At 40.0% G+C, this 71159-nt stretch overlaps 5 protein-coding genes across 6 annotated transcripts in view; all 5 read left to right on the forward strand.

Annotated features, from left to right (window-relative positions):
- The window catches only part of pttg1ipa (PTTG1 interacting protein a), a 7691-nt gene extending 3292 nt beyond the window's left edge, over positions 1–4399 (forward strand). The window contains exons 5-7 of the mRNA XM_080783590.1: positions 179–244; positions 2858–2904; positions 3246–4399. Of these exons, the coding sequence (XP_080639716.1) occupies positions 179–244; positions 2858–2904; positions 3246–3283 (151 nt within the window). The 3' untranslated portion in view covers positions 3284–4399. The remainder of the gene's footprint in view (positions 1–178; positions 245–2857; positions 2905–3245) is intronic.
- A 2227-nt stretch (positions 4400–6626) lies between these two features.
- On the forward strand, positions 6627–9825 carry sumo3a (small ubiquitin like modifier 3a). Its single transcript, XM_080783265.1, has 4 exons — positions 6627–6787; positions 7664–7792; positions 7928–7999; positions 8384–9825. The coding sequence occupies exons 1-4, from the start codon at positions 6767–6769 to the stop codon at positions 8444–8446; spliced, it is 285 nt and encodes a 94-aa protein (XP_080639391.1). The 5' UTR covers positions 6627–6766; the 3' UTR covers positions 8447–9825.
- Positions 9826–17178: 7353 nt separating this feature from the next.
- Positions 17179–25398, forward strand: LOC308329474 (thrombospondin-type laminin G domain and EAR repeat-containing protein-like). Its single transcript, XM_080783795.1, has 13 exons — positions 17179–17341; positions 18236–18459; positions 18548–18912; positions 19445–19535; positions 19767–19923; positions 20100–20231; positions 20511–20581; positions 21355–21516; positions 22183–22378; positions 22512–22744; positions 23760–23938; positions 24298–24399; positions 25171–25398. The coding sequence occupies exons 1-13, from the start codon at positions 17257–17259 to the stop codon at positions 25322–25324; spliced, it is 2151 nt and encodes a 716-aa protein (XP_080639921.1). The 5' UTR covers positions 17179–17256; the 3' UTR covers positions 25325–25398.
- Positions 25399–26000: 602 nt separating this feature from the next.
- Positions 26001–43460, forward strand: usp40 (ubiquitin specific peptidase 40). 2 transcript variants are annotated; one of them, XM_080783085.1, is made up of 32 exons: positions 26001–26725; positions 27818–27885; positions 27971–28084; positions 28282–28446; positions 28851–28997; positions 29112–29255; positions 29731–29859; positions 30005–30115; positions 30376–30483; positions 30614–30832; positions 31064–31199; positions 31910–31991; positions 32157–32328; positions 33516–33600; positions 33699–33769; positions 34417–34817; positions 35663–35813; positions 35967–36027; positions 36759–36812; positions 36986–37074; positions 37326–37412; positions 37520–37556; positions 38163–38227; positions 38339–38413; positions 39017–39137; positions 39245–39327; positions 39552–39670; positions 40328–40393; positions 40520–40730; positions 41626–41721; positions 41828–41922; positions 42010–43460. In XM_080783085.1, the coding sequence occupies exons 1-32, from the start codon at positions 26527–26529 to the stop codon at positions 42125–42127; spliced, it is 3879 nt and encodes a 1292-aa protein (XP_080639211.1). In that variant the 5' UTR covers positions 26001–26526; the 3' UTR covers positions 42128–43460. The 2 variants fall into 2 exon arrangements, with proteins under 2 accessions (XP_080639211.1, XP_080639212.1); XM_080783086.1 differs by having other exon boundaries at positions 30614–30814; positions 36756–36812.
- Positions 43461–43850: 390 nt separating this feature from the next.
- Positions 43851–45232, forward strand: fabp7a (fatty acid binding protein 7, brain, a). The gene is made up of 4 exons (XM_080783045.1): positions 43851–43999; positions 44232–44404; positions 44603–44704; positions 44928–45232. The coding sequence occupies exons 1-4, from the start codon at positions 43927–43929 to the stop codon at positions 44976–44978; spliced, it is 399 nt and encodes a 132-aa protein (XP_080639171.1). The 5' UTR covers positions 43851–43926; the 3' UTR covers positions 44979–45232.
- The last annotated feature ends 25927 nt before the right edge of the window (positions 45233–71159 follow it).

Below are 71159 nucleotides of genomic sequence, written 5' to 3' on the forward strand. Positions count from 1 at the left end.
TTTATTAGCAAAATGTTGACAACGTTTTGTTCCGCTGTGGATCTTGCACCAACATTACATGGTCAGAAATATGAGATTTAGAACACCATTATATTGTATGTAACTGTGTTGGCTTTGGTGTGGCCCCTGCAAAGGCTACTTGTTGGCTAATAATTTACTTATCGTTTGTGTGTCACAGATCCAAAAGATTTGATGACAAGATGGAAAGGCAGGCCAACAAGTTGAGGACCAAACAATCAGAGAGGTGAGTGGGTGCCATCCTGTGAAATTATTAGTATACTGTAAGTATAAATATTATGCAGAAGTGCACCCAAAGAAATGACGTTGACGCTTTACAAATCTGTTTACAATCTCATGTGAATGAAGCGAGGGTTGTGATTGGTCAAAAATGATTGTTTCTTGGGGAAATACGTATGACAGAAGTCCCGGCCCCTAAGGACACTCTTAGGTCCTGACCAGGCTTCTCTCTTCGCAGATGAGTAAAGGCTGGGAACGAGGCTACCTCAGCAGAAGCCGAGGTAGCTTCTGAGGCCTCTTACGCCACCCGCCTATGACCTGAACGGCATCCATCTTGAAACGAACGAGAGAAAACAAAAACTGAGAAAAAACATAGAGTCCCATAATGGCCGATCTTCAGCGGAATATATCTACAAACTAATCCTCTGGTTTGGTGTGAAAGTATGCTCTTAGGATGACACTAAAAGGCTGGCACATCACTCCGGTTAGCATATTATCGTTTCGCATGCTAGTTGGGGACCCAATTGAGTGACGGACAGGATGCACTCTTACTTCAGTTTTCAAAATGGTAGACGAAGGACCCGCGAGTTGTAGTCATTTCGTAGTTTTTGCCTGGCAATCTAAGGTGCCTGAACATGCCGGCAGGAAATGTGTTTGACCCGAGTCAGGAGAGGGACAGGCCCTTCTTCCAATATATTAGCCTGGACACCCACGCATTAGTCATTCAACCACCTCTTAATCTTGCATCTCACAGTAGCTCTTGTGACAACTGCATTTTGTAGAGCTTTGCCATCATGGCGCCTAAACCTAAATCTCTGGAACACTACAGGTGCAAGGCCTGCTCTTCTGGCAACAGCATGTCGAGTTGGGATACTCACCCGATTTGAGTGATGTGTTTGGGGTTGAACATGCCCAAGACAGTTTTACCCATTGTACTGCTGCCTTTCTGAAAAAGCTGCTTTGTCGACGGCTAGCACACCATGCCCATCCGAGATCATGATCATGTTGAGTGTGGCAGCTCATCTCCATCCACCGCTCTCTTCTTTGCCATTGTCCCTCACATCGAAGACTGACCATTTCCAGTCCAGCCTTTCCAACAAAAGTTACAAGAGGAAAACACTCATTGCAATATAGAAACTGTCCACTGCATGCAGAGACGAGATCCAGCAGCTCCACGCCTGTCCTACACTCAGGCTACAAGAGGCCAACGACTCTTCAATGTCCCAAAACCTGGTGGTCCCTTGCCCAAGAGTGTGTGGACAGGAGTGTGACCTTCACCTTCTGGGACGGGAAAAAAGCACCCTGTCTGAAAGTTCCCCGAGTCAGAAAGAGCAAGCCATTTCTTCCCACTCAGTTTCGAGGAGACACCTCATCCTCTTGCCTGAGATAACATTTGGGTGAAATTGGGACAGGTGAGCATAGGCGTATTTGTGATGACGTCAAAGCTCAATACCCTCTGTTCTTCACCCTTTAGGGTCATAGGTCAGTAGAGGATGTATTGGTGCATGTATGAGTTGCCCAACGTTCTCCTCCGTGTTTGCTCCTATCGCTCTAATTCCCTCCTACTCCACCCAGAGTGTCCATGATTCTGATACCTCCTTACTGGCCAGCGAAGTATTGGCTGGCAGGGATCATTCAACTAATTTCCAAATGGCTGTCGTCTCTTACCCGGTGCAAGGACCTGCTACTGCAGGGAGAAATCTTTCATCCTCATTCAGAGAGGTTGACTTTCTGACTGTGTCTGGCGGTGAATGTAATAGTAATTCATTTTCAATGAGAGGCCTGCATTTTTTTTTATGCACAGAAGTTGAGGGGCGACACGGCAAGCGTATTTACATACACGGTTGCGATCCCGTGAAATTGTCACGCGCATGCTCGATTTGCACACGCCCACGCCCCTCATGAGCAGGCGACCTGCCCATCTGAAAGGACCTTAAAGCCTGTCTGGACTCATTGTTCAAGGATACCGTGGCAGTAGTACCCAAGAGGTGAACTGGCACCTCTCCAGCTACCAGTCACACTCCATACTGTGGTGACGTCCGGGTTGGACTTTGAACTGGCCACCTTCCAGTTCCCGAGCAAATTCCCTACAAACTACTACTGCCACACAGTAGAAAGTAACTGACTGCCCTTCTCAATATCTGGATTCATCTACATTTATTTCGAAGTTTGAATTAAAATGCTGTTAAATGTTACACAAATGAGCCGTAGAGCTGGCTTGAATATGATTATAATGTGTGTCCTACTGTCCTTGGTTGCACTTAAATGCTGACATTGTAAATAATCTTTTATTTACCTATTTGGCAGTTGTGTTTCATGTTTCGTTTTAACTCCTACCTTGAGTCTTGTACCTAATGTGTGCATGGTGTGACATTGCTCAGTTTCTATATACATTGTGGCTGTTATCGGAGCATCAGCTGCCCCTGTTTTAGGCTGTTCCATTGTTGTATTCACTGTTCCCTATCAGTTACCTTCATAGCACAACACAAAAGCATTACATGGGGGGTGGGGGACACATGTCACAAACTACAAACCTGCCCAAACCGGTTTGTGACAGTGTTTTTGTGTCTCTATTAGTATATTGTTTTTTAATCTTCTTTTTGGGGTTTTGGTTTTGTAGGAAGATAGAGATGAATATGAGACATGAAGAAATACGAAAGAAATACGGTGAGTACTCTCTCTCTCTCTCTCTCACTCACTCACTCACTCACTCACACACACACACACACACACACACACACACACACACACACACACAGTCACACACACACAGTCACACACACACACACACACACACACACAAACAGTATCTGAATAATTTCCCCATTCCTCTCAGAGAAACAAAGAGACTTTGTTTTGTAACTTAAAATGCACATTATGGAAGAGATAAAAAAAACAATTCCTGCTCTCTTGAGGTTTGGAACCTGACATTTTTCAAACTGTAAGACCTATTACAGTGACCTTCCTTGAACCATAACATCTCTGTTGATTATGTTCTATCTCTCTAGGTCTAAGTGGACCGAACCCATACTCCAAATTTTCATGAGGAAATCGGTGAACTTAAACATCATGTTATGAAGGTCCTGCTTTTCCCTGGCGTTTAATCCTTCACCCCATGGATGCTGTTGCTATCACATGAAAACCTCACCTGTTAGGTTGGTCTACAAACAATGTTTTGGCTGCATTTGTCTTCATAAAATCTCTGGAAAGGTGACAAAAGGTATTTATTGTATTGACCTGACCCCCAATGATTTCTGTATTAAGTGTAAATAAGATAGTAGGATAGAACGGAAAGGGATGTCTGAATGTAGCGGCAGTGTTCAATGACTGAGTTTTGTTGAATTCCAATTATATTTTAACTTTTCTTTCTATCTTTAAAGTGTTTTATTTGACCAATCATTGGTATATTGTTTGTTCAATAACAGGGGTCTCCACATCTCTCCACCTCTATAATAAACCGAAAATTGATTTTCATATCAGGATACCAATTCCATCCAATCAGGAGAGAGACCTCAAGTAGGATACACTGGTAAACAAGTGAAATTGGAAGTGATGAAACTAATAAATGAGCAGACAAAATTGGAACAAGCTGATAAATTATTAACTTAGTGGGGGTTCTTGTTCCTGATTGAAGGAAAATTGTAACCCACCTGAAAACATATTTTCTGAGAGCTTATTAACACTTATTTTAACAATAACGAACTATACAAATATCACTTACAGCACCTTTTACAACATATCTTCCTAACACAATTTGGCATGCTGGTATGTTGTACGCTATGTTTTTTTGTTTTGTTTTTTTTAAGAGTAGATGTTCAGTTTTATTGTATTTATCCCCACCAGATGTACTGTAAAATGTACATGTAATGTGATAATCTAAATTCCTAAACTCATTTTAAGATTCATGTCCTCTTGGATTAATTCATGCTGAGACTCAAAATAATGTTTACAGTTTGAAATAGATTGAAATCTATTTCCTTGAAAACTGGTATGATTATCTTGAGACTTGAGGTCAATATGCATCCTATTTGTGTAGTTTGAATGGCTAGATGATGAGATGCTGTAGTTCGGTAAAATTGGCTTTAAGCAACACTTTCAGTCTTTGCTGTCAATGTAGGCTTTTTTAAAGTTCTAGCCCGTATATTAAATAAATGTTTTAAAAGCAACATGTTGTGATTTATTTATTTCAATGGCCGATTTGATTTATCAGTAAGCCTAGGTCCAGTCTGTAGAATTGCATCATAGGGGCTAGCAGGGTTTTAACTAAGTCCCTGGCATCCAACAGTGTTGCCGCGCCCCCACCTGGACAACAGATGCAATGGCAAAAATAGCTGGGCAATGTGTGCATTTAATGAACTTGCACTGCATGGTGTGTTTAAGGGCACGTAAGTTAAAGGTGTCTACTATCAGAAAGATTTGTTCCAAGCCAACTCCCTTTGGAAACTTTGCGGAAGCCAATCAAAGTTGGGGTACCCGGAGGGCCTAGGCTTTGATTGATTGAAATATGTATTAGTTTGCAGAATTATAGTACATTTCAATCTCAACTCGATACAAAGACTGTTAACTTTGAGTGGACGACTCAATAAAGCATTACACTTGTTTACAAGAGGGTCCACCTTGTTCAAATCATCAAAACATTTAGAGACGTACAAATAGACACTTCTATAATCTATATAGCAAAAAAAAGGAATTCATCAAGGAGGTAAAAAGGGAAAAGAAACCTATACAGTGAGGGGAAATGGGTGGGTGGGTGGGTGGTGGGGGGGTTCAGATTTTACGGGGGCCAGTTTGCAGTTATGCAGTCAGCAGTAAAACTACATGTACAAAAAACAACATCCCTTTAAGGATAGGCAGGTGAGGTGACATCCCCTTTAATGACACTGTGATATATGGTCAAGCCTCATGACATCACACCTCCATATATGTTCACGCCTCGTGACATCATGCCTCCATGGTTATACCTTGTGACATCACACCTCGGGACACGTCTCCATATATGAAGATCACGACACTGACCTCATCTAACCCTGGATAACCATTCATGGAGAATCACCTAGATCTACATATATGGAGCCGCCCAGCAACTCTACATTTGACCTCAAACCCTTAGATCTCTGTATATGGAGCTAACTTGTTCTGACATTTCATATGTTGATCTAAATCAAAATCAAATCAAATTTATTTATATAGCACATTTAAAAACAACTCTCATTGTACCAAAGTGCTTCACAAATGGAATACAATACAATACAGTGCAGAAGACGTCAATAATAAAACAACAGGCATATAGGACAGAATAATCTAAAATGAAAGGTGCATCTGTCCTCATCAAACCCTGTACACTCAAGACGACCTCCATATATGGCCAGTACAGAATCCATTCCATATGTTGATCTGACCTCCCCCCCCCCCCCCCCCCCCCCCCCCCCATGCCAAAGCGCCAGCGCTCGCCCAGCAGTCTGCTGTCACCCAGGCGTGCACACATCCGCCCTCAGGGCGTCTTACTGGTTCCTGGTGGCTGTCAAGAGCTGTGTCACAGTCACACCACCAGTACTGCTAATCGATTAAACAAGATATCGCATAGCAGGTCAGATAACATGTTATCATGAGTACTATTTATTTCTTGTGCCTGTACTGTAGGGTATAGGACCTATGTATGCAAACTTATCAAATTTGATCCGTCCTGTGTCCACAACAAGTACATTTTGTCATTTCATTTTTATTGAATTATCTCATTTGGCCTACTAAATTGGGGTCCCAGAGATAGAAATGCCATTAAATGAGGGTCTGTAGACTAATATGAATGTCAAACTGGGGGTCCTTGAAATTAAACGGATTGAGAATCACTGCTAGAGCCTTAACATCTTCTCTCATAGGGGTCTCTGGCATTATCTCTTCACATGGGGGTCCGCGGGCTAATTTGTGTCCTTGACATGAAAAAGTGGTTAGTCCCTTGAATCCAACAGTGTTGGTGCGCCCCCACCTGGACAACAGATGCAATGCCAAAAATAGCAGGGCAAAGTGGGCATTTAATGAACACGCTGCACTGCATTTGATGCATGGTGTGTTTACCGCACGTAAGTGGCTCTGGAGAAAGACTGAAAGAGCGTCTTCTGAATGCCACAAGACTCGGATTAGTCGGATACATCCTACTATAACTTTGTCTTTATCCCTAGAAAGAACATTTCGTTTTTTCAGATTCAAAATATAGTGCTGGTAGTTTAAAATGTAGTTTAACAATTTCAATCGACACACTAGAACAGTTCCCTCGGAGTCGAAGGGAAGAGGAAGCTCCCGCGCTTGGCGCGTTCTCCGATTGAATGTTTTGCATTGGTGCGCGTTCCCGTTTCCGCGCTCCCGTGAATACTCAGTCACGTGGTCTCCGTGGATCCAATCAGCTAAGTGCAACAGGAGTTGAGCGCGCGTTCCCGTCACTGGAGGAGAAGAGAGGGCAGAAGGCGGCAGAAAATAATTTATATTTTGCGAATAACATCGTATCCTGTAAAACCACACAAGAAATTCAGCCAACATGTCAGAGGAAAAGCCAAAGGTAAGACATATTGATTGAAGGATGGTAGCATTTAACGAGATGATTAAAACAAAGCTCGTGCCAACATTCAGATGTGCAATCTAAAATGGCCTGGTTTGCACGTTTCCCAGAATCGGCGCAGTGTTTGTTTCGCAAATGAATGACTACCTGTATATGCATCATTTCCACTCATACGGGCGTGCGCCGTACAATTTTGCGAGTACGTTGAAGAGAGTGGGTCGCATACACCCCAGACTCAAATTCTTCCAGCTTAAATATTAGTTAAACAATGATTGTCATTTGCGGCATTTTTCTTTGTGGAAAGGGGACCACGCTATGTCCGCAGCGCAGTAAATTCCGCAACCGCAGCGGCGACACCGCGATGGGGACAATGATGACGAATTAAACACAGAGTCGTGCTGCAGGTGGTATTTAAAAAACAATGCAAAAACAACGGCACGAATGCTAAGTGTAAAAGGTTAGCCAATCGCCGGCATCAATGGAAAATTCAGCATTGCTCCTGGAGCAAGGCTGGTGGTGGTGTGCGGCTAGCCGGTTAGCCGAAAGCTAATCATGCTAGCTAACCAGGTTAGCAAATGTGAGCTACTTTGTTGTATTGATCATGTTTGTAGTCATTGATCAGTAGTAGTCACGCCTGGCTAATGATCACATTGTATAAACTGAACCAATGCTTGTTCATACACCATAACAATGCATTCACGTGTACACTATTACTAATATATCAGCAATCAAGTGCAGTTACTTTTCTACCAGAAGGTGCCGTGTTTTCATTATGGCATTGTAATTCACTTTTGTGTAAGTGCATTGCCTTGTGGAATATCTCAAACATGCAATCAGCACCTAAGAGCAGTTGTGGATGTGTTTTGATTTTCGTAGGAGGGAGTGAAAACTGAAAACGACCACATCAACCTGAAGGTTGCAGGTCAGGATGGGTCGGTGGTTCAGTTTAAAATCAAAAGGCACACACCTCTCAGCAAACTAATGAAGGCATATTGCGAACGACAGGTGAGTTGTCACTACTGAAGAACTTAACACCAACTCTTGTATTGCACAGTTTAGCTCTTTAATTTTCTGTTCATATACTTGTCATACAATGAAACACCTGCACAGTTAATAATATGTATTCACTTTCTCCTGCAGGGTCTCTCAATAAGGCAGATCAGGTTCCGGTTCGATGGTCAGCCTATTAATGAGACTGATACACCTGCACAGGTAAGGGGATAATGCTTTTTACACAATCAGATTCCCTTTAAAGTAAAGAATCAAGGCTAATCGCTTCTTCAATTTCGTTGTTCTCAGTTTGAATTGGTCTCATAAATGTAATGAGTTCTGTACCAAACGATTGTGCAGTGGGGCTGAATCCTGTCACTACAGCGTCCTCCCCTTGTCCCCTATACCTCCCGTGTTCTGTCTCCTGTACTTTTCAAGCATAGGGTAACTTGGGTTGTTGTCTGCATCTTAGAAATGTTTATCATTTAAACCACAATGGAATACTGATGAATTCCTGGAAGTGTATGGGGGAAATTATGCATGGGACAGAAAGGAATGATGGATTGTAGTTAATTTAGTTTTATGTATTTTTCCCTGTCCCAACAGCTGGAGATGGAGGATGAAGACACCATAGATGTTTTCCAGCAGCAGACAGGCGGGCACTGCTAAACCCCTCCCACCTCAGTGATGGCCACCTTCAGACCATGCCCCCAGCCACCTCAACTATCCCTCTCCTCCCCATTTATATTCTGAGCTTCTCTATCTTTATTATTATTTTTTTTCTGTTTAATGATGTCATGTCATGTTATGTTTTATATATTTTTTCTTTTCTCAGTGTGTCAGGTGGGCGGGGGGTGGGGGCTCCTCAGTTGTTTATGTACTGTCTCAGCCAGGACTGAACTTTCGGACGTGTCAAAGGTCTTTCCGCTGGCCAATCGGGACGCTACTTCCTGTCAGCATCTTGGGTTACAATTGGATAATGGCATCACAGCTGTTCTGGTTTGTCAGCGGGTCCTCTGCTTCTCTTTACCAGTCAAAGCATAGTATCATGTAGGTTATCACAGTTTTCATCCATTTCGGGTCAAGTGCGGGCCTTTGCCATTTGGTCCACGCCATGGTCACTTTTGACATTGAAATATTTTGAAACGGGCGCACTTCTCAAACTATATCTTATTAGAAATCCTTCCGTTTCAATGTGATTTCGTGTGCAGTTTGTTCACTTCTGAACGGTGACCCTGGCAACTTTTGTCTTGTATTTTAATTCTCTTTGCATTTTTAGGTGCTTTTGCTGAACAGGTCTGCAGATTTTATATATTTTTTTCCTTTTATTAATGTAATATTACCCAGGGGACTTATTGCTTTGTGTACAGAACTTTCAGAATGGACACTAGATGTAACTGTCGTTGGGCCTGGACCAATACTCCAAAGACAAGCTCTCAACTTCAAAGCAAGGTCATGCCATTGTAACACGGAGGCAGCGTCTTTCTGTGTATAGTAGTAATTTGCTTCCTCTTCTCCCTGACTCATTTGTTAAGTGAAATCTAGTTTGTTTCACTTAAGTGGGAATAGCATAAGTGGAACAAATTTAGGTTTTCAGGTGTTAGTGGGTACCTACCAGGCTGATCACGCGTTTGTCTGAGTAGAAAAGGGGTGGGTGGGGTACGAATCCGATAAGGGAAAGATTTTTTTTTATTACATACTGTATGGTTATAGTATGTCAATATACTTGTTGGTGAAAGAAGTAAAAACAACATTGTGGGCTGTTTTAAGAATAAACTTGTTTTTCAACAACTGATCTGGTTTGTAATATTAATTTGTTAATTAGCTGGCAGTGACAAGCTGGCAGTGACAAGGTTGTCCAGTTTGTGTTGACATTTTGGACGTGATGTTTTCATTCTTGTTGCATTGTGGGAGGGAGAGAGGTGTACCCACTGAGCTGGGGAGATATTTGTTCTGTACCCACAGTTCTTATATTATGTTTCTCTACTGATTTGTACATTATTTGTTGTCTTTTACTACTGTATACAATAAATATAGTTTGCTACACAGGTCCCCTGTCACAAGCTTCTTAAGTGTGCAATTTCTACAAACATTGCAATTTGTCAAATGTCCATGAGATTCCTTAAAGGACCACTTTCAACCTATCTTCATATAATAGGTCCTCAATAATCATGATAAAATGGCACAATTTCTTTTCCCTACTTGGTCTGTCTCATAGGAAGGCTGTGTGCAGTTAAGAAACCTGTCCACCAGTGACATCATTAGGCAGAATTATTTCTCTCAAATGTTTAGATTTGTATTATTGGCAGAACGATGGCTTCTATTTTCGCATTGCAACTTTTCAGGCCTGCAGTTTCTATTGGCTTGGATTCCCCATCGATGATGTCACTGGTGGACGGGTTTGTGAACTGCCTGACATGATTATTACTTATGAGGACCTATTCTATTGTATGAAGATAGGTTGAAAAGTGGTGAAGTGGTCCTTTAAGGATAACTTGCCCCATCTGACATTATTGGGTTAATAAAGGCATTTACTGTTAATTTCCATTTAACCTAAATGTTTAAATTTGATTTAATTTATTATTGCTCCTTGACATTGGATGAGTGACTTGACATGGACGGCTGCTTAGCATGTGTGTGTGTTAATTTACGTGGTTTTTGACTTGTTTAGAAACTTATTAGTTGCTCTTTTCTAAACTAATTTCCACTAAAACTCAGCCCCACTCCCTGGTCTCTCTTTTCTCTCTCCTACCACTCTCTTCTGTCTTGCATTACATTTTCCTAGAAGCACCCCCCCCCATCAAACCAGACCCCCCTCGCTGACCCTCCATCTCTACTGGCTGCCTGACACCCATCAACTCTACCCCCATCCTCAATAACAGCTCACCTACCATCCTGGGCAAACACACCTATGAGCAGCACAATGGACTGGATGGTGAGGCACACACACACACACAGGCACACACACAGCTGAGGAAATGTGAGATAGAAGAGTATGTTTATTGATATTTCTGTGTACTGTATTTGAGGCTTTCTAAGGTTCTGTACTCTTTCATTAATGTCAAAGTACACCAGAAAACATTCCTAAACAGACACGGCAGAGGCAAGGAAGCAACCAGGTGCTCAGGAGGTGTGCAGGTATTCAAAATGTAAAAATAGTAAAAAGTTGCTCCTGGTATCACTGTCTTACTGAGACCCAAGGAAGCTTTGAGAAGGAAAGGAAATGGTCACGTGACTGGGCTGCGCCATGACACTTTCATGGATGCTTTCATGGGAGCTACACCCGGAAGTTCGGCAGAATGCACTGTTAGTTATACTTTTTTGTTTCTTTTGTTTGTTATAGCCTACGTTTATTTTTGGGATACACCACTACACCACCGTTCCACAGATTGAGAACTCAATGCCTTGAGGCCTGATTTATACTTGCAAAAGAAATACCAGATCTACAATCTCCCAATGTGTCGCACTGTGACAAGCTTATAGATTTTCAATGTTTGGTACGTGATATAATGCACAACAACCAAGCATATATCGGGCATAAACCAGGTTTTGTGTGGGTGTCTCTTTTGGATTAAGTTCCATTTCACTCTCTCACTCTGATCCAAAACCTTTCTTACTAGCTTTCCTGTCTGTAAACGCACATCCATGTCTCAGTTGCGAGAGACCAGAGAAAGAAAGGAAGAAACAGGGAGGGAGAGAGAGAGGAAAAAACTAGGAGGGGAAAGTGATAGTCAGAGAGATGGAGAGAGGCAGAGGATCAGGTCGGCCTGGCTGTGTTGGAGGCTACAGTCGGTGTTGTCATGGTAACAGAGTAGAGGTGGAGGATGAGGAGGACTCTGGAGCCGGATGAATGTATCGTAAGTGGGGGGTGGCAGCCCTTCTGGCCTCCTAGCCCAGCCCGCCCATCCCACATTGGACCCAATCTGTGATCAAAACCTTGCAAGAGGAGGAGGCTGAGTGGGCTCGAGGTGAACCAGTATACTATACTGGGAACCAGGACCTGGCAGCCTGCTCATATGCACATGCAAATATACATGTAACTTTCAATAAATGCATTGCAGCAGAAGGGGTCTGCAGCAAGACTGCAGCATTTCAGATACATGTGGGTGTGATTCTCATTAAACGGCAGCTAGTGACCTGCCGATAATTGGCAATAAGCGGATCAAAAGCATGCTCCTCTGTGCACTCACCCGAGAAACATTGCTTGATACAATGCAGGAAAAAAATAACGCCCTCTGGCCTGGGACCAATTACAGCCTACTTTTAGTATTAATACTTTAATTTCAGGTTTGTGTCCGGGTAGCTCAGTCGGAAGAGCTCTTGCCTTTGGACCACAAGTTCACAGGTTCGATCCTGGCCACTGCCATATGAGTAGTGTGGCTTGGGTGCAGAAAGTCAGGCGGGAAATACTTGGAGCTGCGCATTGTTACAGGGACAGACTCCACATGTTACCGTCTGATACAGACAATAAGCCACTCCCAACTTACTTCTTCTTCATGTAAATAATGCTGCTGCAGGATCCTAGTGTCCGATGATATTTTGGAATGTAACAACAAACTGTCAGAGTCTAAGATAATATACATAAATAAATCATTTCTGGTACATGTCTGGTGCCAAATGTATGTAAAGTGTTAGGGCAGACACTAACAAGGCCCTTAATCTTGTAAGAGTTATGAGTCTATTGTATTATGCAATACTGACAACGGCAGTCAACATTGAGAACATCATATTGTACTGAAGTAAGGAATCAATAATGAATTAATAATATCACATTAAGAACATAGATCTTTGTTACAAGACCACCCTATGTGCATTCTTTTTTACACATTATCCAATTGTCTGTCTCTGTGGCCGGGCCCCTGGTGGGTACATCATAGGGCCTGGGTCCCTGGAGCCTGGGCTCTGTCACGAGCCGATGTGACTTGTTTGCGTTTAGACTTATTATTTAAACAAATCGGATTATAACCTGAATGTGGCACAGATATGATTCAGGCTGTTTTTTTAGCTGCCAGTTTAAATGGGGACAATTTCCAGTAAGTGTGAATGAACAGAGTGCAGTCAAAAGGCGCATAAACGTCATTAAGACGTTAAGACCAGTCATTGTCAGGGCCGCAGCCATCCCAAACTAAAACCTCTGACTTGTGTCCTCCATATTGTGTAGGTACTAAATCCAGGATGATGTACATGAACTTGACTGACCACTCTGTATAGGATGACCTCTATTACAACCCCCCCCTTACTGAGGTAAGGCCATGCTGCCGCCAAAACTGTCTAGGAATGGAGAGATGGTTGCTGTGCTGTGTTGGAGCAATGCTTTACAGTCGGGAGCAGTCAGTTACTTATTTATCTCATTCTGTATTTAAAATGGTAGTTATGGTGAGCTTAGTTTACTGTCAATACATCACATCCAGGTCCTGAAATGTCTGCTTATGTAATTGGGGGAAAAACCGGCTGCCTCTTAAAGTGACTTTGGTCACTTTTTCTTCTCCTTCCGCCAAAAATAACAGTTCTGGCTGAACCGTGCAGTCGTTTTTTGAGAATCTGGTAGAGGGCCATGCCAGGCGGTGACTATGCGAAGCTCATGACTATTGGCCAAAGGGTGGCGCTATAGCCCTCATTTGAAAATGCAAACTTTGAACGTGCATAGCTCATGAACCGTTTGACTGTTGGCAATGACACTTTGATACACAGACATGTGTCTCTTCATGCCGAAGAACTTTCGTGTTGACTTTTGACCTCTGCCCTTTAGATCACCCGCCATTTTGAATTATATGAAAAACAGTTAAAGGTATCTCCTCCCAGAATCTTTGATCAAAATGCACGAAAACTTTTTTTAAAGGTATATTCAGTGATTTCACTTTTTTTGTTTTGTTGTAATAATCCTCCCTACTAAAGAGTGTGCTGACCATATAAGGAGTCCCTCCCTGTCCCTAGTTAACCCCTGGGGGTCAAAAACCGTAGGTTTCGTTTTTGGCTAGGTGGCTCAGCCTTCATCCAATCAGGATAGAGAGGGGCCTTCCCAGTTGAAGAGAAGTTTGTAAGTGAAAACATGAACAGCGAGCACACTGAATCAATCAATCAACTTTATTTGTTCAGTCTCAGGGTCCAATAAACAACAGACAACATAAAACACTACATACAGAGAAGAAACACCCCTAACCCATAAAAACATAATTTTACAATAAACATTCATATCAGTGCTTCCAAAAAGCAGACCGGTACCTAGTGCTACTGAAGCTGGGGTTACATAGCAGCATAATTATGCAGTTTTGAGACTCATTGAGCCGACACATAAATGTATACATTAAGTTTCTCAGTAAGGCATGAAAAGTGTATACTCCCACACTACAGAATAACTCACTTGCACTGCTCCACCTTGGTTTGTTCAATAATATATGCATGCAATCATTATAGGCAACCTGCAGTTTATACATACTTGCTTTCTTAAATTTAACCCACAAGGGGGCGGTATAGAGGGGAGTACAGTATGTTCTGAAGAGATTAACTTTAACCTCAGGTGAACATGAGTGGAATTTCCTCCCAAGCATGTTCGCCTGAGCATACAGTATACGGCGCTGCCCATACAGATCCTCATCATCAGACAGTTGGTCAGTTATCACATGTCCCAGATACTTGGCTTTACTGCAAATGGATAACACCTGATCAGATAAATAAAAGGAGGGAAAGGAGAGGTCTTTATCCCCTTTCGTCCTGCAGATCATGACATTACTACGCTCTTTTTGGCATTATATATATCATACGCTACCCCATATTCAGAGCATACGAATGATGTTACTGTTTACAATGAGATAACTGACTGTCTGCATAGCTCAGTTGGTAGAGCTCTTGTCTATGCAGCACAAGGTTGTGTGTTCAAATCTGGGTACCGACAATTCAGCCCATGATTCTTATTTGTGCATATTGTTCTTATTGCGTATTGTCTTCTTTCTTGGTCCCGCCGTATCGCTGCTTGCAGCTATATTTGCTATTCTTATTCTTCTGCCATGAAATCTGCCTTCCTATGCATGAAAATGGACAAAACTACACATACTGTAGGTCCAGTCCATTAGGCTAATAGTCCACTGGCTACAACAACATCATAAAGTTAAAATATTGTGAATATTCATGACAATTCAGTCGGACATGCTACCACTCTGAAATGTTCCCCCAAAATGATCGTTTTTATCCAGACAGTCCTGCTGATCTTTTTAGCCTACTCAAAATGCCCATCCCCAACTCTTGTAATATTAGCCACTTTGCATCTCTTTTTTTTAACAAGGTAAATTACGGAGGAGTTGAGCTTGTCTTCTGTTCATTAAATTTTGTTTTGAATGCTTATGGGATTCTTCTGTTTTGTGAACCGGCCCTGCTCTTTGGCCTGAGAGGTTTAACTTTAATATTGAGAAAGACTTGCTGTTAATGCTGTTAATGCGTTTATCTTTTCTAGTGGCTCTAGATGTTTGTGCTCAACATACCTATGTCTCCTTTGAATATACAACAACGTGTACAAGGTTATGGTAAACATAACAAACACCAACAGTTAACAGTTGCCTCAATGATGGTCGCTCTGTAATCGATCCTGAATGTTACCGAGTTATGCGACTTATACACAAAAATGATCTCCCGGATGGCTGAAGCTGTGCCCAAGGTTATACAACTTTGGGCAAAGTAGAAGTCGTTTGGTAGTCAGGGGATATTATATATACAATCTGGGAATGTTCCTTAACAATATGTCTTCACCAATGTGTTTGTAAAGGTATCTAGTAACACATCTCACAAAGATTGAAATTCAGTGTCGCTAGGAGAATCTGTGACAGTTGCTGAAAGTTGGAGTACCATTAACAACCTATATGCAGGCAAAATTTAATCCATTGCAAGCATTTTTCTTTCTTTTCTTTTGCATGAAAAACACATTTGTGATTACGGCTATGGCCCAAGGAGTGTTTTTGAAATTTTGTTTTTCATTAACAACTTTGCTTATGCTTTAAGTAGCATATGTGACATATGTCAAACTAGGGGGTTTTCATGATTTTGAATCCATTATTGTCCATTTTTGTGCATTAGTTTTGCACAAAAACACAACGGCCATAGACGTCAGGACAAATGTGATGAGGTCAGCACAAATGTGATGAGGTCAGCACAAATGTGATGAGATCAGCACATTTTGGGCAAGTGGCTATGGCTGTTTTTAGCCCAAGAAGTGTATTTTGTGCAAAACTAATGCTTGGAATGGATTCAGAATCATGAAAAACCCCTATTTTGACATGTTACATGCTACTTAAAGCAAAAGGAAAGTTCGACAGGTTTGACATTATTGCCTGCCATAGGATGTTATGGGTAGGGTCACAAGAAAACCCCATAAAGAATGTTGACCAATACCGACGGCCGGTCAGCAAGTGGATTCATGAATATATGTATATACAGTAGACAATATTTTAGGCCAATAAAAAAGACTATATACCAAATTTCCCACCTCGACTGCCGGACTATTACAAAAAACAAAACAATTACTTGTATCACTATAGGTTACAGTCTAATGTAAACTATTGGAATATAACGGCTGGTTATATAACAGCTGGTTAGACTAATCCTTTTGTAATGGTTTGCTATCAGACCGCTTAGTCAGAATGCAGCTGCTAGAGTTCTAACTAGAACTAAGAAAGCTTCTCACACAGTTCTCAGATCTCACTGGCTTCCAGCGACTTGTGAGTCATAGAATTGACCATTTGTTGTCTACTCCCTCCCCAGGCCAACACTAACAGGGGGGTGTAGCTGCAACAGGGAATACATAGTGCTTTTGATGGGTTGAAGTCCCATAATTCTTTGGTTAAGAAGTGACATACATGTGTGTCAGTGTTGGATCTGCGCGCACACACACACACACACACACACACACACACACACACACACACACACACACACACACACCGTAGAGCTGCTCTACATCCCCTCTGGCAGGACTGGTGTGGGAGGGATGATTGACAGGCCACTTTAATGATTTGCATGGCTCCGGTATTTAAAAGGGGGTGTGTGTGTGTATGGGGGATTCTTCACACAGACAAATGGATTCCTCTCTAAGCACAGTTGATCTGGGATTTTGCCTGTCTGCCTTGACCGCTATCTGAGAATCTGTCTGCAGTAGGTGAAAAATAACTCAAGTTTGATGCTTTGGTGAGTTACTTGTCTGGAGTTTCTTTTCTGGATTTGGTGAATTGGAAGCTACTTATGGTCACACTCTGGTTCAAGGATACCTCTACCGTGTACCTTTCCTAAAGACGAAAGAGAGAGAGAGAGAGAGAGAGAGAGAGAGAGAGAGAGAGAGAGAGAGAGAGAGAGAGAGAGAGAGAGAAAGAGAGAGAGAGAGAGAGAGAGAGAGAGAGAGAGAGATTGACAGAAAACAACGAGATCACTTTGATATGGAGGCATGAGGGCTGGCTAGTTGGTATCTGCATCAAAAAGGCAGTTTGTGATTGGCTGTGATGTCATCGCTGACGTTGGTGCTGCTTCTTCTCCTGGGGTCAAGGCTCACAGATACGGCCAGAGAAACATGGAGACACTGTACAGGTATTAATCTATTATTAGTATTACACTGTGGAATACTGAGTGTTAAGAGTGTACAGAATGTAATGTAACCGTACCAAAAGTACGTCAGTCAGTCAGTCTGTCTGTTCACACACACACACACACACACACACACACACACACACACACACGCACAATTATCCACCATCCTGTCATTTTCAGTCTCATTTTAAGGTTGCTCATGTCGGGTTAATGATTGTTTAATGAATGGTTTATGGTTTCATCTAGAACCTTGGAAAGCCCTGAGGGGGTAACATTCCTTTGGATAACGTCAATTACACGAGTGTGTTTACATTATACTACTGTATGTGTGGGTGTATGCAGGTGTACTGCATGCGCAACAGTCGTTCAAATGTACATCAGCCTACCAGACATACTGTAGAATTCAACAAAAAACATCTATGCAAATAACACCAACAGGGTAAGAAGTGTCTGATGATCACTTTGAATCTATGAGTTTCTGAATCTACACTATTGCTTCTTTGTTACAAATAGGGGGGCTCCTTAATAACCCCAATCAACTCCTTATTGCAGCCCCGCCACCACCCAGGGCTATTTCTCAGATCACATGCCAGGGCAGTCCAGCACTAAAGGATGTGACTATTCTAACATTGGTTATTTACTTGTTTATTAATTGTAGTTGCAATTTTCATGTATTATGATGTGTGGATGTATCCATGTACTGTGGAATGTGTGGATTGAGTTGTAAAATAAAACATCCATCTTTCTGAGTCTTCGGACCATAACTTCACTTAACTTCTCTTCTCTTCTCTTCTCTTCTCTTCTCTTCTCTTCTCTTCTCTTCTCTTCTCTTCTCTTCTCTTCTCTTCTCTTCTCTTCTCTTCTCTTCTCTTCTATTGATTAATGGCCTTCCAGATCTTCTCCCACTGGACCTTTTGTCCCATGTCCTCCCGAGAGATGCCTCCAAAGCCGTGCCAGGGGTGCATATAATGCAGGTCGGAGGGGTGAGGGGGGTACATTTCTCTCGCCCTCACACTTTCCTGAGCTTCCCTTCCTCTCAAATCCTGGTCAACTATGATCTCTTCCCCCAAGAGTTCTCTATTGTGGTGACCCTGAAGGTCACTCGCATTGCGTCCAATGTAAGGATAAATTGCATCAAACCTTTCAGTTATTCCGATGGTTTTAAGGCCTCTTTTGTCCTATAATCTAATGTCTTGTTTCTCGCAGAAAAATGAATACATATTTTCTGTGGTGGAACAAAAAGCAGAGGAGAGCGAAACTTCAGAGGAGAAACATCAAGAGGAGCAATGGAACAGGAACAAAGAGAAGGAGTCCGAAAATGAAGGAGACTGGAATGGAGAGAGCAAGGATGCAGGCCAGGGTGAGAAGGATAAGGATAGGGGACGGCTCCTCCTGGGCCTGAGGTTCTCGAAAAAACGCTTGCACATTCTCTTTAAAGATCACACAGGGGTCATAGAGCGATGGGTATTTCGAGGTCTGCGATTGGCCGATAACCACTGGCACACACTGGTCCTTGCCATTGAGGACAGCCATGCCAGGCTCACAGTGGACTGCAACTCACCGCTGGAAATGTGAGTTCCTTGATATCCCGTACCACCTCTTACTGCTGTTCATCTAACCTTGTCCTGAGTCATCATACCTCCTTCCTTCCACATTGTCTCTCAGTATTGATTTCTTCTGGCTTTTCGTGTGCCTCTGTTTCATACCTCTTTCATAAACCGTACGTAATATCTTAGACCTGCTGTACCATCTTCAACCTGCCGTTTCCCTTGAGGGTTAGTGGATCTTTCATCACAGGGCGATGGCACAGATCCAAATCTACTTATAGCCTATAGGCTTGTAATTTTGGCTTGACAGTATTTGATAGATGGTGTTGGTGGTATGGTAGAAACACCCTCTGGCTTTTGGAAACAGGTATTGCCCTTGCACCATGTAATCAATATACTGTAATAACACTCTTCTTAGCCTCTCATATGTACAAACAGAACAGTGGAGGAAGCTATTGCTGCTATAGAAGCTATACTGAGGCTATTGACTAATTTCAAAGAGCAGGCACTCACCTAAACAATGTTGAAGTAGCCTAATGATACGTTTGGTTGACAGGGCTGCTTCTAGGACATTCCCCTCTGACCTGAGCATTCAGGGAGCAAGGTTCCACATTGGCAGCCGTGGGAGATGGAAAGGCCTTTTTTCAGTAAGAATGCACACGCACGCACGCACGCACGCACGCACGCACGCACGCACGCACGCACGCACGCACGCACGCACGCACGCGCGCACACACACACACACACACACACACACACACACACACACACACACACACACAGACATGTAGTAGAATCTACATGTTCTATCATGATGTCTTTCATTCTAAATAGATGATGTCCAATTGTCCATTAATATCTATTGCATCGCTGTACAGGGTCTAATTCGGCAGTTGGTGCTAGTGCCAGGTTGTGATGCCACCCCTCACGTGTGTCCGTCTTCCAATCCCAGGCTGACGGAGTTGTCAGTACCACCACTTCTCTCAGACCTCGCTGTCACTGAGAAGGAAGTTGGCATCAACCTGCCTTCATATGGTAACCTGAATTTACACTTAATTTTAAAGACGTACAACTCAATGCAATGAAACATGGGACATTCAGCTCATGTCTCTGCCCATCTGACGAAATATTTTTATTTCTGTCTGTCTACTTGACTTTATGCCTGCATACCTGTCTGTCTGTCTGTCTGTCTGTGTCTATCATGATGTCAGAGGCTGAAGTCCAAATATCGGTGGGGTTGGATCGTGTGTGCACAGAGACACTACATGGCAAGTTGTGGTTCAACCCTGTAAGAAAAGGTCTTTACCTATGTGATGGTACATCCTGGATCCCTATGCTGGAAGGTGAGAACCAAATTGAGATCAGCAATCAACCAGCCACCCACCCATGACCAAATATTTGCCTGCAAAGTTTATGTATGACCAACAGGGCAATGAGCCCACTGGGCAGGAGTGCAGGAATGTTCATCTGATACTTTAACTGTCACATTTTGTTGGAGCAGTAAAGATTGATTAAATAAATTCTCCATAGTTTGCTAAAAGATTTACCAGCTAATTTGCATGAAATATGTTTTTCTCTAACAATAAAACATTCTTACTTCCATACTCAATCTCCCCAATTAGAACATAAGCGGCTGGACTATGTCTTGGAGCATCAGGTCCTTACCACCAGTTCAGAGACGAATGATGTTGAGGTATCAAAGTACAATTTACAATTTATTTTAGGCATTTAGCAGATCTATTATCCTCAGAAAGAAGAAACGGTCTGAAGTGCTCTGAAGTCCAAAAAAAGTATAGGTGCTCTTGCAAAAAAAGGAAAAACATCAAGGAACTCTTCTGGTGAAAAAGTTAGAAAGCCTTTATTAGGATGGCGTTTTCATCATTGAAAGTGAATTAATAACTGTGATTGGGATAAGACCTGGCGTGGGATGCTAAATGTTCAATACCCTTTCAAGCATAAACCTTGTGTCTTTATTATTTCCACTTTTCACATAGTTTTCTGTAATTGTATGGCCTATTCTATACTTTGTCACATGACAGTGTTGTGCAAAAGTCGCACAAATAGATGATCTACAAGCTCACTACACATCACATCGATGTGGTTGCGTTGTGAGCATGGAAATCTGCTTTTTTGAAGATTTTTGAAAGACATTGAAAATATTTGCCCATCATAGCAGGCCCAAAAATAAGGACTCCGGGTTGAAAGTGGTTTAGTCTGTGGGTTTTTATAAACATTTAATTTAATATTTCTTTCTTCTTTTTTTCTTTGTAATGGTTTAGGACATACTATACACGGTTTCCATCCAACAGCGATAATATGTTCTATTTTCAACAGATCCTAATTGTATTGTTCATATCAAAATGGGTGCAGCTCTTCAGTCCAAATAGAAATGTACATTATTATGTGTCACGTAGAATCTTATAAAGTATAAGAACCATCACAAGCTTGTTCATATCCCTTGTTCAGGTGTTCCAGGTACCTGGTATGGGTGTGATGGCTGCCATGGCTCACCGTTCCCCAATCTCTGGCTCTGCCATCTATGTATGGAGCCACTCTGGCTTCCAACTGTACCAGAATATCAGCACTTATGGAGCACTGGCTTGGAGACACTTCCGCATGGGCAAGAAGGTATGAATGAAATTGTTGGTAAAAACAGAAATGGGATGGGGTCCCACTCCTGTCATATATGGAATGTATCCTCTCTCTTTGCCCTTGGTTTCCTGTCTCTCTGCACTCTCCTCCATTCATTTTTATATGAGAGTAGAAAGACATTATTTTCAGAATTCAAATTCAAGTTTACTTATTGACGTACTAAAAAGTGATTTCCATCCATCCATCTGTCTCTCCGTTTGTCCATCCATCCATCCATCCAGTCATGGAGGCAACATTTACAGCAGAGAATTGCTTCTAAAGGGTTATCCTGAGGCATTCCAAAGCTAGTATGGAGATATAATCTCCCTTGGTCCTGTGTCCATACAACGTATCACCCAGATCGGTGCAGTTATAGGTAAAACTGTGAAAATCTGCCTCATGGTGGCGCTAAAACAGGCCGTGTAGAATTTGGGGCAGAGGTTCATCGTTGGCATCTCTAGGGAGTGTGTGGGCAAATTTTGGGTTAACCGTGCCGGGGATTAGCTGGTAACTGACGGACACACGGACGGACAGACGGACTGGTGGAGACAATCAAGGATAACACAATAAAGTTTCAGAAACCTATTTCCAGTGTGGTCCTCATTTAAAAGACAAGGTGTATATATACTATTAATATTGCATGTATTCTATATTCTAATCTAGATGTTTCTAGTGGTATCTAACTCTGGAGGAGGATCAGAAAAGGAAGGTGACAAAGAGTTCTCTGTGATTTACAAGTGGAGCAATAGGAGAAAACGTTTTGTGCGATACCAAACCCTGCAGACCCACTGTGCACGGGATTGGGAAGCCTTTGACATCAACGGACATGCCTACCTCGTTGTGGCCAATCACAGACAAGGCAAAAACACTGTTATATTTATCGATATCTCTTGTGCAAATATTCATTAATGATCTAACAACTATTCAATTCCCCAATTCCTGAATTACCTCTGTCTTGTTTTCTATTCTCTATTCCATAATTGGTCCTTCAGGTGACAATAATCACACCATAGACAGCGTGGTATATACGTGGAACAGAGGAACAAGGTATTTTGAGGTTCATCAGATGCTGCAGACCTCAGGGGCCTATGACTGGGAATTCTTCACTGTTGGACCATACCATTTCCTGGTGGTTGCGAATGCCTTTGATGGAGTGACCACTCATCTAGACTCTGTCATCTATGTGTGGGTCAATGGAAGCTTCCAAGTGTTTCAGTCAATTAAGGTGTGTGGTGGGCAGAAAATATACAGTAGCTATTGATTATGCTTATAGAATAGAGTACCACATTGTAGGGGTCGAATTGGGTGAGTAAAAAGGTCAAAAGTTCCAGACGATAGTTGTGAGTCTTAATAATAGCTAGTGGTGATTCATAGACAATAATAGAAGATTTAGAAGTATGTGTGGGATGTTAATCCATAATGTTGCGTTCTGCTGGAGGATTTGCATTCCATTGATGTGTTCAAGAGCTTCAGTTTCCTTTGATAAGATCCTTATCTTAGAGATGAGTATGAACAACCAGCTTGTCTGTGCAAGAAGAAGGAAGGGAATAAAAGATGGGGATAGATAAAAGTGTGTGTGTGTGTGTGTGTGTGTGTGTGTGTGTGTGTGTGTGTGTGTGTGTGTGTGTGTGCGTGCGTGCGTGCGTGCGCTCGCTCGTGTGTGTGTGTGTGTGTGTGCGTGCGTGAGCGTGAGTGTGTGAGCGTGAGTGTGTGACAGAGAGACAGAGAGAGAGAGAGACAGACAGATAAAGAAAAAAGGCAGAGGAAGGGGGTGCGAAAGTGGATTTCAGACAGTCCAAAAATAGAGCATGTGGTTTAGCTTTTATTTGGTTGAGAGATAGAGCTTTGACATGTAACTGATAGTGAATCACACATTTGACTGTAGCCACATTTGAGGTGAGTGTGCTGACACATTGATAGACACATGAAAAGCCACATTCAGGGGAACTCCATAGTTGGATATGAGACTTGCATGAACACCTTGAGGCGATAAGGCTATGAATCATCTGAAATCATTAAAAACTGAACCTTCTGAAAATGCAGAAGTCTGACAGTTTAACTCATTTTGCACTTTCTATGCTGCTGCACAGTCAAGCATGTCCGACATACACGGTTCAAACTACTAAATACTAACTAATACTATCACACCTCTATGTACTGTATACACAAACATATGGTGTGTGTGTGTGTGTGTGTGGGTGTATATTTATTATTATATATTTTCTCTCTTCTTCAAATAGACATTCTGTGCCACGGACTGGGAGATGTTCCAAATTGGCAACAGAGTCTTCTTGGTCGTTGCCAATGGAGACAGACTCCATGGTAATGGGCAGAGTCGATATGCCATAAACTCTACCATCTATGAGCTGGATATGAATGGACAGATGTTTGTCCGCTTCCAGGACATTGTCACCTACAGGTACAATCTCACCAGCCATATACTGTAATCAAAGTGTACACCATAGACTGTATGGTGTGCACGCACGCACGCACGCACGCACGCACGCACGCACGCACGCACGCACGCACGCACGCACGCACGCACGCACGCACGCACGCACGCACGCACGCACACACACACACACACACACACACACACACACACACACACACACACACACACACACACACACACACACACACATTGCAGTGGCAGATGTAACGTGTATGTTATACATCCTAGGAGAATACTTTCGTGTCTTCAGTTTATTCATTGTAGTAGTTACATCATTTATATGTCTGCCTGCCACTCATCTCATCTCACCTCTATCTCTCTAGTGCAGTGGACTGGGAATTCTTCAGCCTGGAGGAGGAGCATTTCTTGATTGTGGCCAATTCCTTTGATGGAGAATCCTACTCTTTAAACAGCATTTTGTACAGGTACTGATCACACATAACATCAAATAACTATCCCTAATGTGAAACATTAGACTGAAAGCCTTATATTATGGTTGTATACATCAGGGTTTCTCAAAAGGGGTGCCGTGACACAAGTCCAGGGGTGCCGCAGAATACTTGTATTTGGAATTTATCAGTATCACTTCACCAGTTTAACCACTTTAGACACTCTATATATGTTTATTTAAATGGACATGAGTTGCACTGTACTTTGTGTGTAATTCTTTTGCAATAAGTTTGAGAACCACTGGTATACATGTACGGTACATTGAGGCAATGTTGTATAGACTTTTAAGTAGGGGTGCACGATTATAAAATTATGAGCGATATCCGATCTCCGATTATTTGCAGGGTCATGTTTGCCGATACCGATTCTGACCGATTCCGATATTATACAGAGGATCACAATGAAAACAAGCCTAGGGGCTTGGCCCAAAGCCTGTTAAAAAAGTATTCAATCAATAAATAAACAGCATATACTCTTTTCCATGTGTCTGTTTTCACAACTGAATGACTACTGAATGAGACGAGTACACAAATTAAATGTAGAATTATATTTATTTATTTTGGTGAAAACCGATTATATAATCTGTATTATTTTGAGACCGTTCCGATACCGATTTTCATTCTGGAGACCAGACTCATGAAAGCCCAACAGGAACAGAACAATGATCTATTTTAGGGTATCAAGGAAAAACCCAAAAATACATGTATGGCTTTGATTTATGGGAACCATCTATTTTCTATTGTCAGGTGGCAGGGATATGAAGGATTTGTTCCTGTTCACTGGCTCCCAACCATTGGATGTAGCGACTGGGAGTTTTTCACCTCCGAAGGGGAATCTTACTTGATTTACTCTAGTGCCAAAGCAGCTCTGTCCAAGGTGTTCAGACTAAAAACTCATTAGAAGAAATTAACTTGTGCTAGTTAATTGTGATCGTGCATGTGCATGTGCATGTGCATGTGCGTGTGTGTGTGTGTGTGTGTGTGTGTGTGTGTGTGTGTGTGTGTGTGTGTGTGTGTGTGTCATAATAAAATTAACAGTTTATCTCTAGGCCGGCTATCAACTATTGTACCTCAGTTCAAAAGAGTAGGCTATGTTATATTTGATGTTGTAAGAATCTGTTAATATGTGTGTTATTAATATAATATCAATACGATTGTATAGCCTATTCATTCTTATCTCCATATTTGTTTCTGTTCTGAATGAGAACTTTTAATTTTAACTAAAAAACGTGTATCCTGCTGTGAATTGACATTATGTATTATCAATCAAAATGTGACTAACTTATTGAAACAAAATAAACGATTTTGTAAGTCTACTGTAAGTAGCCTACCTTATTTGTCAAGTGAATGAACTAATTTTGAAGCATATACTTTACCTTATAATTTAAGCTATAGGGCATAATACTACAAATACCATGAAGCTGAAGCATACAAAAGAGAAGAGAGGACCTTGGGGTATATGTAGTTTTGTTTTTATAAAGCGAAAAGCCAAACCAACAACGGGGCAGAGAGTAGGCTGGAGCATGAGACTACAGAGGTAGAGACTACAACTACCACAATCCACCGCTCTACCGTCTGCCTGGAGACATGGCTGCTTACTGTTCAGCAATGGTATTTTTATTTACGTTCCATATGTTATCTTATTTAAGGCAAAAGGAGGCAGAACAAGCTTTGCTTCGCCTCTGTCTAGTCTAATAGCGTGCGGTTGATTGAATACAAGGCGTGTGTAACGCTTTAGTCTGTAAGAAGACGCCACTAATTTGTCGAAAAGCATTGTCAACCCGAGGCTCGGGGTTGTTCTCGCTGAGCACACTGATTTTTGCACTGTGATTCAACCGCTTTGCTAGCGTGCTAGCTCACCATTACCAATACGATTTAAAGATACATTCATATTAATAGATATGTTTAGCCCAGTGAAGTCCTCTTACTTCAGAGTCAGTCCAGCCACTGTCAACCGAGAACTCGGCAAGACCAAGATGAGATAGCAAGAGGGTAAGAGGTGATCTTTATGCGAGGTACTATTATTCTACTGCTGTATAACTTGAGGTCGGACTTGGAACATTTTGGGGGAAAACGGTATAATAAGACGCGCAAAAGGCAGGTATGTTTGGGAATCTTTTCGAGGAAGAGGAGGAGGAGGAAGGTTTTTCTCCAAGTCCTTCGGCAGGTAGAGTTGCGAAGGGCGGAGAAGAGCCACCCCCACCCAGGGGGCAAAGTCAACTCAGTGGCATCAAGAACCAGGGTGGGACGTGCTACCTCAACTCTCTGCTCCAAACCCTGCTGTTTACTCCAGAGTTCAGAGGTGAGTGACATCACATCACATGAACTGTCAAAAGTGAGTGTTAAAGCAGCATAAATCTGTATAACTGTAGGCTATATGGTACTGCATTGCTACTCGCCCATTGGGCCATGGCTCTTTAGTCGACTGGTAACGTGCGTGCCTGGGGAATGGGGAACCTGGGTTCGCCTCCTGGCCGTGGCTACATTGGTGGCAGGCTGGCAGCGTTGTGTATGGGTAACCGTCTACATGTATGTTCCCAGGTGGCACAGACCTTAAACCTGGTAGTTGACAGCTCCGTCAGTCTCCCTGGGGCGGAGGTCCACCCAGTCAGTCGAGCCTAGCTCCTGGCTGGCATGCGTGGACGCGCTTCCAGGTGGGTGGGACGACTGTAGGCTATACAGTGCTGCATTGCTACTCGCCCATTGGGCCATGGCTCTTTAGTCATGGCTCTTTAGTCGACTGGTAATGTATGTTGCATGGGGAGCCCGGGTTCGCCTCCCGGCCGTGGCTACATAACTAACAGATCTCAGTGGTGCGGACTCCTTACTCTACCACTGCCTTGTATTCCTAGAGTTAACGGTTAAACTTAACCTTATTCCTAAACTTGACCTCAGTAAAACTATGCCCAATCCTAAACTTATTTCGAATCTTATTGTCAGTAAAACAAATACAAGAACTCAAGAACTGCCCTACTCGAGTGCTCGGCGTGAGGTCGGCGGGAAGAATGAGGGCAAGCATGTTTTAAGGCGAGAATTACGGTTACCCTGGTGTTGGAGAGGCTAGGACACCTACTCAGTGACTGCCTGAATCTCCTACAATATTTCTCCTGGTCAAGCAGGAATTGCCTCTTAACTGAGTAATATAAATTTGGTCTCGACTCTCGAATGCGAGGAACCTAAAAGTTACGGATTGTAGCATCAACTCTGACATCTGGAACAACTGGAACCATCGTCCACTCCAAAATGATCCATTTGGTTACATTGTTGAGCTCTCAGAGTTACGAATGGATAGATTAACACTTACAGATAGCTGTGAGAGGGAGACAGACATTCATGTCAGTCATTATTGTGGACTGGAACATGAGCTGTGAAAATGAGCCTTTTTTCTGTTCAGAGGAGCTGTTCAAGTTGGGTCCAGAGGAACTGGGATGCTTGGAAGACAGAAATAAACCAGAGGCTAACGTAAGTGTTGTGGAATACAGGAAGACTGAAGTAATGTATGAGCTATTGATCGATTGTAATCAAGGCCCTCTGCCCTCGTTCTCAGCTGAGGGTGATTCCGTTAGAGCTCCAGAGACTGTTTGCTCACCTGCTGCTGGTGGACCAGCAGTGTGCCTCAACCGCTGACCTCACTGATAGCTTTGGCTGGAACAACAGCGAGGTGTGTGTGTGTGTGTGTGTGTGTGTGTGTGTGTGTGTGTGTGTGTGTGTGTGTGTGTGTGTGTGTGTGTGTGTAAAACATATATATATATATATAGGGTAAGGAAGTGAGTGTGAGTAGACAGTCACTCTTAATATAAACCACAATGGAGTTAAATCCATTAATTGAACCTGGGTACATTTGTTTTACTTCCGCAGGAGACTAATCAGCATGATGTACAGGAGTTGAACAGGATTCTGTTTAGTGCTCTAGAGAACTCCCTAGTGGGTACCAGCGGTAGCACATTCATCCGCAACTTGTACCACGGGACCACTGTCAACAGCATTGTCTGCAAGGAGTGTGGCAATGTCAGCCAGAGACAGGTGTGTTTGTGTGTGGAATAGGCATGTTGCTTTTTTAACGACATTTTTGTTTCTATCTCCTCTCTCTCAGAGAATACACTCATTTAGCCACCTGGCAGTGAGAAACGACACACAATAAAAGTGCAGTCCAGTGCAGAGCCAGTGAGCCACTGTAAAGACGTACTGGTTATTTCAAAGAGTTTTAGAGTCTCATTGATTTTGATACTATACAGTCACAGGAAAGTACTTGGAAGTAAATGTATAATTATGATTTCTAGTGTCTTAATTTGTCCAGACACCAGAAGTTATCCGGTACTTAGTAAAGATTACAATTATTGACAGGAATATCTGCAAATGCTAGATGACATACTGTATATTATGGCATGTTTGTGTGAAGTCTGTTCTACTGATTCGTCTTCTTGTAGGAGGACTTCCTGGACCTGACGGTTTGTGTCTGTGGTGTGTCCAGCCTGGAGGAAGCACTTTGGAATATGTTTGTAGAGGAAGAATTGTTTGAGGGCAACAACCTGTATCGCTGTGCCCAGTGCAACAGGCTAGTCAGAGCTGCCAAGGTCGGTGAAGGTCAAAGCTACGTGACACTATCTGGTTCCATTTTGTACACTCTTTGGAGTTAAATTAACACTGAGGAGTTTAATACCTTATACTTTCACTTCATTATCCTTCAGTCTGCCAAGCTGAGGAAGCTGCCTCCATTCATGACCATGTCTCTGCTGAGGTTCAGCTTTGACTTTGACAAGTGTGAGCGCTACAAGGAGACTGGACGCTACATTTTCCCACTCACTATCGACCTACGGCCATTTTGTGAACAGGTAACTGACTTTTAAAGTCAATTCGACACATGCATTGATGCAAAAGCATCTCTCTGTATTTGGTCAGGAAATATCTTATTCAGTATGGAAAACATTCTGTTCAAATAAGACCAGACCAAACCAACTGGGGCAGCAGGTAATAGACGGATTGAAGCACTGTTGCCATTATTCATTTATTGACTGTTGCTCTTTGTTGCATCCCAGCTATTTGGGCACATCATAAGGGTTTGCTTCCCATGCATTATCCACAATTGATTGCTTCAGACATAGCAGTTGGTAAAACCAGACATTATTAAACATTTTGTCCCATTGGTCTCCTTGGGATGTAAATTCTGATAAAAAATAGTGTCCCAAACTCCCATTAATAAAATGTCCTTCATTCTGTTCTCCACTTTCATGGTTTCCTGTCCAATCCTTTGATTCATAATGGAAGGCCTTGTGACCATTAGATATTCTGTGTCACTCTCCCCCACAGACCGATGGAGAGGACTCTTATTACTCCTATGAGCTGTTCTCTGTGATAATCCATAAAGGTGGTTGCTATGGTGGCCATTACCATGTGTATATCAGAGATATTGACCAGCTTGGCCACTGGGAGCCACCGGTGAGATGAAAAGGGGGTGAACATTGGGAAAATAAATAGATGGGGAATATGTAGGCATAACATGTTTAAAAGGAGAGATAGGAACTATCTCTCCTAAACTCTTCTGGCTTGTTTATAAAACAACATTCTTATATTTTGTGCACAGGAGGAGGAGTCCAAAACTAAAAATCAGAAGAATGTCAAGGAGGTTCCTGTATGTGAGACACATGTAGCGAAAGATGACCCTCTCTCTGTTCTCACAGCAGTCATAGCCCAGGTATAACATCATCCAACGTTAGGCTCACACTTTACCTGTAATTAGCATCTCTAACCCTAACCGCAAGCACGGGAGCAGCGCATGTTCGACCGTTGTTTCCGCATGTCGGTCTGTTGGTGTGTTTAATCTGTGTGTGCATCCCATTCAATTTAGCTGGTAGCCTGGTACATGCTTCTACATGTTCAGTCAGTGTCATAAATCCATCAGCCATCAGCACCAAGGACTGATTGATGATCTGTTACTCATTACCCCTCCACTAGGAACCCTCCAAGAGTGTGCTGTTAGACCAGCTGGGCCAGAAACTGATGGAGAAGACAGGCTCCTCCTGGAGCAAGAAGTTCAGAAAACACTATGGCCCCATAGGCAAGGTATGTTTAGATTCACAGTCATTGTGAGGTACCATATCCAATATCTCCTAGTTTCTCATGGCCCTAATGTCTCATGCGTTCTACTAAACCCTGTTCTTTCTGCCCTTTGCCATCATGTCTCATGCTGTAGTTCCTTCAGTCCCACAATGATATGTTTATCTTGGTGTCTAATGGGACCAGAGTGGCTCTTAAGGCCAACCCAACAAGCCCCATGATGGAGTCTCCCAGCCCTGTAGAGCAGACCACTGGCCTTGATCCACCCTCAGCTCAGGAACCATCAACTACCTGCAACCAGTCATCACCAGACCAGGAAGCAGAGCCTGAACCAGAGGTATGCTGCGGTGATGGGGTATTTATTCTCCATTTATTTATTTTATGAACGACGTTTTCTTTGGCATGTTTCCATTCAATATTCACATCAATCCAGAACGTTGATGGAATTGGATCCAGTACATGTTGCACACTGAAGAAAAATACATTTACATTGTAGTTCTTTGTGGTTAACCTATGATGTGAGAGTAAATTATTAATCTACATATGCCTCTTCATCTACTCCCTCCATCTGTCCCTCACCCTGCAGGGCAGTTACTGGTTTGACCTGAATGACTCTGCAGTGACCTCCATCAGGGAGTCTGACATAATGAAGCAGTTCCAGGGCAAAGAGAGTGCCTACATGCTGTTCTACAGGAAAACGCAGCTACACAGGCCCAGTCAAGGTAATAGATACATTATTGTGTAGCATGACTTGCGTGATGTGTGGCATAGTTGTATACAATGTGTGGCATAGTTGTACATCATGTTCAATGGTTATTTTGCTCGTGTTCTCGGTACCCCAGAGTATGACGTGAGAGCAAAATGGCTGTGAATGTGGTCAATTGTTGCACAGACTAGAAAGAGTAAAAAGGAAGACCTGAATTTAACAAAACAAGACATAATGTCTAACAATGCTATATTAACTTACTTATGTGTGCAGTTTGTGAACAAAGAAGCACAAATCACAATGTGGTATAACTGTTCGGTAGCGAAGCCGCTCTATAGAGGCTTGATGCTTGTGTGCATGTCCTAGTGTGGTGACAACGTTATACACCTCATTTAGCCAATAGCAGTCTTCATACATACTTACTCAATAACAGTAAAAGTGCTTCATAAGTCACGACTAATTGATTCTCCAAATAATACATTTTCTTCTATTCTATACATTTCTTTTTTTTAAGCTATGACTCATTGACTTTCATTGCCAAGGTGGTTCTGTCTCATAATGTCATGCACTTAGTGTGAGATGATTTTTTTTTACTTTCAAGGGGACAGTATACATGTATGTACAATTGTACATACAGTACATGATACATACAGTATAGTACATGCATACGTACATGGAGAAAAGAGAAGACATTCTGAGGGGTCTCGTGTGCTCATCTCTTTGCAGCCTTGAAGAATCCCTTGTATAATGTTCCCCCTCACCTTGTGCAGATGGCGAAGGAGGAAACTGGCAAATTGCAGCAGGGGCGGTACAGAAGCATATGATTATATTAAATTATCTTTTAGACATTTAGCTGATACAATATCCAGAGCATGGTCCACTGAGTGCACCAGTGGAATTAGCTTTGTCTAACTTTGAGTTGTGTGTGTGTGCTCTTCCTACTGTACTCATACTGTACATATCTTTCTTTTAGTGAGGAGTTTGAATCTACCAATAATAGCATAGAGCTGCGTTTACATCTAGCACCCTCTTATAAGCTGGAGAACGGAGCCCTTCAACCAATCAACATAGAGCAAGCTGGGGTCACCACTCTTGGCTTTGACCGCAGAAAGACAGTGGGAGACCTGCGGTTGTCTATATATCAGGTAATTTCTTAATCTATCTAATAATTCTAACAATGTCTGAATGTCTGTCTGAATGTCACTGACAGCGCATTATCTCATCATTAACTGCACGAATCACTCCCACTTTTCACACAGGCATGGACCATAATTATATGGAGGGCGTCACGGAGCCCTTTGCCCCATTTGACACATTAATGATTCATAATGAATTTATTAGTGAATTAACCTCGCACCTCCGTCCCTTAGCGACACCTGCATCACAGGCCACCGTTATCACCGTTACCCCACTGGCATGCTTCCTCTAGCTACCGCTGCAACACAACAAAATGTATGTTGTATGTATACAATTTGGAGCCGTGTGTGTGTGTGTGTCTCCTAATAGACAGCACAGCCGTTGTGGTCTATCTCCGACCGAGCCACACTATTAGCACACATCTCTCCATGGCAAAAAAAATCTGCACGATCCCACAATCCAGCTAGGCTACATTTTACCGATTTTACCGTTGTATTTCACTGTACAAATATTGTTTTTACATCACTCCAACCCCCTCAGGCCAGGAGGCGGTGTGTGTGTGTGTGTGTGTGTGTGTACGGAGACGGTAAACACTCAGCAACACGTTCAATTTCTACTTCTACTAAAGAAAGAGCCAGCGATGGAGCCATAAGTGCATATCCATACATTCGGGGACATAAATTGCGCACAATACTTTTAAACATGACGCCAGCAGGCTGCTACATCGTCCTAGCTGTTGTGTGCTAAGCTACATCATCAACATGACCAGGGTTGCCACATTGACTGAGAGGGAAACAAGCAACCAGGTCTATGAAAATGTTAACAGGCCAGATAAAGTCAGAAAATCCGAAAATACATCTAGAATAAGCAACAATATTGCTGACTGTCAAACATCATTTTCATGTCATGGACCACTAATATTCTATATATATATATATATATATATATATATTTGCTGTTCATATATTCAGAACGGGTAAGGACTAGTAATAATAAAATACTCAATAGCTCTTTTCCGAGTACCCAAATTAATGTTGGCATTCATTATCATTGAATGGCTATTCAGCCATTCAAGTGTCTGAAGCTCAACATAATAAACGGATTGTAAAATGTACTACATAGTGTTGACTTATTGCACCTGTATTCTTGTTTTGTGTGTGTGTATGTATATTTGTGTCCGATTTTGCTTGTTCAGAATCAGGAACTCTGGGAAGGGGACATGGCTCTGACTGTGGCCAAGAGTCTGCCGGCTGGTCTACATCTCTATAATACTCTAACAGGTGATAACAACCAACACAAGACTCGCTCAGTATAATAGTCAAATGTGTTTATACATTGAATACTTTGAGTACTATATTCTGCTTGTGTCTCCCTCCAGATGACAGTGTCTCCCTGTACAGTGCGGGTATTTTCACTAACTCTGACCTGTTTGTGTGGAATGGCAGAGAAGTGAGTAGATGCCACCCCCCCCTCCCCAATTGTTTTCTGTACATGTACTTTTATGGCTAATAGGGTTGATGATGTCTTGTTGACTCTTGTATGTCTTTAAATGTCTATGAATTGAATATACAGGACCACAATGGAAATGGGCCCTTAGGACTTCCTGTGTTATCCTATTTAGCATTATTGTATAATTACGCTTAATAAAGTATTCAACCAATCAATCAAATTATATAACATACTGTATGGTGTACATACAACATGGATGACTGTAAAGTGAGGTACATTTTGTAGAACCTTGGGTTAGCATGATATGCCGTAAATCCAAATCTTGGAAACATTGAAATTGTGTTTTCATTCATTCTCATAGTATAGTGTGAACGGTTCTCAAAATCAACACTTTTAGCACATGCATGAACAGAAAAGGCATATTCTGCCAATATATAGATATATAAATCCTGGTACTGTATGCAATTTGGGGGAAGTGAATTGGCTGTATTCATGTTTTATCATTCTTGATACTACAAAACTAAAAGGGTCACCAATAACAGTGAAATGTGAGCTCAACCACCAGTATATGGTGGCAGAATCTGAGTTGTTTGCGTTTGCTTTTTATGCATAAGATTTATTTTAAAACAAGTGCGTTATTGTCACAGGTGTGTGGTGCGACTGTCCTAACTGGAGCCAACTGGGAGCCAGTGCTGCTGACCGTGGTCCGCCCCTCCCTGGGGGAAGATGGAGAGGAAGCTGCTGTAGAGAACGGGGTGGGGGCCGAGGGAGAGGGACTTGAAGGCGACGATGGTGGGCCTGGACTTAAAACGGAGGCGAGGGGATTCGCCGGAGCTGCAACGCTGAGGGAGGTGCAGGAGGCCCTCGGGGAGCCCCAGGAGAGCCTGCTGTGCCAGGAGCACAGGGGAGTGAATGGAGGAGGGCAGGGGGGAGGGGCGAGCGGCTGGAGGGTTTTCCTTCCCGAGGACATGCAGCGCACCCTCAAGGACCTGGCACTGAAAGACGGAGACGCCCTGCTGGTGCTGGAGCCACAGTCGCTTGATAGCAAGTGTGTAGTCGTTTGATAGCGTGTGTGTGTGTGTGTATATACAGTTACAGTATGTGTGTGACCATTCAGTTGGATTGTATTATTACAATATTATTATATACACCTGTGATATTATACCTGTAGGTGACAATGTTATGGTGCCTGAAAGCTTAACAAAACACTAAAGTCTAGGGTAAGCTGTTGCATCCTTCTTTGGCCTTTGTTCTGGGTTGACTATAGGTGCTCAAAAACATAATGGAAAACTGGCAGAAAAAGACTAAGGAAGGTTATGCAACTTAACAAAACACACACACAGCTAATGTGTTGGTGTTAGTAGTTTACATTATTTATTTGTATGGGATAGATACAAAATGCACATTTACAACTTGGAATACACAGATGGGTTTTATCATGGTGTTTTAGCTTTTCAGGTGTATAAAACACAAGTTTAAAACTTTTGGCGATGTGTTATTACACAGTAAAAGTATAAAATATAATATTTGTTAACTTAAAATGGGTGTTTTTTGTTTGTGCTTATTGCTCCCCACATCTTTCCAGCTCTTTAGTGAACACAAAATGTAATTTTCAGAGCGTGATACCAATATATATATATAGGAGAAATTTGCAGAATTGGGGAAGTGGACCACTAGCTGATAAAATGGTCTTTGGGTGGTTCTCTCTCCTGCTTGGTTTAAATTTGCGACTCACCTGTAAATGTACTTTTCCTCTTTACTAAAGAGCTGGAGATCCCTGTTATTTATTGAACAAACGCTCTATCATTACTATCAGATTATAAAACTATTTTGTCACTTATACAGCACCTTTTTATTGTTGTTTTGTGTTGGTGTTTTGCACTCTGTCCTCAGCTTCTTCAATCGGAGTGGAGATATGGTTACCGTGACGACACCATCGGACTGCCGTTGGCTGCTGGTGGAGTCCCGCTTACATGGAGGAAGAGGAGGAGGAGAGAAGGAGGAAGACAGGAGGACAGCTAAGGTTCCAGCCTCAGGACACATGGTGAGTTCTCTAGTCTAATACAGTCAGTGGTTCTCTCTTTCTTGCTCCCTCTCCTTCCTGTCTGCGTTTTGGCATTGGTTCCCTGGTTCTACATGCATTTTGTGTGTGCACGTGTGCTCCTTCATGCATGTGTGTCTGTGTTTTACTGTCCAGCTGCTGCGTGAAGTGAAGCAGAGGGCCATAGAGGAGCTCCAGCTTCAGGAACAGCTCACAGGTAAGATACTAAGCATGTGTTCCGCCTCTCCGAACGTTGAATTTAAAAGTTAAAAAGTTATGTTAACCCATTTAGACCTGAAGCCGATTATAAAAACACCTTCTAAATCCTGAACTAATTTTTCTGGAAAAACTAATATTTATTCAAAAAATGCTATATAGAAGTTGTTCATATCAACAACAAAAATGGTTACCCGGATTGAAAAGTATAGTTACGTATAGGGGTTCCCAGTATAAATGGGTTAATGAATACAATGATATTTTAACCAATCTGTATGGTAGAGTATGTTAATGCAATATACTGTAAGTGTAACTAGTACATCTGCAGTGGTTGGAGGTGGCCTGATTTCACTACTCTTCCATTGATGCATTTGGGTGCCCAAAAAGTAGATTGTGATCTACCAGTAGATCACAAAGTCTGTGCAGGTAGATCACATGACATGTCTCTAAAACATATATAATAAAATAAAATAAAAGTGATTTGCATTTTTGAGGGAGGGGGTCAGAGCATCCACACTTGGGTGGCAGTGCCGTAGAAGGATAATTTACCCATATTTGTTTTGAAAGTGGGTGGTACCAGATTGTTGTTCTTGTTCTCTCTAGTACTGTGGCTTTATCTCCCCTGACCAAGTGGGGATTGCCTCTTGCTTGAGCGGTAGATTTTGTTCAATGTGAGACTTCAGTGTAAATATCTATGCTATATTGTTGTCCTGCCTCTCTCTGGTGGAGTAGGTGTGGAGTGCTGTCTAAAACAAGTGGACCGCACTGGGAAGCTGCTTCCTCCAGGTAGGAGGGTATTAAGTGCATTTTACTTGCATTTTATTATTTCAATATTAAAACATTCATATACACAGGGCAATACAAAAAAACATGAAACCATTTATACATTATATTCATGGTTAAATTATCTAATTATTTAACTTGTTAACCTCTTATTTTTGTATCTGTGTTAATGACAGTATGTGAGGAGTTGAGTGTTCGGGAGGCAGGAATCCGACTCATGACAACTCTAGTTTTTTGTCTTGGAACTGCACCCAAGCCATCGCAGGTTTGTCAACCTCTCCTAATTGCAAAAAGAATCTTGCGTAGACCCTCTTTGTGTGCCTGTCCAGATGTGAGTGCACACTGTGGCTTCAAACAGTAATAATTAAACCCTGTACTGACTTTGGTATCACATTGGTTTATGGGATTCATAAACTTTTAGCAGTCAAGGAAGACGTCTAAGTGAAAGAAGGTTTATAGGAAAACTGCTGCCCATGTGTTTTGTTAATGGCTGGAGGGTTTCTGCTTGTGTTTCAGCTTTTCTTGCACTTCTCTGTGGGCACAGCCCCCTCTGCTGGCATGGAGATGAACATCATTGTTGAACAGACTTGCACCATCAAAGAGGTGAAAACGATGTTCATATCTTTTGTGAGCAGCTGTTACAATCATTGTCACTGTCAGTTTAGCATCACTTTCCCCTCCTGATTTGTACTTTTGTCGTTATTTTGCAGTGTCTCAAGGCAATGCTGGATACTGTAGGACTTGAAGGTAAAAACTAAACTGTATTGTGCGAATGAAACTTATTTAGACTTAACCACAGATTTAACCACAGTAAAATGTTCTGGGATGGACATTCAGCGAAAATATATCTACAAGCTCACAATGCGACCGTGTAGATTGACTATTCCCTGCAAAGAGATTTGGTGTTGAGGGGAAAAAGGAGCAGACCCAAACCACACTGGGTAGGGACTCCTTGGGACAAAACCGTTTAAAAGTCAACCACACCAATGCAACTCAATTGCAATGAGTTGCAATGAGTTGCATTGGTGTTGTTGACCTTAAAACCACACCCTACCGGTGTGGTTTGGGCTTAACCCATTCTGGGTGGGAACCCCTTTTGGTGTTCTAATCCTTCTGGACGGGAAACCCTCTTGTGGTTCTGTACAATATTCAAAAATTAAAAAACTTTCATGCTATATAAATATTACGTTTTTCAGAAAGCTTAGGTCAGGATTTAGAGGACTTTTTTGAATCAGCCTCAGTCGAAAATGGGTTAATTTAGAGCCCTGGGAGACCCCGGTTGGTCAGCTAATTAGGGTTTAAATAGTTAGTAAACCTATTAACAATGCACATGTTTGTAATGTGTATTGTTAGGCAACGGTTGGCATTTGAGGAGGCTGGATTGGTGCGAGGAGGTTGGAGAGCCATTGATGGATGAAGTAAGTAGCCAGGTGTTGAGTTGTTTAACTCCCATGCTACTTTAGGATTCTTCTTCTATCTTGGATCAATAATTATTTATTTAAGACCTAACTATATTATTTTACCCTCAGGATGCTTCTTTATCAGAGTTGAAGATTATCACCGGGGAGACTCTGATAGTCGCAGAGGGGAAATTGCCTCCGAAGGTGCTTGAATTGCCTTTTCTCTTGTAACTGTTGGTTTAGCTGCAAATTGAATGTGACATTATTATAATTATGGTGTCTGCCTGTGTATGTCATTCTGTCCACAATGACTCACTCAATAGACTGTATTATCATTACAGAATTGTCCTTTTGGTACCTTTTTATTTGAGTAAACAAAGGCTGCATACTGTATCTCTACTGTCAAGCACAAACCAACTACTTCCAAAATATAAACTTTTCAGGAAATATAAAAACATCAAAGTTAGTATGGTGACTTTATACAGTACATTGGCAGATGCATGCATGTGTCATATTATTATGACTACCCAAATCCAGCTCAAGTGGAGTTAGGTTTTTGACCAGTGAATAGGAGGTTTGCGCCCAGCGGTGACAATATGCTGGTTTTAATTATAGATCGAAACACATAATTTCACTTCCATGTATCATGCTTCTCAAATAAATTCACTTCCATGCATCATGTTTCCTACGTAAGATAAATGATGCACACCTCTAAACTGCTCTAGTTGCCAACGGTTTTTAAAACAGTATAATGGCTTCCCCATGGCATGTCTGTGACTGATCGGTCTCTCTATGTACTCTTGCTAGGGTTTTCTTAAGCTCTCAGTCTGGCTCTATGTGGATCATAGCAACAACTCTACTGTCACTATGGAAACCGAGTTGAACCACAATGGCTCTTCTGAGGGCCAGAGGCTGGCGGTCATGTCAGGTGAAACACACTCTCCTATTTGTTGGCCTTTACACAAACGTTATTGGGGTATTTGCAATCAATTTGAGATCGATAAGCATCTCCTGTTCATCTTTTTGCGTGTATAGTTGGTGGTGACATCTCAGAGCTGAGAAGTGTGGGTCATGTGGAGATCACACATGAGGACACACTGGACGATCTGAAGACTCAGGTGTGTGTGTGTGTGTGTGTGTGTGTGTGTGTGTGCATGTGGATGCAGTATAATTAGATCTTCTATAAACATTGTCACATTTCATGTTCTGCCTACAGTATTCCTCGAATACCTTAAATCAGGGCTCCTACGTTAGAAGTTTGCAAGCATATCTATTTGGTGTTTGCCTTCAAATGATGTCTCTTACTTGATAAATGTACTGTATGTCTGTATATGTACATCAGGTGTTGACCCTGCCAGCCCTACAGTCTGTGTGTTTACCCACCCCTGCATTCCTGCGTGTGTGGCAGTTGGAGGGGCGGAAGCTGGCACGTATTCTCAGGGGAAAGCAACTCACACTCAGGTACACACTCTGGCTATTTATTTAATAGTAGACTAATATCAGCACAGGCAGTGCCCGGTGTCGAGTCGGTCAGATACACTGTTGTCCAGAACCACCACAAAATGCTCTGGTCAGGCTCTCCCCTCACCTGTAGATTCCATGACGTCACATTTAGGCATTATGCAACACACTTCATATTTGGGCATGCCTGACACAGAACTCCATACAGTATATAGGAATAAATGGACACGGAGAGATGCATACAGAAATCTCCATATATGGGCATAAAAGGGACAAAGACAGATGGGTGAAAATGGGTACTCTTAGTCTGATACGGGTACAACGGGTATTGCATAGCTGGGTGGGGCATGGATCTCCAACTTCCATCGTTACCGACTCGGTGCTCTAGTCTACAGCCGGGCACTGGTCTAGTAAATTACTTGCACATACACACACTTTGCTTAATTGTTAGTGATCATACAAAGGGCTTCTCTGAGAGAAATCTAGCACCATGCATGTTGGTTATACCAATGTTTTTTCAAGTCATTACCTAAACTGATTAAAATGATTGGCGTTCACATGGTGCTATGGGCAAAGGTTTCACTTAAACATTAAACAATGGTCACATTAACATTGTGACCATTAAACAAAATCGTGAACTGGTTTCCTGTCTTTTAGGAAGTTGAAGCTTACCAGCGGTACAGACATCTGTGTGCAGCAGCTACTGAAAGAGGAGAATCTTGGGTAATGTACTGGATACGAGGGCTCTCAGCAATGTTTCCTGGTCAGAAAATACATGGGACTGATGGCCAAACAGTACCTTAGAGCTCACTTTACCATCTTGACCTTTCTTTTTTGGCGTTCTCCCAGCCCTAAGGACGTGTTACTGCGTGTCCAGATTGGTATACCGAGGGAGAGGTGCTACTATCCTCCAGAGGAGCTGGTCTGGGATGCGTCCCGTGACTCCTCCCCTCGCTCTTTGCGCACTGCCCTGGCTGCATACTATGGCCTCAGCCCTGACTCCCTGCTGTTGGCCAAACACCAGCCAGACAAACACACCTGGGAACCTGTCTCCAGCTGGGTGAGGAAAGGACAAACGTAATGAGCAGGAGCTGTGTAAAGAAAAGCTTGGAAGTGGCTGTAGAGCAGGGTTTCCAGGGGTTAAAAAATGAAATTTGAGTTTCAGTGGTCTTAAATTGTTTTTTTCAGATTTTCACCACCTTGTATTAATTTTGTTGTGATTTAGTTTTCTGCATGTTTCAAGAAGCAAATTAATATAACTAATTTCTAATTGGATAATTAGTATATCCGCTGATATTATAGTTATAGACTGTGCTGGGAGATATCAGGAAAAAGAAGGAAGGAGACTTTAGAAGACAGCATGAGGGGCAGCTGATTAAAGAGCTACAGAAATAATGGGAAATTAATTTATTCTCGAGCAGAACAATGTGCGTGTGTGCGTTCGTCTATGTGTGTATTTATCTTCAGTAAAACTGTAAATGAGGCCTGGGCTGTGGCTCAGTGGTCCAGGCACCCTGGCTGGTAGTCCAGTCTGGCAGTGTGCCGCGGGTTCGACTGAAGCCCTACACACACCATCTGCGAACGCTGCGCGTCAAAACAGCCGCCTCCGTTATTTTCAATGAACCTATCCCACACCGGCGGCGTCCGACGCGCGTTCACGCCTCGCCTGACGCTCCGATACGCCACCGTTCTATTTTCCAGGCGTTGCCGTGCGGCAACGCCTGTGCCGCGTCGCTGCGCACCCGGTGTGTGCTGGCCGTTATAGTGCTGATATCTGCAGATACCGTGTAGTCATTTCAGTTCAGGGAAGAACCTTTGGAAGAACATTACAATTTATATTACTATATAAATTGTTCATCTTACTCAAAAAACCCTGATAGATGCCTTCCTTAAACATTCTTCACTTTGAGTAATATGTTAATTTGATACATTTTTTTTTCCTTTTTTTTTTACAGAGTCAGCAAGTGTCTAAACGGAAAAAGAAGAAAAAGACAGATTCCCTTCTGGGAGCTCCATTCCATATAAAAGATGGTGACACAATTGGCGTAAAGGTGAGTAAAGATTATTGCGAACGTTTCAAATGTATTGAAAAAGCCTGAGAACGACAAGATTCAGATTCAGCCTCAAATTGTCAAATTGACTTTGTTCTTTGGACAGAATCTTTTGATTGACAACAACCAGGACTTCTGCACCTCGGAAGATGAACAGGGTCAGCAGAGGCTGAGGGAGCAGGGACAGCAACGCAGGAAAGGGTGAGGCCTTTGCTTGACAGATTTTAGTGTTATGTGAATTGTACAAGATCCCTTCAAATACTGACTTGATGCCAAATGTTTTTCCAGAGGGCAGGGTGCAGGCTCTGGTGATGCTCAAGTGGTGGAATCGGAGAAGAAGGCTGGACCAACTAAGCCAAGGAAGCCTGAGGTGGCTCTGTCAATCAATGTTGGTGTTTTCAGATAGCCCTGCCTCTACTGGTGGATGGATAATCACTGCTACCCACAACTAAATGCACACCATAAAGGTCCCTGCACACTGAGCGCGTTTTTCGGATTTTTAGCGTTTCTCCATCCGTTTTCCGAAAAACATGTCTAGTGTGCAACCACCTTAACAGTGGCATCGCCTTGGCAGACAGGACAATCCACTAGGCTTCAGTCTTGTGCCAAAAAGACTGGGCTCATTTGCATATTGTATTCCAGTTCAAAGGTTATGAACTTAAATACCCTGTACCCCTGATCACCTGTTACCCTGAGCAGGACAGGGGAATACATCTCTGGCTCTTGTTTGCGTACCTGATGACTCATTATGTCTATGCAATATTATATTACACTGTGGTTGCTTTATCCTCCCACCTCTGCATGAGCTGCTCCTTTTTCACTCTTGCTCATACAGATTTTTATTTTATCCATCCTATCACAGACTGCCCCCCATTCCCTTCACGGTAAGAAAAATGTTTTATAAATTTACACATTGTCCTCACCCAGTTTGAGGCATATTAAAGTATCACAATTTGGGTTTGTTCAAACATAAAACGGAAGCACCAAGTCACTGTATTATTTAATCTCCAAAGGATGATTTGAAGCTACAGTATAAACACTAATATTCGTATTTGTCCAGATAGAGTAGGTCACCGAATAATTGAATATTCAGTGAATAATTTAATAATTGTGAAGTGAATAATTGAAAATTCAGTGACCTGAAAATGCAGTGACCTACTACACTGAATAATTGAATAATAATAATAATTCCCTGATAAGTCCTGTCAGAACAATACTGTATTGGAGCATAACTCAAATTGCTCTCTTGCCACTATTATGTTCACTGAATAAAAAGGGGAAAGACATCCCTGATTTTTGCTGACATTATTTGACAATATTCTATTGAGTGTGAAAACGGCCATGTTTCATTTGCATGCACTACATTGTGTGGATTTCAGGGAATTAAACTTAAGATAAAATTAGATGATGTTGCTACTGATGCCTTCTGGAAATGTCCCGGCGCTAAGTTACCATGGTTAGAATAGGCTTTATTTTGGAATTGTGATTTTGTTCATACGAGATTTTCTATGCTGCTTACAGAAATGATGGTTTTCCTTTATCTGTCAATCTGTCAAGGACCAGTGCCAAGAATTTGCAGCCATTTCCTCAGTTTTCTTTTTTTTTAAGTAAGTTATGGAAATTATTAGCAATTATTTGCCTTTTGTACAACTGCATTATTGGTTAACATCTGTCATTTTGTGTTAAATTGAGTTGGCATAAAGTATTTTATCAAGAATAAATAAATGCAGTAATATCTACTTGCCTGGCCCTTGTAAAGTTTATTTTAATAAATGGAAGACATGGGAATATAGGCTATTCTTTATTCTCACATTCAATACTGGCCAATAGTGTTCCTGTAATAATGCAAACTTTATCCAAGGGAATGTTTCATTCATAAATGAAAATGGCACATTGCTGCCATTGTTGCAAATATACAATGACAAATTGCCTACGCTACATTTAATAAGACACACCCTTGCTTGGACGACATGATTCATACAAAGGCATAAATTATAGCGTCCCATTTAGACATTCTCACCACTTCTCTGGACCAATCAGAGTTCAGGATGTGTTTTAATCACCCAACCAGAGTTAAGGGTTGAGTTCATCTCCGCCCCTTGTTACAGTATTAATTTGGCTGACGGACATGTGCCAAGTTTACTGAGACCACAGTAGTCTATCAACATTATAACTTAAACCGGAAAAAACAACGCTATTATCAAAATGGTTGATGCATTCTGCGCCACATGGAAACTTATTGACAGCCAGAACTTTGATGAATATATGAAGTCACTTGGTAAGTCAGCTATATAAGCTATTTATTGGGAGAATTCAATTAAAAATATATATCTGATGCTAATAATGATATGACATTATTAAGAATGTAATAATCTGTGATCGTCCATTACGGTTTTGTTATCACAGAAACTGGTAAACGGCACAGATGTTCAGATTTCGAGAAATGTTATTATGATTTATCTCCAACAATACAACGGCATCACTGTCGGTTTTACTTCATCTCTTCGCAGGTGTTAGTTTTGCAACGAGGCAAGTGGGCAATGTCACCAAGCCGACAATTGCGATCAGTCAGGATGGGGACAAAGTGGTGGTGAAGACCCAGAGCACCTTCAAGAACACCGAGATCTCTGCCAAACTGGGAGAGGAGTTTGAGGAGACCACTGCCGATGACCGAAATGTCAAGGTTAGTTCACTAATGGTATTGGAAATAGCCTTCCCTATAGGCAGGCTACACCACTCCTTGCACAGTTGAATAGTAGGCTATGCAGTCTTTTGTGCGTTGGAGTCGTGACCGTGGGACAAGTTATAGACTGCCACGCAAAAACAGTTTAACAGTTATTAATTAATTAAATTAATACTAATAAAAATCTGTATTTTTCAGTCCACTCTGACCATGGAGGGTGATAACCTTGTGCATGTGCAGAAGTGGGATGGCAAAGAAACCAAATTCGTCCGAGAAATCAAGGATGGGAAGATGATCATGGTGAGAAATCTATTGCATGAAGAAAGATAATGAAGAAAAAAATATATAATAATAAAATAGAGAAATCTATCACAGACTGCAGAATGCTGTAGGCTAGCTCATTCATAATCTAAGACAAAAAAAAATATTATACATGTTATACATGTATATATACAATACATATAGCCTACATATACAATGCCTGTTATAATGCTCTGTGCAAACTGTTCTTTTTCCATCTTAGACCCTGACCTTTGAGGGAGTCCAGGCTGTCCGCACCTACGAGAAGGCTTAACTCCTCAACCAGCATCTGTGACAAAACAAATCATCCCAGCACTGCGAATGACCAACAAGGCATTCTATTTTCAAGTTGTTTTTACTTGATTCATTGTTGTGAACTTGAGATATGTTTTGGGATAATCTTTTGTAAGACATTCAGAAACTGTGTCAAAGACTTATTTTTTTTTGAAAGGCCTATAATGTGTTTCCATTGTTATTCTGCCTGTGTATCAACTTGAGAAAAAGGGAGAAATAAATTACTTGACTAAACTTCAACGACTACATGTCATTTGTCTTTCCTTTCTTTCTTTTATTTCCTCAAAAGAACCTGTTCACTGGGGTTTTTTTCTTCCAAATCTGTATGCAGTCCTGCATTTGTATCAAAATGTGTCAACCTATGTATAGGCAGAACAATGTTGCTTTTGTGACGGGTCAGCCCCAGGTGGCAGCTGGGAGATCAAGCAGGGTAGGGCCAGCCCCGCAGTAGCCAGTGAGTGAACCCATCAAAGGGAATATCCTGTAGTAACCCCTCTGAAAGCAGGGGACAGCGAAGAGAAAGGGGGAGGTCGAAAAGGAGGTGGTTGAGGGATGATGTCATTTGCCGGAGCATAATCTCATTAAAATTGTGGTGTCATTACGTAGCAGCATCATTCGATGGCATGGACCAACCCTGTTCCAGTGGAGCCACTGGCATGACATGCAACCCCAATGCAAGGGTACAGGACACAAAGGCAGGGCTTTGGTTATTATAGGCTACAGTATCCCACATTTAGGGGTTTGATGTCCTTAAAGGACAACTTTAGTTTTTTTCAACCAAGGTTCATGTTTTAGGTTGTTATTAGAGAAAGTAAAAGGTGAGTGTATTTTCTTTTCATTTGCTGCTTTCTTTCGTTTTAGGGATTTTAGCTGTTTTGACAGGGGGGCGGGGGCAATCGAACATGGGGCTAAATATGATTTTTTGTGGACAGATTTTGTGGACGGATGTGGCCCGATGGTGTAGTAGGACTATAGTAAATAAAAAAATAAAAAATCGCTATCAAACTTTGTAAAGAAATACATATTTAGCCCCATGTTCGAATGCCCCGCCCCCCCTGTAAAATCCCTAAAACGAAAGAAAGCAGCAAATGAAAAAAAAAATTACACTCATCTACTACATCTTACTTTTGTGGTGTATTTGAATCATATAGCATATTCATATCTACTTGTTTAGTCATAATGTTACATTATCTTAACTTCTGCATGGACATTTGTCTCACTAAAGTGACCAACTATAGAACTGAAGTTCCAAATGCTATCCTTCATCACCCACCAGTGTCTTAACTATTTGCATATCAATTGTTCCACAGGCAGGAAGCCTCAAGGGAGTGATCTTTTATCTTTAGGGTCGGCTTTAGGCCTTCCTGTTGACTGATAGGAGCCATTCTTTAGGTTAATCAATCCTAAAAATGTATGCCACATGTTAACACGCCTGCATGAGCACCATCTGTCATCTGACTAGCTAGCCTTTCCTATTCTTTACATCATGGGGTTAAGCAGGTGGACAGACCCTCTAGTGACTAGAGGGTCTGTCCACCTGCTTAATCCCAGTGTCTAGTCTTAACAGTATTGTCTCTTTAGGTCAGTTTAATCTTTACTACAGTCTGCCTCATTCCTTCTTTCCCATGTAGTGAGAATAAGGGAACGGCTCCCAGTTCATCCATGTGTGCTGTGTCTAGCCTACTGAACAGTATGACTACAAGTGGCCATTCTTCTCAGTTCAACACACTGGCTGCCAAGTTGCTGGCTGCCTTTGAATAGACTGTGGCACAAAAAAACCATGGTAACTGGAGTGGAATTTATTTGGCCTTTGTCCACTGCATTAATTTGAAACAAAATGTGTCTGTACTCTTCACTAAAAGTATCCCAAAAAGACCACACTTACTATGCAGCAAAGGCATACCCAGGAAGCGTACAGAAAGGCGACACAATTCATCATTATGTAAACTAGAATTTCGCCCCCCTTCGGGGGGGTCACACAATCTCAGTGATTTCCCAAATCACTGAGATTTGGGAAATGTGTTCTGAATGGGCCTGAATATATGTGTGTAGGCTGCAACAATGATTTCATAAAGTGTAGTTTAGTTTTGAACAGGCAACTAATGTAGTGATAGATTAATTGAATGGGCCTGAATAGATAGATAGATAGATTTCTTTATTTTTGTGTCATGCACCAAAGGCGCCCAGCCCACATGGGCTTACAGGACACACCATATCATTGCATTCAATATTGCATTGTGTACAATAAACAGATATGTTTTGTTGATATTCCCTTTTTTTTTTTACACAAACAAAACATTCTGCCTTATTTCCCATGCCCTGCATAAAAAGTCTGCCAAAGCAAAAGTACCTTTCCTAAAACATAATTCCAGTTTTTCATAGTCCTCCAACCAGAAAAAGTCTGCACAGATGGTTGTCATTTTACAAAATAATACATGTGTTAATGCTTCATATAATGGGCAGTAAAACAAAAGATGATAGATTGAACAGGCAACTAATGTAGTGATTGATTAATTGAATGGGCCTGAATAGATCTGTGTAGGCTGCAACAATTGGCGTGCTTTGTGTAAATGGCCGTCGTGAGGTTCACTGTTCCTTTTTAGATGGACATTCCACAGCACCAGCGCCATGGGGGAGGGTGGAGGGGCACACACACACACACACACACACACACACACACACACACACTGGGGCCAGCGTGTAGGCATAGTCTACTGTAGTAAATATAGGCGACTAATAATGTGCATGGAATGGATAGTGCATGAGTGTGCAGGTTCAGCGCACACGCGCAATTGCGATGTATGGATAAATGAAATGATTAAGCAGGCAACATTGAGAAGCATGCAACATGCTCGCACACGCGCAATTGCGATGTATGGATAAATGAAATGATTAAGCACGCAACATTGAGAAGCATGCAACATGCAACATGCTGTGTGATTACCTGTTTCGGTTCGCGACACACACAGGGCGATGTATGGATAAATCAGCAAGCAAGCAACATTGAGAAGGATGCAACATGCTGTGTGATTTACCTGTTTGGGTTTGTTTTGCGCGACTGGCTCGCAAATGTTTGGAGGCACGCGTGTATTGTGTGCGCTGCGTTTTCTTCGTGGCATATTGTGTTTTTGGGGGGGTGATGGCAGAGTATATTTTGTTGGTGGAGTGAGTAGCCTACAGTGCAGTCAGAGAGTAGTTCACAGGTCACACACAGGAGCAGTGAAAGGGGGAGGGGACTTGGGATGGCAGTGTAGTAGGCACGACATTGAGGGGATAGAAACCATCCCGGTCGCGTGGTTCATCTAACGCGTGTGTCACTGTGAAGGACTGGCCCCATTAAGTGAACGTAGTTGGCGACACAGGAGCAGTGAAAGGGGGAGGGGCCTTCGGATGGCAGTGTAGAGTAGGCACGACATTGAGGGGTAGAAACCATCCCGGTCGCGTGGTTGATCAGTGTGTCACTGTGAAGGACTGGCCCCATGAAGTGAACGTAGTTGGCGTAGTAGACGCCAACATGACGATTTTGACGTAGGCTGTTGAGGTTGAGCAAGAATAGCGTGTTTCAGAAAAGTAATATTTAAACAGTAAATAAGACATTTTTGGCGAATGCAATGTAGTCTATATGTTTTGTGGGAGTGTGCAGGTTTTATTTTGCATAGAGAGATGTGTGGTGGAAGTGTGGTTTGGTCGGAGATAGAGCACGAATGAACGGCCATGTGCTCATGTACCCCCTGTCTATTAGGTCAGGAAAGTAATATTTAAACAGTAAATAAGACATTTTTGGCGAATGCAATAGTCTATATGTTTTGTGGGAGTGTGCAGGTTTTATTTTGCATAGAGAGATGTGTGGTGGAAGTGTGGTTTGGTCGGAGATAGAGCACGAATGAACGGCCATGTGCTCATGTATCCCCTGTCTATTAGGTCAGAAAAGTAATATTTAAACAGTAAATAAGACATTTTTGGCGAATGCAATGTAGTCTATATGTTTTGTGGGAGTGTGCAGGTTTTATTTTGCATAGAGAGATGTGTGGTGGAAGTGTGGTTTGGTCGGAGATAGAGCACGAATGAACGGCCATGTGCTCATGTACCCCCTGTCTATTAGTGTACCCCCTGTCTATTAGGGTAGCAGGATGTTACATATCAGTGTTATGTATTTTAATATTTGAAGTACGCAACAAAACTAGAGTCATCCCGTTAAGGCCAGTTACATTTTTGTATGTCTCGTCAATGTATTGTTAGTCATCCCGTTAAGGGCAGTTACATTTTTGTATGTCTTGTCAATGTATTGTTACAGTAGGATATGTCATTATAGTACACTTCCCAGGAACGCAACAGGCTTGTACTCTCAGTGTGAAATCTGTGTCAATGGGTCAAGTTGACCTGTAGTAACCTCTCCCTCTGGCCCCATTAGGGAAATGTCAATCTTTATCCCTCTCAACTCAATTACGCCTCTCTCTCTCTCTCTCTCTCTCTCTCTCTCTCTCTCTCTCTCTCTCTCTCTCTCTCACACACACACACGCACACACGCACGCACGCACGCACGCACACACACACACACACACACACACACACACACACACACACACACACACACACACACACACACACACACACACACACACACACACACACATTGAATATTTGAATATAGACTTTGTTTTGTGCAGTAGTGTAATCACAAGCCAGGATGCAATTTGATTGATTGAGAACATGCAGGCTCAGAATCGGTGTTTGTTGCAATAAATAATACTGAAATGAAAATTTACATTTCAACGAAAGGACCTGTAAATGACAACACAAAAACTAAGGCACTGGTGTCGTACTTCTGGTTTACCGGAACGGGGTGCAACTCCCTGCAGTGCCCTGCTTAAGTGGGTATACCAGCTGGGCGAATTATATGTGACCCATGTAGGCCACACTTGTGCCTCATTGTCTTCCGTCCTGTTTCTGTTTTCCCCTGCTGTCGATTGTTCATTCCTACAGATAGGATGCAGTGTTTCCAGTTTTCTGTAGTAGTTTCTTCAAGTGTTCAAACTTTATGACTGGATAGCACTTGATCTGTAGAGTCCTACATTACTATCTCCTACGATCAAGGGTTAGGGTTAGGGTACTGTAGCATGCAGTTTTTTCATCATTTTTGAGGATTTGAAAGAAATGACGAAAATCACTCCGACACCATGGACTATAACCCATGGTCAGGAAGTGATTTTGTCTTTTTTTCAAATCCTCGTTTTTCATCGTTTTTGACCATGGATTATAGCCGGGTTAGGGTTAGGGTACACTAGCATGCCGTTTTTCATCATTTTTGAGGATTTGAAAAAAAGACGAAAATCACTCCGAGACCATGGACTAAAGCCCATGGCCTGTAAAAACGGGGATTTGTAAAAAAGACAAAATCACTTCATCATTTTTGACCATGGATTATAGCCGGGTTAGGGTTAGGGTTGGGGTTAGGGTTAGGTTATAGAATAGATGGATGTTGATAGTATTAGTTAGTGACTTTGACAGTGTACAAATGGAACCGGATTTCAGCAGGTCAAATGAGGTACAGAAAACCGTATGACTCCCAGGCTGATGGGGGAAAACTGTATGAGTTTATTTGTTTAAGAACTAACAATCAATTGAAAAATATATTCTGGATGTGACACTTACAAGCCGAAATAGCGCAGTTGGTAGAGCATTAGACTGAAGATCTGAAGGTCCCTGGTTCAATCCTGGCTTTCAGGAGTTGAAATGAGGTACAGAAAACCCTATGACTCTTAGGCTGATCTCCCTGGGTGAAAAACATTATGAGGTTTTTTTGTTTAAGAAGTAACAAGTAACAGTCAATGTAAAAAGAAATGCTGGATTTGACACTTGCAAGCCGAAATGGCTCAGTTGGGAAAGCGTTTGACTGATAGACCTGAAGGTCCCTGGTTCAATCCCGGCTTTCGCCAGTTGAAATGAGGTACAGCAAACCCTATGACTCTTAGGCTGATCTCCCTGGGTGAAAAACTTTATGAGTTTTTTTGTTTAAGAAGTAACAAGTAACAGTCAATGTAAAAAATAAATGCTGGATTTGACACTTGCAAGCCGAAATAGCTCAGTTGGGAGAGCGTTAGACTGAAGATCTAAAGGTCCAGAAGGACAACTTTAAAGCAGCCCAGAAATTCAACATGTTTGTGTGCCTCAATGGCCAAGCGGATAACTCAAATGATATCCGTAGTATACCTAGTAGAAGTGTGCCGGTTCAAACCGGCAAAGACTTGTGTCTTTACTTTCCAAACCGATTTCAGAAGAAGAAAACAAACAAAAAAGATTTGTAGTAGTATCCAGCAGTTAGCTCAGTGTGATGAGAGCCTGTCCTTGGAAGCCACAGGTCCACGGTTCAAATCCCACATTATTCATAACTGTGACACTTTGCTTTGCACACTGATTTCCAGAAGGACAACTTTAAAGCAGCCCAGAAATTCACCATGTTTGTGTGCCTCAATGGCCAAGCGGATAAGTCAAATGATATCCGTAGTATACCTAGTAGAAGTGTGCCGGTTCAAACCGGCAAAGACTCATGTCTTTACTTTCCAAACCGATTTCAGAAGAAGAAAACAAACAAAAAAGATTTGTAGTAGTATCCAGCAGTTAGCTCAGTATGATGAGTGGCTGTGTTTGTGATCCACAGGTCCAGGGTTCAAATCCCACATTAGTCATGTGGCTCTGTGACACTTTGCTTTGCACACTGACTTTCTTGAATAAAAAATAAAAACTCAAAAGCACCAGGAGACATCTGCTGAATGCCCCAAGGTGCCTTGGCTCAATGGTGTGGAGCGCTTGACCCGTTGCCTCTGCTTCAGACAGTTGGCCGGTTCAAGTCCCATGTCATGACATCAAGGTGCTGGGAAGGACCATCGGGAGACGGTGCTCTCTCTCCCTGTTTCCTGAAAAGTAACGGTTGGGGGTTATGCCGTACGATATAGGCTATAGCCCAAGGTCCAAAATGATGAGAAACGAGGATAACTTTTTTTTTCAAAATTTCAAAAAACATGGGCTAATGGGAAATTTCCATTTCCGCAATTTCCGCAATTTCGCAATTTCCGCAATTACCATTTCCGCAATTTCCGCAATTCCGCAATTACAATTTCCGCAATTTCTGCAATTTCCGCAATATCCGCAATTTCGCAATTTCCGCAATTTGCGGAAATTGCGGAATAAATGAAAAAAAAACGATGTGTTATAGCCCATGTTTTTTGAAATTTTGAAAAAAAAAGTTATCCTCGTTTCTCATCATTTTGGACTGTGGGCTATAGCCTATATCGTACGGCATAACCCCCAACCGTTACTTTTCAGGAAACAGGGGGAGAGAGCACCGTCTCCCGATGGTCCTTCCCAGCACCTTGATGTCATGACATGGGACTTGAACCGGCCAACTGTCTGAAGCAGAGGCAACGGGTCAAGCGCTCCACACCATTGAGCCAAGGCACCTTGGGGCATTCAGCAGATTTCTCCTGGTGCTTTTGAGTTTTTATTTTTTATTCAAGAAAGTCAGTGTGCAAAGCAAAGTGTAACAGAGCCACATGACTAATGTGGGATTTGAACCCTGGACCTGTGGATCTCAAACACAGCCACTCATCACACTGAGCTAACTGCTGGATACTACTACAAATCTTTTTTGTTTGTTTTCTTCTTCTGAAATCGGTTTGGAAAGTAAAGACATGAGTCTTTGCCGGTTTGAACCGGCACACTTCTACTAGGTATACTACGGATATCATTTGACTTATCCGCTTGGCCATTGAGGCACACAAACATGGTGAATTTCTGGGCTGCTTTAAAGTTGTCCTTCTGGAAATCAGTGTGCAAAGCAAAGTGTCACAGTTATGAATAATGTGGGATTTGAACCCTGGACCTGTGGCTTCCAAGGACAGGCTCTCATCACACTGAGCTAACTGCTGGATACTACTACAAATCTTTTTTGTTTGTTTTCTTCTTCTGAAATCGGTTTGGAAAGTAAAGACATGAGTCTTTGCTGGTTTGAACCGGCACACTTCTACTAGGTATACTACGGATATCATTTGACTTATCCGCTTGGCCATTGAGGCACACAAACATGTTGAATTTCTGGGCTGCTTTAAAGTTGTCCTTCTGGACCTTTAGATCTTCAGTCTAACGCTCTCCCAACTGAGCTAAAGCTATTTCGGCTTGCAAGTGTCAAATCCAGCATTTATTTTTTACATTGACTGTTACTTGTTACTTCTTAAACAAAAAAACTCATAAAGTTTTTCACCCAGGGAGATCAGCCTAAGAGTCATAGGGTTTGCTGTACCTCATTTCAACTGGCGAAAGCCGGGATTGAACCAGGGACCTTCAGGTCTATCAGTCAAACGCTCTCCCAACTGAGCCATTTCGGCTTGCAAGTGTCAAATCCAGCATTTATTTTTACATTGACTGTTACTTGTTACTTCTTAAACAAAAAAAACTCATAATGTTTTTCACCCAGGGAGATCAGCCTAAGAGTCATAGGGTTTTGAGTTCCATCTTCGTCCTTTTTTTGTTCCAAGTGTTTCAACAATGTTGCAACTTCCGGGCCACCGATTGGCCGGTGCCCGGATCGTGCAGGCTACCATTGGCTGGTTCCAACTGGGGTTCCAACCCAGGAGCCAATGGGGGCATGGTCCCGCCCCTACCTCTCAGTAATTCCAAAACAGCACGGCGGCGGCCATCAATTGTTACAGTGTGCGGTGGATGGAGGTATTCATAATTTTAATAAATCGTACAAGGTGTTTGGAAAATATTTAAAGGCAGCAGGGCTTTCTCCAGGGGCCAATAAGGGAACGATTTTAATTTGGAACATTTCTGTCCATTTTTGGCTTAGTTATGGACATGTAGTATCTGTTAGCATGTTAGCTAGCTGCTGGATGATGATGATGATGATGGGTTCTTAATATTATGTGTGAATATTTCATATTTTTTTATTAAATCGTACAAGGCGTTTGGAAAATATTTAAAGGCGGCAGGGCTTTCTCCAGGGGCCAATAAGGGAACGATTTTAATTTGGAACATTTCTGTCCATTTTTGGCTTAGTTATGGACATGTATAGTATCTGTTAGCATGTTAGCTAGCTGCTGGATGATGATGATGATGATGGGTTCTTCTTATTATGTGTGAATATTTCATATTTTTTTATTAAATCGTACAAGGCGTTTGGAAAATATTTAAAGGCGGCAGGGCTTTCTCCAGGGGCCAATAAGGGAACGATTTTAATTTGGAACATTTCTGTCCATTTTTGGCTTAGTTATGGACATGTAGTATCTGTTAGCATGTTAGCTAGCTGCTGGATGATGATGATGATGATGGGTTCTTCTTATTATGTGTGAATATTTCATATTTTTTTATTAAATCGTACAAGGCGTTTGGAAATTAGTGAAAGGCACCGTGGCGTCAACCAGGTCTCACCAAGGAATCGACTTTAATTTGGAACATTTTTGGTTCATTTTGGCATAGACATGGACATTGGACATTGCAGCATATGTTAGCATTAGCTGCAATGGGTTCTTCTCATTATTGCGAACGCAGTGATTGCGAACACAGTGAGCACTTACTATGAGACCTAGCAGATCATGTCTGTCTGTCTGTCTGTCTGTGTGTGTGTCTGTCCCGCTATCCAAATATGGAGTGTGTTGCATCAGCAATCACTCAGCTCCATATATGGCCACAAAAGGGGCCAGGTCCACTCAGCTCCATATATGGGCACAAAATGTGAAAATTATGTAATATGAGCCAGATTGTAGATTGGCTATTTTAGTATTTTTCTTGTTTTATTTATTTAACTGTCTAGGCCTATTCACATGCAATGAACTCAAGTGTCACAAAGCAAAGCAACACGAAAAGCGATGGTAATAGTACTATTAGCCAGCTTCTGCTGACCTATATGGGGTGCGAGGCCCTGCATTGCTCAATAACCTGCTTTGATGACACTTTTGTCCTTTTGTATGTTTAAATCAAATGTCAAATTATAGTTCAAAGACACCAAGAAGATAGTCTGTGATTACAATATAAATTTAAAATGTATTACCCATTTCTTGTTTCCTGTTTTCCACTTTATTGTGATTTTAAATGATCCTTCACCTGACTGTAGACCAGCCCAGTGTCTCTGACATTAACACCGAGCCTCTCTCTTCACCGTCCAATGGCTGCCATCAGTCTCCGTCCACTCATCATCCGCCAGCCTACCTGCTGCCTCCTCCTCCTCCTCCTCCTCTTCCTCCCCCTATCCAGCTCATCGCCCCTGGACTTCAGCCCATCGCCCCCCAGCTCCATGCGGCGAATCTGACGATGAGAGCGCCCCTCACTTCACATTGTTGGGATTCTTCAGTGGTGCAATTATATATACGCACGCATGTTTCATGATAAATGCTTTTATGTGATGTATTCCCATGCTTTTGTTCTTGCTTAATGTAAATCGCTCTGGATTAAGAGCGTCTGCTAAATGCCTAAATTGTAAAATTGTAAATTGTCCCCTTGCGCGCAGGGTCCGGCCCATTCCTCTCTGTTATGTCATATGACGAGCATTTAACTTTTAATATCACAATTATTGTAGCTAATCTAACTGAATCTGGAAGTATTCCTTTATTAAATGATTCTTCATAGTCTGGAATTGTAACTGATCAATTTTCTTTTGTGACTTTCGCCTTTATTTTATATGGAGGGACAGTCAGTGGTGTAAACTTTATTTATATAGCACATTTCATACATAAAATGCAACTCTGTCACATTCTGTCTCTCCCTCAGTCTCCACACTGGCCTCCCATATCCCATTCCAGCACACCCAGTTCCATTTACACACCTGTCAACTACCTAATCAGCCCAGCAGTGAACACTTCTCCAATCAACCTGCTCACTATAAAACTGGACTCAGTACAAACACTCATTGTCAGTTCATAACCTGTGTCACAGATGTCCTGCCTGTTCATGTGTTGACTTTGATGTCATTCTGATTCATGCCTGATTCCTACCTGCATTCCCCTGTGTAAGATATCTCGTAATTCTTTATTAAATACTTTATTATTATACTCTAGTTTGTTGTGACTTTGCTCCTGGGTTCAACTCTGTCTGCATCCTTGACAACTAAAGTACTTCACATATTAAACTTTATTTATATAGCACATGTCATACATAAAATGCATAAAGTACTTCACATGAAAATAAAATAAAAAATAACAAGCAGCGGAATGCCAGAAACAAAAAGTAGGTCAATCTACAATTAGCAAATAAAAATAGCAATACAAAACTAAAACATTAAAAATGGTAAGGAAATTTGTATTGGATAATACATTTTAAATTGATATTATTTGATATTCAACTTTATTGACATTTATAATTAAATTGGTGTCTTTACACTGTAGAATCCATTGTTGTTTGTTTCTGTTGCTTAACTCTGTTGCTTTAACTACATATAAGTGTCTATTTGTTTGTCTCTAAATGTTTTGATGAATTGAACAATGGCCTTTGTTCAATTCATGCCATGCTATAGCACGCCGTTTTTCATCATTTTTGAGGATTTGAAGAAAATTCAAAATTTCAAAAAACATGGTTATAGCCCATCGTTTTTTGAATTTTTGAAAAAAATGTTATCCTCATTTTTCATCATTTTTGAACATGGGCTATAGCCCCTACCGTACGGCATACTATAGCACGCCGTTTTTCATCATTTTTGAGGATTTGAAGAAAATTCAAAATTTCAAAAACATGGGTTATAGCCCATCGTTTTTTGAATTTTTGAAAAAAATGTTATCCTCATTTTTCATCATTTTTGAACATGGGCTATAGCCCCTACCGTACGGCATACTATAGCACGCCGTTTTTTTCATCATTTTTGAGGATTTGAAGAAAATTCAAAATTTCAAAAAACATGGGTTATAGCCCATCGTTTTTTGAATTTTTGAATGGCTATAGCCCATGTTCAAAAATGATGAAAAATGAGGATAACATTTTTTTCAAAAATTCAAAAAACGATGGGGTATAACCCATGTTTTTTGAAATTTTGAATTTTCTTCAAATCCTCAAAAATGATGAAAAACGGCGTGCTATAGTATGCCGTACAGTAGGGGCTATAGCCCATGTTCAAAAATGATGAAAAATGAGGATAACATTTTTTTCAAGAATTCAAAAAACGATGGGGTATAACCCATGTTTTTTGAAATTTTGAATTTTCTTCAAATCTTCAAAAATGATGAAAAACGGCGTGCTATAGTATGCCGTACGGTAGGGGCTATAGCCCATGTTCAAAAATGATGAAAAATGAGGATAACATTTTTTTCAAAAATTCAAAAAACGATGGGGTATAACCCATGCTTTTTGAAATTTTGAATTTTCTTCAAATCCTCAAAAATGATGAAAAACGGCGTGCTATAGTATGCCGTACGGTAGGGGCTATAGCCCATGTTCAAAAATGATGAAAAATGAGGATAACATTTTTTTCAAAAATTCAAAAAACGATGGGGTATAACCCATGCTTTTTGAAATTTTGAATTTTCTTCAAATCCTCAAAAATGATGAAAAACGGCGTGCTATAGTATGCCGTACGGTAGGGGCTATAGCCCATGTTCAAAAATGATGAAAAATGAGGATAACATTTTTTTCAAAAATTCAAAAAACGATGGGCTATAACCCATGTTTCTTGAAATTTTGAATTTTCTTCAAATCCTCAAAAATGATGAAAAACGGCGTGCTATAGTATGCCGTACAGTAGGGGCTATAGCCCATGTTCAAAAATGATGAAAAATGAGGATAACATTTTTTTCAAAAATTCAAAAAACAATGGGCTATAACCCATGTTTTTTGAAATTTTGAATTTTCTTCAAATCCTCAAAAATGATGAAAAACGGCGTGCTATAGTATGCCGTACGGTAGGGGCTATAGCCCATGTTCAAAAATGATGAAAAATGAGGATAACATTTTTTTCAAAAATTCAAAAAACGATGGGGTATAACCCATGTTTTTTGAAATTTTGAATTTTCTTCAAATCCTCAAAAATGATGAAAAACGGCGTGCTATAGTATGCCGTACAGTAGGGGCTATAGCCCATGTTCAAAAATGATGAAAAATGAGGATAACATTTTTTTCAAGAATTCAAAAAACGATGGGGTATAACCCATGTTTTTTGAAATTTTGAATTTTCTTCAAAAATGATGAAAAACGGCGTGCTATAGTATGCCGTACGGTAGGGGCTATAGCCCATGTTCAAAAATGATGAAAAATGAGGATAACATTTTTTTCAAAAATTCAAAAAACGATGGGGTATAACCCATGCTTTTTGAAATTTTGAATTTTCTTCAAATCCTCAAAAATGATGAAAAACGGCGTGCTATAGTATGCCGTACGGTAGGGGCTATAGCCCATGTTCAAAAATGATGAAAAATGAGGATAACATTTTTTTCAAAAATTCAAAAAACGATGGGCTATAACCCATGTTTTTTGAAATTTTGAATTTTCTTCAAATCCTCAAAAATGATGAAAAACGGCGTGCTATAGTATGCCGTACGGTAGGGGCTATAGCCCATGTTCAAAAATGATGAAAAATGAGGATAACATTTTTTTCAAAAATTCAAAAAACGATGGGCTATAACCCATGTTTTTTGAAATTTTGAATTTTCTTCAAATCCTCAAAAATGATGAAAAACGGCGTGCTATAGTATGCCGTACGGTAGGGGCTATAGCCCATGTTCAAAAATGATGAAAAATGAGGATAACATTTTTTTCAAAAATTCAAAAAACGATGGGGTATAACCCATGTTTTTTGAAATTTTGAATTTTCTTCAAATCCTCAAAAATGATGAAAAACGGCGTGCTATAGTATGCCGTACAGTAGGGGCTATAGCCCATGTTCAAAAATGATGAAAAATGAGGATAACATTTTTTTCAAGAATTCAAAAAACGATGGGGTATAACCCATGTTTTTTGAAATTTTGAATTTTCTTCAAAAATGATGAAAAACGGCGTGCTATAGTATGCCGTACGGTAGGGGCTATAGCCCATGTTCAAAAATGATGAAAAATGAGGATAACATTTTTTTCAAAAATTCAAAAAACGATGGGGTATAACCCATGCTTTTTGAAATTTTGAATTTTCTTCAAATCCTCAAAAATGATGAAAAACGGCGTGCTATAGTATGCCGTACGGTAGGGGCTATAGCCCATGTTCAAAAATGATGAAAAATGAGGATAACATTTTTTTCAAAAATTCAAAAAACGATGGGCTATAACCCATGTTTTTTGAAATTTTGAATTTTCTTCAAATCCTCAAAAATGATGAAAAACGGCGTGCTATAGTATGCCGTACGGTAGGGGCTATAGCCCATGTTCAAAAATGATGAAAAATGAGGATAACATTTTTTTCAAAAATTCAAAAAACGATGGGCTATAACCCATGTTTTTTGAAATTTTGAATTTTCTTCAAATCCTCAAAAATGATGAAAAACGGCGTGCTATAGTATGCCGTACGGTAGGGGCTATAGCCCATGTTCAAAAATGATGAAAAATGAGGATAACATTTTTTTCAAAAATTCAAAAAACAATGGGCTATAACCCATGTTTTTTGAAATTTTGAATTTTCTTCAAATCCTCAAAAATGATAAAAAACGGCGTGCTACAGTATGCCGTACGGTAGGGGCTATAGCCCATGTTCAAAAATGATGAAAAATGAGGATAACATTTTTTTCAAAAATTCAAAAAACGATGGGGTATAACCCATGTTTTTTGAAATTTTGAATTTTCTTCAAATCCTCAAAAATGATGAAAAACGGCGTGCTATAGTATGCCGTACAGTAGGGGCTATAGCCCATGTTCAAAAATGATGAAAAATGAGGATAACATTTTTTTCAAAAATTCAAAAAACGATGGGCTATAACCCATGTTTTTTGAAATTTTGAAATTTCTTCAAATCCTCAAAAATGATGAAAAACGGCGTGCTATAGTATGCCGTACGGTAGGGGCTATAGCCCATGTTCAAAAATGATGAAAAATAAGGATAACATTTTTTTCAAAAATTCAAAAAACGATGGGCTATAACCCATGTTTTTTGAAATTTTGAAATTTCTTCAAATCCTCAAAAATGATGAAAAACGGCGTGCTATAGTATGCCGTACGGTAGGGGCTATAGCCCATGTTCAAAAATGATGAAAAATAAGGATAACATTTTTTTCAAAAATTCAAAAAACGATGGGCTATAACCCATGTTTTTTGAAATTTTGAATTTTCTTCAAATCCTCAAAAATGATGAAAAACGGCGTGCTATAGTATGCCGTACGGTAGGGGCTATAGCCCATGTTCAAAAATGATGAAAAATGAGGATAACATTTTTTTCAAAAATTCAAAAAACAATGGGCTATAACCCATGTTTTTTGAAATTTTGAAATTTCTTCAAAACCTCAAAAATGATGAAAAACGGCGTGCTATAGTATGCCGTACGGTAGGGGCTATAGCCCATGTTCCAAAATGATGAAAAATAAGGATAACATTTTTTTCAAAAATTCAAAAAACGATGGGCTATAACCCATGTTTTTTGAAATTTTGAATTTTCTTCAAATCCTCAAAAATGATGAAAAACGGCGTGCTATAGTATGCCGTACGGTAGGGGCTATAGCCCATGTTCAAAAATGATGAAAAATGAGGATAACATTTTTTCAAAAATTCAAAAAACTATGGGCTATAACCCATGTTTTTTGAAATTTTGAATTTTCTTCAAATTCTCAAAATTGATGAAAAACGGCGTGCTATAGTATGCCGTACGGTAGGGGCTATAGCCCATGTTCAAAAATGATGAAAAATGAGGATAACATTTTTTTCAAAAATTCAAAAAACGATGGGCTATAACCCATGTTTTTTGAAATTTTGAATTTTCTTCAAATCCTCAAAAATGATGAAAAACGGCGTGCTATAGTATGCCGTACGGTAGGGGCTATAGCCCATGTTCAAAAATGATGAAAAATGAGGATAACATTTTTTTCAAAAATTCAAAAAACAATGGGCTATAACCCATGTTTTTTGAAATTTTGAATTTTCTTCAAATCCTCAAAAATGATGAAAAACGGCGTGCTATAGTATGCCGTACGGTAGGGGCTATAGCCCATGTTCAAAAATGATGAAAAATGAGGATAACATTTTTTTCAAAAATTCAAAAAACGATGGGGTATAACCCATGTTTTTTGAAATTTTGAATTTTCTTCAAATCCTCAAAAATGATGAAAAACGGCGTGCTATAGTATGCCGTACAGTAGGGGCTATAGCCCATGTTCAAAAATGATGAAAAATGAGGATAACATTTTTTTCAAGAATTCAAAAAACGATGGGGTATAACCCATGTTTTTTGAAATTTTGAATTTTCTTCAAATCTTCAAAAATGATGAAAAACGGCGTGCTATAGTATGCCGTACGGTAGGGGCTATAGCCCATGTTCAAAAATGATGAAAAATGAGGATAACATTTTTTTCAAAAATTCAAAAAACGATGGGCTATAACCCATGTTTTTTGAAATTTTGAATTTTCTTCAAATCCTCAAAAATGATGAAAAACGGCGTGCTATAGTATGCCGTACAGTAGGGGCTATAGCCCATGTTCAAAAATGATGAAAAATGAGGATAACATTTTTTTCAAAAATTCAAAAAACGATGGGCTATAACCCATGTTTTTTGAAATTTTGAATTTTCTTCAAATCCTCAAAAATGATGAAAAACGGCGTGCTATAGTATGCCGTACGGTAGGGGCTATAGCCCATGTTCAAAAATGATGAAAAATGAGGATAACATTTTTTTCAAAAATTCAAAAAACGATGGGCTATAACCCATGTTTTTTGAAATTTTGAATTTTCTTCAAATCCTCAAAAATGATGAAAAACGGCGTGCTATAGTATGCCGTACGGTAGGGGCTATAGCCCATGTTCAAAAATGATGAAAAATGAGGATAACATTTTTTTCAAAAATTCAAAAAACAATGGGCTATAACCCATGTTTTTTGAAATTTTGAATTTTCTTCAAATCCTCAAAAATGATAAAAAACGGCGTGCTACAGTATGCCGTACGGTAGGGGCTATAGCCCATGTTCAAAAATGATGAAAAATGAGGATAACATTTTTTTCAAAAATTCAAAAAACGATGGGGTATAACCCATGTTTTTTGAAATTTTGAATTTTCTTCAAATCCTCAAAAATGATGAAAAACGGCGTGCTATAGTATGCCGTACAGTAGGGGCTATAGCCCATGTTCAAAAATGATGAAAAATGAGGATAACATTTTTTTCAAAAATTCAAAAAACGATGGGCTATAACCCATGTTTTTTGAAATTTTGAAATTTCTTCAAATCCTCAAAAATGATGAAAAACGGCGTGCTATAGTATGCCGTACGGTAGGGGCTATAGCCCATGTTCAAAAATGATGAAAAATAAGGATAACATTTTTTTCAAAAATTCAAAAAACGATGGGCTATAACCCATGTTTTTTGAAATTTTGAAATTTCTTCAAATCCTCAAAAATGATGAAAAACGGCGTGCTATAGTATGCCGTACGGTAGGGGCTATAGCCCATGTTCAAAAATGATGAAAAATAAGGATAACATTTTTTTCAAAAATTCAAAAAACGATGGGCTATAACCCATGTTTTTTGAAAATTTGAATTTTCTTCAAATCCTCAAAAATGATGAAAAACGGCGTGCTATAGTATGCCGTACGGTAGGGGCTATAGCCCATGTTCAAAAATGATGAAAAATGAGGATAACATTTTTTTCAAAAATTCAAAAAACAATGGGATATAACCCATGTTTTTTGAAATTTTGAAATTTCTTCAAAACCTCAAAAATGATGAAAAACGGCGTGCTATAGTATGCCGTACGGTAGGGGCTATAGCCCATGTTCCAAAATGATGAAAAATAAGGATAACATTTTTTTCAAAAATTCAAAAAACGATGGGCTATAACCCATGTTTTTTGAAATTTTGAATTTTCTTCAAATCCTCAAAAATGATGAAAAACGGCGTGCTATAGTATGCCGTACGGTAGGGGCTATAGCCCATGTTCAAAAATGATGAAAAATGAGGATAACATTTTTTCAAAAATTCAAAAAACTATGGGCTATAACCCATGTTTTTTGAAATTTTGAATTTTCTTCAAATTCTCAAAATTGATGAAAAACGGCGTGCTATAGTATGCCGTACGGTAGGGGCTATAGCCCATGTTCAAAAATGATGAAAAATGAGGATAACATTTTTTTCAAAAATTCAAAAAACGATGGGCTATAACCCATGTTTTTTGAAATTTTGAATTTTCTTCAAATCCTCAAAAATGATGAAAAACGGCGTGCTATAGTATGCCGTACGGTAGGGGCTATAGCCCATGTTCAAAAATGATGAAAAATGAGGATAACATTTTTTTCAAAAATTCAAAAAACAATGGGCTATAACCCATGTTTTTTGAAATTTTGAATTTTCTTCAAATCCTCAAAAATGATGAAAAACGGCGTGCTATAGTATGCCGTACGGTAGGGGCTATAGCCCATGTTCAAAAATGATGAAAAATGAGGATAACATTTTTTTCAAAAATTCAAAAAAACGATGGGCTATAACCCATGTTTTTTGAAATTTTGAATTTTCTTCAAATCCTCAAAAATGATGAAAAACGGCGTGCTATAGTATGCCGTACGGTAGGGGCTATAGCCCATGTTCAAAAATGATGAAAAATGAGGATAACATTTTTTTCAAAAATTCAAAAAACGATGGGCTATAACCCATGTTTTTTGAAATTTTGAATTTTCTTCAAATCCTCAAAAATGATGAAAAACAGTGTGCTATAGTATGCCGTACGGTAGGGGCTATAGCCCATGTTCAAAAATGATGAAAAATGAGGATAACATTTTTTTCAAAAATTCAAAAAACGATGGGCTATAACCCATGTTTTTTGAAATTTTGAATTTTCTTCAAATCCTCAAAAATGATGAAAAACGGCGTGCTATAGTATGCCGTACAGTAGGGGCTATAGCCCATGTTCAAAAATGATGAAAAATGAGGATAACATTTTTTTCAAAAATTCAAAAAACGATGGGCTATAACCCATGTTTTTTGAAATTTTGAATTTTCTTCAAATCCTCAAAAATGATGAAAAACGGCGTGCTATAGTATGCCGTACGGTAGGGGCTATAGCCCATGTTCAAAAATGATGAAAAATGAGGATAACATTTTTTTCAAAAATTCAAAAAACGATGGGCTATAACCCATGTTTTTTGAAATTTTGATTTTTCTTCAAATCCTCAAAAATGATGAAAAACGGCGTGCTATAGTATGCCGTACGGTAGGGGCTATAGCCCATGTTCAAAAATGATGAAAAATGAGGATAACATTTTTTTCAAAAATTCAAAAAACAATGGGCTATAACCCATGTTTTTTGAAATTTTGAATTTTCTTCAAATCCTCAAAAATGATGAAAAACGGCGTGCTATAGTATGCCGTACGGTAGGGGCTATAGCCCATGTTCAAAAATGATGAAAAATGAGGATAACATTTTTTTCAAAAATTCAAAAAACGATGGGGTATAACCCATGTTTTTTGAAATTTTGAATTTTCTTCAAATCCTCAAAAATGATGAAAAACGGCGTGCTATAGTATGCCGTACAGTAGGGGCTATAGCCCATGTTCAAAAATGATGAAAAATGAGGATAACATTTTTTTCAAGAATTCAAAAAACGATGGGGTATAACCCATGTTTTTTTAAATTTTGAATTTTCTTCAAATCTTCAAAAATGATGAAAAACGGCGTGCTATAGTATGCCGTACGGTAGGGGCTATAGCCCATGTTCAAAAATGATGAAAAATGAGGATAACATTTTTTTCAAAAATTCAAAAAACGATGGGGTATAACCCATGCTTTTTGAAATTTTGAATTTTCTTCAAATCCTCAAAAATGATGAAAAACGGCGTGCTATAGTATGCCGTACGGTAGGGGCTATAGCCCATGTTCAAAAATGATGAAAAATGAGGATAACATTTTTTTCAAAAATTCAAAAAACGATGGGCTATAACCCATGTTTTTTGAAATTTTGAATTTTCTTCAAATCCTCAAAAATGATGAAAAACGGCGTGCTATAGTATGCCGTACAGTAGGGGCTATAGCCCATGTTCAAAAATGATGAAAAATGAGGATAACATTTTTTTCAAAAATTCAAAAAACGATGGGCTATAACCCATGTTTTTTGAAATTTTGAATTTTCTTCAAATCCTCAAAAATGATGAAAAACGGCGTGCTATAGTATGCCGTACGGTAGGGGCTATAGCCCATGTTCAAAAATGATGAAAAATGAGGATAACATTTTTTTCAAAAATTCAAAAAACGATGGGGTATAACCCATGTTTTTTGAAATTTTGAATTTTCTTCAAATCCTCAAAAATGATGAAAAACGGCGTGCTATAGTATGCCGTACAGTAGGGGCTATAGCCCATGTTCAAAAATGATGAAAAATGAGGATAACATTTTTTTCAAGAATTCAAAAAACGATGGGGTATAACCCATGTTTTTTGAAATTTTGAATTTTCTTCAAATCTTCAAAAATGATGAAAAACGGCGTGCTATAGTATGCCGTACGGTAGGGGCTATAGCCCATGTTCAAAAATGATGAAAAATGAGGATAACATTTTTTTCAAAAATTCAAAAAACGATGGGGTATAACCCATGCTTTTTGAAATTTTGAATTTTCTTCAAATCCTCAAAAATGATGAAAAACGGCGTGCTATAGTATGCCGTACGGTAGGGGCTATAGCCCATGTTCAAAAATGATGAAAAATGAGGATAACATTTTTTTCAAAAATTCAAAAAACGATGGGCTATAACCCATGTTTTTTGAAATTTTGAATTTTCTTCAAATCCTCAAAAATGATGAAAAACGGCGTGCTATAGTATGCCGTACGGTAGGGGCTATAGCCCATGTTCAAAAATGATGAAAAATGAGGATAACATTTTTTTCAAAAATTCAAAAAACAATGGGCTATAACCCATGTTTTTTGAAATTTTGAATTTTCTTCAAATCCTCAAAAATGATGAAAAACGGCGTGCTATAGTATGCCGTACGGTAGGGGCTATAGCCCATGTTCAAAAATGATGAAAAATGAGGATAACATTTTTTTCAAAAATTCAAAAAAACGATGGGCTATAACCCATGTTTTTTGAAATTTTGAATTTTCTTCAAATCCTCAAAAATGATGAAAAACGGCGTGCTATAGTATGCCGTACGGTAGGGGCTATAGCCCATGTTCAAAAATGATGAAAAATGAGGATAACATTTTTTTCAAAAATTCAAAAAACGATGGGCTATAACCCATGTTTTTTGAAATTTTGAATTTTCTTCAAATCCTCAAAAATGATGAAAAACAGTGTGCTATAGTATGCCGTACGGTAGGGGCTATAGCCCATGTTCAAAAATGATGAAAAATGAGGATAACATTTTTTTCAAAAATTCAAAAAACGATGGGCTATAACCCATGTTTTTTGAAATTTTGAATTTTCTTCAAATCCTCAAAAATGATGAAAAACGGCGTGCTATAGTATGCCGTACAGTAGGGGCTATAGCCCATGTTCAAAAATGATGAAAAATGAGGATAACATTTTTTTCAAAAATTCAAAAAACGATGGGCTATAACCCATGTTTTTTGAAATTTTGAATTTTCTTCAAATCCTCAAAAATGATGAAAAACGGCGTGCTATAGTATGCCGTACAGTAGGGGCTATAGCCCATGTTCAAAAATGATGAAAAATGAGGATAACATTTTTTTCAAAAATTCAAAAAACGATGGGCTATAACCCATGTTTTTTGAAATTTTGAATTTTCTTCAAATCCTCAAAAATGATGAAAAACGGCGTGCTATAGTATGCCGTACGGTAGGGGCTATAGCCCATGTTCAAAAATGATGAAAAATGAGGATAACATTTTTTTCAAAAATTCAAAAAACGATGGGCTATAACCCATGTTTTTTGAAATTTTGAATTTTCTTCAAATCCTCAAAAATGATGAAAAACGGCGTGCTATAGTATGCCGTACGGTAGGGGCTATAGCCCATGTTCAAAAATGATGAAAAATGAGGATAACATTTTTTTCAAAAATTCAAAAAACAATGGGCTATAACCCATGTTTTTTGAAATTTTGAATTTTCTTCAAATCCTCAAAAATGATGAAAAACGGCGTGCTATAGTATGCCGTACGGTAGGGGCTATAGCCCATGTTCAAAAATGATGAAAAATGAGGATAACATTTTTTTCAAAAATTCAAAAAACGATGGGGTATAACCCATGTTTTTTGAAATTTTGAATTTTCTTCAAATCCTCAAAAATGATGAAAAACGGCGTGCTATAGTATGCCGTACAGTAGGGGCTATAGCCCATGTTCAAAAATGATGAAAAATGAGGATAACATTTTTTTCAAGAATTCAAAAAACGATGGGGTATAACCCATGTTTTTTTAAATTTTGAATTTTCTTCAAATCTTCAAAAATGATGAAAAACGGCGTGCTATAGTATGCCGTACGGTAGGGGCTATAGCCCATGTTCAAAAATGATGAAAAATGAGGATAACATTTTTTTCAAAAATTCAAAAAACGATGGGGTATAACCCATGCTTTTTGAAATTTTGAATTTTCTTCAAATCCTCAAAAATGATGAAAAACGGCGTGCTATAGTATGCCGTACGGTAGGGGCTATAGCCCATGTTCAAAAATGATGAAAAATGAGGATAACATTTTTTTCAAAAATTCAAAAAACGATGGGCTATAACCCATGTTTTTTGAAATTTTGAATTTTCTTCAAATCCTCAAAAATGATGAAAAACGGCGTGCTATAGTATGCCGTACAGTAGGGGCTATAGCCCATGTTCAAAAATGATGAAAAATGAGGATAACATTTTTTTCAAAAATTCAAAAAACAATGGGCTATAACCCATGTTTTTTGAAATTTTGAATTTTCTTCAAATCCTCAAAAATGATGAAAAACGGCGTGCTATAGTATGCCGTACGGTAGGGGCTATAGCCCATGTTCAAAAATGATGAAAAATGAGGATAACATTTTTTTCAAAAATTCAAAAAACGATGGGGTATAACCCATGTTTTTTGAAATTTTGAATTTTCTTCAAATCCTCAAAAATGATGAAAAACGGCGTGCTATAGTATGCCGTACAGTAGGGGCTATAGCCCATGTTCAAAAATGATGAAAAATGAGGATAACATTTTTTTCAAGAATTCAAAAAACGATGGGGTATAACCCATGTTTTTTGAAATTTTGAATTTTCTTCAAATCTTCAAAAATGATGAAAAACGGCGTGCTATAGTATGCCGTACGGTAGGGGCTATAGCCCATGTTCAAAAATGATGAAAAATGAGGATAACATTTTTTTCAAAAATTCAAAAAACGATGGGGTATAACCCATGCTTTTTGAAATTTTGAATTTTCTTCAAATCCTCAAAAATGATGAAAAACGGCGTGCTATAGTATGCCGTACGGTAGGGGCTATAGCCCATGTTCAAAAATGATGAAAAATGAGGATAACATTTTTTTCAAAAATTCAAAAAACGATGGGCTATAACCCATGTTTTTTGAAATTTTGAATTTTCTTCAAATCCTCAAAAATGATGAAAAACGGCGTGCTATAGTATGCCGTACAGTAGGGGCTATAGCCCATGTTCAAAAATGATGAAAAATGAGGATAACATTTTTTTCAAAAATTCAAAAAACGATGGGCTATAACCCATGTTTTTTGAAATTTTGAATTTTCTTCAAATCCTCAAAAATGATGAAAAACGGCGTGCTATAGTATGCCGTACGGTAGGGGCTATAGCCCATGTTCAAAAATGATGAAAAATGAGGATAACATTTTTTTCAAAAATTCAAAAAACGATGGGCTATAACCCATGTTTTTTGAAATTTTGAATTTTCTTCAAATCCTCAAAAATGATGAAAAACGGCGTGCTATAGTATGCCGTACGGTAGGGGCTATAGCCCATGTTCAAAAATGATGAAAAATGAGGATAACATTTTTTTCAAAAATTCAAAAAACAATGGGCTATAACCCATGTTTTTTGAAATTTTGAATTTTCTTCAAATCCTCAAAAATGATAAAAAACGGCGTGCTACAGTATGCCGTACGGTAGGGGCTATAGCCCATGTTCAAAAATGATGAAAAATGAGGATAACATTTTTTTCAAAAATTCAAAAAACGATGGGGTATAACCCATGTTTTTTGAAATTTTGAATTTTCTTCAAATCCTCAAAAATGATGAAAAACGGCGTGCTATAGTATGCCGTACAGTAGGGGCTATAGCCCATGTTCAAAAATGATGAAAAATGAGGATAACATTTTTTTCAAAAATTCAAAAAACGATGGGGTATAACCCATGTTTTTTGAAATTTTGAATTTTCTTCAAAAATGATGAAAAACGGCGTGCTATAGTATGCCGTACGGTAGGGGCTATAGCCCATGTTCAAAAATGATGAAAAATGAGGATAACATTTTTTTCAAAAATTCAAAAAACGATGGGGTATAACCCATGCTTTTTGAAATTTTGAATTTTCTTCAAATCCTCAAAAATGATGAAAAACGGCGTGCTATAGTATGCCGTACGGTAGGGGCTATAGCCCATGTTCAAAAATGATGAAAAATGAGGATAACATTTTTTTCAAAAATTCAAAAAACGATGGGCTATAACCCATGTTTTTTGAAATTTTGAATTTTCTTCAAATCCTCAAAAATGATGAAAAACGGCGTGCTATAGTATGCCGTACGGTAGGGGCTATAGCCCATGTTCAAAAATGATGAAAAATGAGGATAACATTTTTTTCAAAAATTAAAAAAACAATGGGCTATAACCCATGTTTTTTGAAATTTTGAATTTTCTTCAAATCCTCAAAAATGATGAAAAACGGCGTGCTATAGTATGCCGTACGGTAGGGGCTATAGCCCATGTTCAAAAATGATGAAAAATGAGGATAACATTTTTTTCAAAAATTCAAAAAACAATGGGCTATAACCCATGTTTTTTGAAATTTTGAATTTTCTTCAAATCCTCAAAAATGATGAAAAACGGCGTGCTATAGTATGCCGTACGGTAGGGGCTATAGCCCATGTTCAAAAATGATGAAAAATGAGGATAACATTTTTTTCAAAAATTCAAAAAACAATGGGCTATAACCCATGTTTTTTGAAATTTTTAATTTTCTTCAAATCCTCAAAAATGATGAAAAACGGCGTGCTATAGTATGCCGTACGGTAGGGGCTATAGCCCATGTTCAAAAATGATGAAAAATGAGGATAACATTTTTTTCAAAAATTCAAAAAACGATGGGCTATAACCCATGTTTTTTGAAATTTTGAAATTTCTTCAAATCCTCAAAAATGATGAAAAACGGCGTGCTATAGTATGCCGTACGGTAGGGGCTATAGCCCATGTTCAAAAATGATGAAAAATGAGGATAACATTTTTTTCAAAAATTCAAAAAACGATGGGCTATAACCCATGTTTTTTGAAATTTTGAATTTTCTTCAAATCCTCAAAAATGATGAAAAACGGCGTGCTATAGTATGCCGTACGGTAGGGGCTATAGCCCATGTTCAAAAATGATGAAAAATGAGGATAACATTTTTTTCAAAAATTCAAAAAACAATGGGCTATAACCCATGTTTTTTGAAATTTTGAATTTTCTTCAAATCCTCAAAAATGATGAAAAACGGCGTGCTATAGTATGCCGTACGGTAGGGGCTATAGCCCATGTTCAAAAATGATGAAAAATGAGGATAACATTTTTTTCAAAAATTCAAAAAACAATGGGCTATAACCCATGTTTTTTGAAATTTTGAATTTTCTTCAAATCCTCAAAAATGATGAAAAACGGCGTGCTATAGTATGCCGTACGGTAGGGGCTATAGCCCATGTTCAAAAATGATGAAAAATGAGGATAACATTTTTTTCAAAAATTCAAAAAACAATGGGCTATAACCCATGTTTTTTGAAATTTTGAATTTTCTTCAAATCCTCAAAAATGATGAAAAACGGCGTGCTATAGTATGCCGTACGGTAGGGGCTATAGCCCATGTTCAAAAATGATGAAAAATGAGGATAACATTTTTTTCAAAAATTCAAAAAACGATGGGCTATAACCCATGTTTTTTGAAATTTTGA

This window comes from Protomyctophum bolini (genome assembly GCF_963924005.1).
Source record: "Protomyctophum bolini genome assembly, chromosome: 15".
Classification (NCBI taxonomy): Eukaryota; Metazoa; Chordata; class Actinopteri; order Myctophiformes; family Myctophidae; genus Protomyctophum; species Protomyctophum bolini.

What these genes read in the sequence shown, in the direction of transcription:
- LOC308329474 (XM_080783795.1), top strand. Translation starts at nt 17,257, where the DNA reads ATGTCATCGCTGACGTTGGTGCTGCTTCTTCTCCTGGGGTCAAGGCTC. An exon ending in TCACTCGCATTGCGTCCAAT is followed by an intron (nt 18,460 to 18,547) that starts GTAAGGATAAAT and finishes TGTTTCTCGCAG; the next exon opens with AAAAATGAATACATATTTTC. An exon ending in CAGGACATTGTCACCTACAG is followed by an intron (nt 23,939 to 24,297) that starts GTACAATCTCAC and finishes CTATCTCTCTAG; the next exon opens with TGCAGTGGACTGGGAATTCT.
- usp40 (XM_080783085.1), top strand. Translation starts at nt 26,527, where the DNA reads ATGTTTGGGAATCTTTTCGAGGAAGAGGAGGAGGAGGAAGGTTTTTCT. An exon ending in TACGGCCATTTTGTGAACAG is followed by an intron (nt 29,256 to 29,730) that starts GTAACTGACTTT and finishes TCTCCCCCACAG; the next exon opens with ACCGATGGAGAGGACTCTTA. An exon ending in TCTCTATAATACTCTAACAG is followed by an intron (nt 33,601 to 33,698) that starts GTGATAACAACC and finishes GTCTCCCTCCAG; the next exon opens with ATGACAGTGTCTCCCTGTAC.
- sumo3a (XM_080783265.1), top strand. Translation starts at nt 6,767, where the DNA reads ATGTCAGAGGAAAAGCCAAAG. An exon ending in TGTCAGAGGAAAAGCCAAAG is followed by an intron (nt 6,788 to 7,663) that starts GTAAGACATATT and finishes TGATTTTCGTAG; the next exon opens with GAGGGAGTGAAAACTGAAAA. An exon ending in AGACTGATACACCTGCACAG is followed by an intron (nt 8,000 to 8,383) that starts GTAAGGGGATAA and finishes CTGTCCCAACAG; the next exon opens with CTGGAGATGGAGGATGAAGA.
- fabp7a (XM_080783045.1), top strand. Translation starts at nt 43,927, where the DNA reads ATGGTTGATGCATTCTGCGCCACATGGAAACTTATTGACAGCCAGAAC. An exon ending in TGAATATATGAAGTCACTTG is followed by an intron (nt 44,000 to 44,231) that starts GTAAGTCAGCTA and finishes ATCTCTTCGCAG; the next exon opens with GTGTTAGTTTTGCAACGAGG. An exon ending in AGGATGGGAAGATGATCATG is followed by an intron (nt 44,705 to 44,927) that starts GTGAGAAATCTA and finishes TTTCCATCTTAG; the next exon opens with ACCCTGACCTTTGAGGGAGT.